Source organism: Dipteris shenzhenensis, chromosome 20 (assembly GCF_047967505.1).
Source record: "Dipteris shenzhenensis isolate YYH24624 ecotype China chromosome 20, Dip_SZ_1.0, whole genome shotgun sequence".
Taxonomy (NCBI): Eukaryota; Viridiplantae; Streptophyta; class Polypodiopsida; order Gleicheniales; family Dipteridaceae; genus Dipteris; species Dipteris shenzhenensis.
This window is the reverse complement of record NC_141615.1, coordinates 16783491-16855579: the sequence shown is the minus strand read 5'-3', so window position 1 is coordinate 16855579 and position 72089 is coordinate 16783491. Positions and strand designations below refer to the sequence as shown.

The following is a 72089-nucleotide window of genomic DNA, read 5'->3' as shown; positions in this document are numbered from 1 at the left end:
CTTGATTTCAATTTCAGAGAGGTCCCGGTTGAGAATGTTGTTCAACTCCTCTGGGATAACTACTTTTCTACAACGGGCTATAGTAGCCCGGGGGCCCTGGTCTTCTCAGGAGAGTAACAAGGATCACTACTGAAAATTTCAGAGAAATAGCTTCTTATGTACTCTTTATTCTCCTCTTGGGAAGAGATGAAGAGACCATCTTTTTTCTACATAAGGGGAAGGAGGTCTCTTCTAGACTTTTGTATAAGGGTCCAAAACATTTCATTTGAGGGTCTATCGGCTTTACCAGCCCACCAATTCCCAGTGTACTTCTTAATTTGGTTGCCCTCAATAAGCTCTTCCCTTTTGAGATCAACCTTGGCTTGAAGTATGTCAGAGAGGACTTCTCGATCTCCAGCAAGCATTCTAGTTTCAAGGGTTTTGAGAAAGTCATACTTGGCTTTCCTCCTGAGCTTCCTGATTTGTTGGACAGATCTTTTAGTCTCTCTTAGGAAGTGCTGGGTTGATTTCATAGCACAAGGCTTGGGAGGGAGAAGAGGGACCTTCAAAATAGGAGGACCAAATCTTCTCAATCTGATTTCTAACAAGGGGGAGGTGAAAGGGATCTTGATCCACATGAAACCACCCAGACTTGATATTAGCATTGGAGTTGGAGAGACTAAGCAAAACAGGTTTGTGGTCTGATAGACGAATGTCTTTGAAGACCTTGACCTGAGAGTTGTTGAACGAGTGAAGGAGACCTGAGGAGATATAAGCTCGATCTAGTCTAGCCTTCCTATGATCCTTTCCTTTCTGAGAATTATCCCAAGTGAAATCATTGGAGGAGGAGGCATCGACTAGGGCATGGCTGTCTTTACAATTATTCCACTCTCTCTTATCCCTACCACTTATAACAACACCCTTCCTAAAAAATCTATCAATGCTAGACTCTACCATATTAAAGTCACCAAGCAAAATAACTGGAAATCGAAAAAAAGAGAGGGAGGTCCACAGGGAGAGCCGAGAGCTAGTAGGCCCCCAAGCATACACAGAGGCCACCACAAAGGTCTCCATGACTTTTATCTCTATCACTACCGACCTGTGAGAATCATCATAGAAAATGTCAGTGATTGATGACCCCCATTTCTCATGGACTCCAAGGGCAGCTCCCCCTTCCTTGGGGGGTGATTAGTGTTGAACCATCTGTGGGAGGTTGACACAACTTTGAGGTTGTACTCAAGAGTCTTGTCAATAGCCTTTAATTCCTACAAGCAAATAAAGTCAGCAATAATACTGTTGTCACTCATCCATTTCTTAAAGACCCTCGGTCTGTCTGGATCTATTAATTCTTAGGTGTTAAATGAGATGGCTCTTATGGCTTGCTTCATTTTGAGTTAATTTTTCTGTTTCCTAGCTAGGGATCCTTTCTTCCCTATAGATTGGTGGGGGATTTCCTGGCAGTACCCACTTTGGAGAGCCTACATTTAGCATTAAGGTGTTGGAGCTTACCTTGAACCTTGGGTGACTTTTCTAGAGGAGGTTGGAGGTTCCTACCTGGCAGAGTTTCTTCTTCAACCTGCAAGAGAGAGTTTATTTTTCTTAGAAACGGTCTGGAAACCATCACTATCAGGCTCATTCTTCTACCCTTGGGAGGGGCTAGCTGAGAGTTTGCAGCAGTCTTTTTTATTGTCTCTAGGCAATCTCTTACAAAATGATCGGTACACATACACTTAAAGCAAGCATTAGGAAGATTTTTGTAAGAGATTTCCTGTTTTCTGACTATGTTTCCTTCTTAACCCTTAATCAATATGAATTCAAGCATTTGACCCAACACTTCCATCTCAATGAGCACCTGCGGGTGCCATCTCAGGTTGATATCTGTGAAAGGGCGTTGGCCAAGTAATTTCCCTAGAGGTTCGACAATTAATTTTAGTATAGAAATGAGATGAGTAGGCAAATTAGGGAATTCTACCCAGACCAAAATTCAAGTGGGTTTTGGGCCCATAGGGTCAAAATCTTCGTTCCATTTGAACAAAGACAGAGGGGAATTGCGAACCATCCACTGTCCCCCCCAACACATTCAACGCAGCTTCTTGGCTCTCAAAATGGTGAAGTGGCCCTCCTTTAGGGGGACGGAGAGCCTGTGTGTGAAGATAGTGGGAGAGAAGGAAGGAGTCTCACTCAATGCAGCTTTCTCATATACACAATGGGGGAATACACACAAAGGTGGAGGCTAAAAACAGTTTTCCTCTTCTTAGTTGTGAAAGCCAAAAGAACTCTAGGACAAAGAAATAGAAGAACCCTATATGTGGGTCTCAAAACAAACTCAGCTAACTAAGGTGACATATGTCGGCGACGTAAATGCACAATGGGCACCCTGGCATATCACGAGTGGAGCTCAATATCTCAACACTCCCCCTCGAGCTCAATCCCAATTCCTGCACACCAAGCAGGTCTCTGAACTTGCGCAGCTTCTCTATGCCCAATGCCTTCGTAAATATGTTAGCTACCTGATCCTCTGTGCTGACATAATCTAGATCAATAAGACCTAGTAAAGCCTTCTCCCACACATAGTGATAATGCACCTCAATGTGCTTTGTTCTAGCATGATAGACTGGGTTATTTGCCAAGTGTATACTGCTCATGTTGTCACAATAAACGACAACTGGCCCATCTGTAAACTGATGCATATCATAAAGTAGCTTATGCAATCAAGCTACCTCACATGCAGCCATTGCTGCACCCCTGTACTCAGCCTCTATGCTCGACAAGGCAACTGTAGGCTATTTCTTGCTGCTCCAAGTGACTGCAACACTCCTAAAAGAGAACACATATCCACTGGTAGATCGTCTATCAGAAATACTACTAGCCCAATCAGCATCAGTGTATCCATGCAACTGTATATGAATCCCAGTCTCATAAAATAGTCCATACTGCAATGTGGACTTCACATACCTGAGTATGCATCTAGCCGCATCCAAATGTGGTTTCCTTGGAGCCTGCATAAATTGACTTACCAATAGGGTCTTCCAGAAGCTCACTTGCATCTGCGCTCAGCTTCACGTTCTGCTCCAAAGGAACTGAAATAGGCTTACAGCCTATCATCCCATATTTGGACAGCATGTCCAATCCATATACTGCCTCTGCAAGTGCCGTATCCCACTTGGTGATCTAATCACCTCAATGCCCAAGAAATAACGCAACTCTCCCAAATCCTTCATCTCAAACTTCTACTTCAATAGCATTTTCACATGAAGGATATCTTCATCACTATCACCTATGATGATCAAATCATCAACATAAATGACAAGCAGAATAATACCTTTCTCTATTTTTCTCACATAAAGTGAGAAATCTGCCTTGGAAATCTAAAAGCCAATAGTGACAAGATACTGTCCTATCTTGTCGACCATGCTCCAGGTGCTTGCTTCAAGCCATACAAGGCTTTCTTCAACCTGCAAACAAACTCAGGATGAACAGCATGAACATAACCTGGTGGCCGCTCCATAAAGACCTCTTCTTGCAAATCACCATGCAAGAAGGCATTCTTTACATCCATCTGATGTAAAGACCATCCCTTTGATGCAGCCATAGCAATGACTACTCTTACGGTTGCCATCCTTGCAACCGGACTGAATGTTTCTTCATAATCAATGCCATATGTCTGTGCATACCCCTTGACAACTAATCTTGCCTTGTATCTATTCACAGATCCATCTGCATTGTGCTTCACCTTATAAACCCACTTACAGCCAATTGCATTCTTGTCTTTAGGCAAAGGCACCAATTCCCATGTAGCATTTGCTTCCAAGGCATCCATTTCTTCATCCATGTCTTTCTCCCATTTTTCTTTTCCCATGGCTTGCTCAAAAGAAGTGGGTTCTAGTTCCTATATCACTTTGACCATATAGGCATAGTAAATGGCTGTAAATCCATCATATTTTAGCCTATCCACAAGATACCTAGCTCTGGTAGACCTGCACAAAATAGGCTCACTTCCAGGTGCTCTCAAAACATCGCTAGTCTTCCTTACTCCAGGTGTAACAACAAAAGGAATACCCAACTCATTATCAATGCTCTATTCTGAGCCACTGGATTCACCATCCACATAAGAGTGACCTGCATTCACATCAAACATGGGCTGATCTACCTTCTCTTTTCCTTTTTGTGATACTTGCATACCACTATCTGCATTGCTTTGAGGAGATTCTCTTGATCTCAATCTGCCTATCCATGGCGAAGTATGTGAACCACTGCTAGAGGACACTGCAGATCCACTAATATTTTGTGACTGCTGCTGTGAATTCTGTGCAGCATTACCATTTTGTGCATCTACATCATCAACCACATTTACTGGTTTATACCAGCTACTCATCTCATCAAAAACAACATCTCTGCTCACTATAAACTTACGAGCAGAAGGGTTATAGCATCTATACCCTTTCTGCTGCAGAGAATAACCAATAAAGATGCACTTATCAGCTTTTGGATCCAACTTGGACCTCAACTCATCTGGCACATGAACATAGGCAATGCAACCAAAAATTTTCAAATGAGAAATATATGGTTTCCTACCAGTATACATCTCCTCTGGCATCATGCCATGTATTGCTGCAGTGGGAGTCCTATTCATTATGTAAACTACTGTAGCAACTGCTTCAGCCCAATAATAATCGGGTAGGTCTTTCTCATTTAGCATGGCCCGAGATACCTCTCCAATATGCCTGTTTTTCCTTTCTGTAAGTCCATTTTGCTGTGGGATATGACCGCATGAATATTGCTACTTTATGCCGTGCTCCTGCAGGAACCTTTCAAACTCATTTGAGAGGTACTCTCCCCCTCCATCTAACCTTAGGCATTCTATTTGCAGGCCTATTTCTTTTTCAACCATAGCTTTAAAAGCTTTGAAATGCCCAACACTTCACTTTTCTTTTTCATAAAATACACCCAAACTTTTCTACTGTAGTCATCAATAAAAGTGACAAAATAATGACAGCCTCCAATAGATGCAGCTTTAGTAGTCCACACATCAGAGTGGATTAATTCCAATGGCTTCTTACTCTCTTGAACATGTCTAGGAAATGGTTTCCTTGCTTGTTTTCCGAATTGACAGGCTTCACATACCTTACGCATTTCTGCAACCTTGAATTTAGGCAATCCTGCAACAATATTTTGGGCCTGCATTGATTTAAGTCATTGTACATTAACATGACCAATGCGTTTATGCCAGATATCAATATCTGCAACTACGCCGGTCCCATGTGCAAACATTGCTGCACTCAATTCAGGCATGTCCGCATCTAATGTAAACATCTTGCCCTGCTTCTTTCCTTTTGCTATCAAGCGACCGTTATTTTTCATATCCTCAACAAAGCATCCATGAGGATTAAATCTGACCTGCAAGCCCTGCTCAACCATTTGACCAACAAAAACCAAGTTCTTGGTGATATTCAGGACATGAAATACATCAGACAGGTATTTCTTTTTCCCATCCTGCATAGACAAAGGAATTTTACCAATCTGCACAATAGGATGTGCAGTATCATCACCAGTCTCCACAAATCCTGGTCTTTCCATTTTCCTTGCATCTTGTATCCATTCTGCATGACCTGTCATGTGGTTTGACGCACCTGAGTCAACATACCACACATCATTGTGTTCTTCTGCACTTGTCACAGAATTGGTCATGTGCTGCACCATAAATAGATGCTCATTTCTGTCATCACCCTGTCTACTAGAAGATGCATAATTCCCTTGCTGCAATTTTCCATTCATAATGTCATTCTACTTTTTATAGCAGTCCTTAGCCATATACCCATTTTACCACAATAGTAGCATTCAACATTGCTGTTTGCATTTTGGCCTCTCTACCATCCACCACGACCTCTTTGGCTCCCCTTGTCTCTAGAGTTACCATGTCCTCCTCCATAGGACTAGTTTTCTTGAGTTTGCTGCATATTTTGATTTCTACCATGGCCTTCAGATTGGCCTACTCTACCTCTGCCTCTACCTCTTCCAGACAGTTTCTTTTGAAGTTCCTCCTGAAGAAGATGCACCACCATTTCTCTGCTCTTCAAAAATTAGAAGAGCAAACAACTCCTCAAAATCAGGAAATTTTTCACAGACGGCAATGGATGTCCAAAACTGTGCATAATCCTTTCCTAGACCATTCAAGGTCACAGAAACTAAATCATCATCTTCCACTAGCGACCCAATGGAAGCAAGTGCATCTGCAATTTTCTTCACCTTCTTGTGGTAGTCATTGATGCTCATATTTTCTCTTTGCACATTGTGCAACTCCTACTTGAGCTACATTTTCTTGGCTTGCATATTTGTGATGTACATTTTTGCCAAAGTATCCCATGCCTCCTTTGGTGTACTTGCATCCTGAATATGCACAATCATAGAACCTGAAATACTGATAGACAGCTAGTACATAACTTTTCTGGCTCTCTCATGCCATCCTTTAAATGCCTACATTTCCTGTTGATTGGGAACATTAGGAAGAATTAGTTCTTCTTCATTTCTTGTAATGAACTCCCAATAGCCTTTTCCCATAAGGAAATTCATCATTCTAAACTTCCATGCTTGGAAGTTGTTCTTGTCAAGCTTTTCAGTGACAATCTGTGAAAGAGAATTAGATGCCATTACAGAACACTGCAAAATATTCTATCACTGCAAAAAACACAGCTTCTGCCTCACAAGGGCAAATCTGCAAAACTGACGAAAGTGGTATTTGACCACATAGTCGCTTGCTAGTGACGATTTTGCATGAACAGGCATATAGAGCAATGGTTGCATAGCAAAAACAGGGCCTTTTTCTCAGTGCTTGTGGAGAACTTCCGCCTCCCAAATGGGCCCCGAAATGGCCTCGAATCAGAAAACTGTCATCTAGCTATTATTCATGGGTGGTGTACCCCCCAACCGCATCTACAGCTAACAAGTCAGTGACATAAATGCACAACGGTCACCCTGACATATCACGAGTGGAGCTGATATCTCAACACTGTGCGGATGGGATGGGGGGGGGAATAACACAGAGCTGAAGCTGAAGGAAGGATGCTTGCATGAGAGACACTACTTTGAGTGAGGAGAGTAGGAGCCGTTGCTCCCCGTCACAAACACAACCTAGTCCAAGGAGCTCTACTAAAGCCTTTCACTCCTGGTACCTCCTCAATACCAATGCCTTTATATATCTGCTCAGGACCTTGTATTAAACTGGGAGCATCAAGCTCAAGACAACCGTCGCCGTTGTGAATGTGGAAGTACTTTGGGAGTCAGCATCAAAGTAGAGCACTAACAGTAGCGTACCTTGTCTAGTGTGCCACCCGCCTACACACGCCATCCACTTTGAGAGTTTGAGCTCTCTCCTCTGCCTCACGAGTGACACCCATCTACATACGTGCTCATCAAAGTAGTCCAAAAGCAATACAGCCAGTTGCCGTGCAGCCAGCCGCCTCTACCTTGGGAGTCGATTCTGCTCTGTGCACCCATCTGCACCTCTACATGCCCGCACAGGTGGCCTGCCAATCCCATCCTCACAAGCAGCCATTGCATCGCATGCAGAGACTCCAAAGTCGAGAGGACTCTAGCCTCTAGGGACTTGTCACTTGCCCCATCGAAGCAGCCCCATCACAAAGAGGCTGCCTTTATCACTACAGCTCTCGTATTTGCACCGAATTGCACATATCCTCTACTCACAAAGGCTGACGAAAATAGCTGCCAAGTCAAAGACTGCTTGGACTATGTACAAGGGAATAAGACTCCACAGTTTTTTTTTTTTGGCTGTATTCTAAATTGTTTATAATAAAAAAAGAGAGCCCAAAGTTTATAACTGATCCCTTTGAGAGAGGACAACATATCGGCGATGGACAACACACAAAGTGTGAGGCCACTCCATCGACCACAACAAAGGCGAACAAAAAAAGAAAAAAGAAAAAAAAAAGAGCAAAATCTGAGAAAGCTTGAATCAAGGAGGCGATTTGGAACCACGAAATCTCTATGCATTTAATTGGAGAGCGTTTGAGCACAAAGACGACTACAAGTGACAACATTGGTCACATATCTCCCACTCTAGTCTTTTCTATATCTAATCAAAGAGCGAGATAAGTGATTTTTTTTGCTTTATATTTCATACACTTAGTATCATCCACCATCCGTTTCTTACCATACATTCAAATTACACTTTTCAATCCGTTTAAATTTTCATACACTCAGAAAAAGACCCTGTTTTTCGCTGTGCGACCACTGCGCGGCTAGTCGGTGGAAAGGTGCCACAGAAATTGCATCGTATGCCTATGTGCAGAGATATTAGGAGTTGCTGATTCATGCCTGTTGCCAGTTGATGCAAAATCGTCACTAGGAAGTGACTGTGTGGTGAAATACCACTTTCGTCAGTGTTGCAGATCTGCCCCTGTGAGGCTTTTTGCAGAAGTTTTGCTACTTGCCCTTGTGAGGCATTTGCTGTGTTTACAGGTTGCTGTTGCAATTCGTGATTTGTAAAATGTCTGAGAATCTGTCTACCATTGTCAGTGAGAAGCTTGACAAGAACAACTTCCAAGCATGGAAGTTCAGGATGACAAACTTCCTTATGGGAAAGGGAGTTTGGGAGTACATCAGTGGTGAAACTGCAGAACCAGTTTTGGGTACTACTCCCACTCCTGCTGAATTGAAGGCCTTTAAAGAATGGCATGAAAAAGCCAGAAAATGCCTGTATTGGCTGTCTGTTAGCATTTCAGATTCTATGATTGTGCATATACAGGATCTAGAGACGCCTAAGGAGGCATGGGATACATTGGTGAAGCTGTATAGCACAAATACCAAAGCACGAAAGATGCAGCTAAAGCAGGAGTTGCACAATGTGCAAAGGAAAAATCTGAATATAAATGAGTATTCCTTGAAGGTGAAAGGCCTTGCAGATTCTCTTGCCTCCATTGGAGCACCTGTTGATGATGAGGACTTAGTGTCCGTGACCTTGAATGGTCTTGGGAAAGATTATGCACAGTTTCGGACATCCATTGGAGTCCGTGAAACATTTCCTGATTTTCAGGAACTTATTGCTCTCTTGCTGAGTGAAGAGCAAAGGAATGGTGGTTCAGCCACCTCAACTTCTCAAGAGACTGCTTTCTACTCGAATACAGGTAGAGGCAGGGGTAGAGGAAGAGGCCGTTTTGGTGGCCGTGCAGGAAATCAGAATCAGCAGCAACAACAGGAAAACCAGTCCTATGGAGGAGGACGTGGTAGTTCTAGAGGCAGGGGGAGCCAAAGAGGCCGTGGTTCATGGCAAAGGAACCAGCAAGTAAATAGCAGCACAGAATGCTATTATTGTGGAAAGCCTGGACACAAGGAGAATACATGCTATAAAAAGCAGAATGACATCAAAAGTGGGAAGTTGCAGCAAAGCAACTATGCATCATCAAGTGGGCATGGTGACGACAGAAATGAGCACCTTTTTGTGATGCAGCATATGGTTAACTCCATGTCAGGAGATGCTGCAGCTTGCAATGATGTTTGGTATGTTGATTCAGGTGCCTCTAACCACATGACCAGTCATGGTGAGTGGTTTCATGATGTTAGAAATTTGGATAAGCCAGGTTATGTTGAAACAGGTGATGATACTGCGCACCCAATTACGCAGGTTGGTAAAGTGCCATTGGCTATGCAGGATGGCAAAACGAAGTACTTGGCAGATGTACTTCATGTTCCAAAAATCACTAAGAACCTGGTTTCAGTTGGCCAGATGGTTGAGCAAGGTCTGCAGGTTAGATTTAATCCTGATGGATGCTTTGTTGAGGACTTGAAAAATAAGTGTCGCTTGGTTGCGAAAGGCAACAAAAATGGAAGAATGTTCACCTTGGATGTTGATATGCCTGAGGTGAAAGCTGCTATGTTTGCGCATGGGAGAGGTGTCATTGCAGATATTGAGATATGGCACAAGCGCATTGGGCATGTGAATATACAAAGGCTGAAATCTATGCAAACGAAAAACATTGTTGCAGGTTTGCCTAAATTCAGAGTTGAGGGAATGCAAAAGGTATGTGAAGCATGCCAAATGGGTAAGCAGGCCAGACATGCATTTCCCAAAAATGCTAAGGTGAGCAGAAGACCTTTGGAAGTGATCCATTCAGATGTTTGGACAACCAAAGCTGCTTCTATTGGTGGATGCCATTATTATGTGACGTTTATTGATGACTACACTAGGAAGGTGTGGATTTATTTTATGAAGCACAAAAGTGAAGTGTTCAGCCATTTCAAGGCTTTTAAGGCCATGGTTGAAAAAGAGAAAGGTGTGCATATTAAAGTGCTAAGATCTGATGGAGGGGGAGAGTACTTTTCAGAAGAATTTTGTGAATATCTGAAAGAACAGGGAATTCAAAGGAAGTACTCATGCAGGTCTACCCCTCAGCAGAATGGGGTTGCAGAAAGGAAGAACAGGCATATTGCAGAAGTAGGATGGGCGATCCTAAATGAGAAAAACATGCCTGATTATTTTTGGGCTGAAGCAGTAGCAACTGCTGTTTATATTATGAACAGAACCCCCACTGCAGCTGTCCATGGCATGACGCCTGAAGAAATGTATACAGGCCAAAAACCAGATATTTCTCACTTGAAGGTATTTGGTTGCATAGCTTATGTTCATGTTCCTGATGAGAAGAGAACAAAGCTGGATCCAAAGGCAGAAAAATGCATCTTTATTGGATATGCTCAGCACCAGAAAGGGTATCGCTGTTATAACCCTTCCACCCGCAAAATGCAAGTGAGCAGAGATGTTGTTTTTGATGAAATGAGCAGCTGGTATGCACCAACTGTTATGGTAGGAGATGCAGATGCAGGAAATGGGAATGCTGCAATAAATGCAGAGCAGCAATCTCAAGCCTTGAGTGGACCCAGAGAGTCCTCTACTAGTGGATCTAATGCATGGACAGGGAGATTGAGATCTAGTGAATCGTCACATGGCAGTCCTGATAGTGTTGTGTAGGTATCACATAAGGGAAAAGAAAAAGTGGACCATACTCCAGTGTTTGATGTGTCTGCTGGTAGCTCTCATGTTGATGGAGAGTCAAGCGGCTCTGAAATGAGCCTTGATGAGGAACTTGGGATTCCTTCTGTTGTTACACCTGGTGCAAGGAAAAGCAGGCATGATTTAAAGACTCCTGCAACTGATCCAGTTGTACGGAGGTCCACTCGTATTAAGTATCCAGTTGACAGGCTGAGATATGATGGGTATACAGCACATCACTATGCTTATATGGTCAAGGTTCTAGAGGAGCCAGAGCCCACATGTTTTGAGGATGCAACAGGGCATAAAAATTGGGAAGCAGCTATGGATGAAGAGATGGCTGCCTTGGATGCAAACCACACTTGGGATTTGATGCCTTTGCCTCATGATAAGAAGGCTATTGGCTGCAAGTGGGTTTACAAAGTAAAGCACAATGCTGATGGGTCTGTTAGCAGGTACAAGGCAAGATTGGTTGCCAAAGGTTTTGCACAGACATATGGAATTGACTATGAGGAAACTTTCAGCCCAGTTGCAAGGATGGCAACCGTGAGAGCAGTAATTGCTATGGCTGCTGCAAAGGGATGGTCTTTGCATCAGATGGATGTGAAAAATGCCTTCTTGCATGGTGATTTGCAGGAAGAGGTTTATATGATGCAGCCAGAAGGTTATGAGGATAATGCACACCCCGATTTTGTATGCAGGTTGCGCAAAGCCTTGTATGGCTTAAAACAGGCGCCGAGGGCATGGTCAGACAAGATAGGGCAATATCTTGTCACTATTGGATTTCAAATTTCCAATTCGGATTTTTCACTTTATGTGAAAAGGACAAACAGAGGGATTGTGCTTATAGTCATCTATGTTGATGACTTGATTATTACAGGTGATAGTGATGCAGACATTAATGAAGTGAAGCTGCTGTTGAAGCAAAAATTTGAGATGAAGGATTTGGGAGAGCTGCGTTACTTCTTGGGCATTGAGGTTATTAGATCCCCGAGTGGGATATGGCTGTTGCAAAGGCAATACGGTTTGGACATGCTGTCCAAATATGGGATGACAGGCTGTAAGCCTATCTCTGTTCCATTGGAGCAGAATGTGAAGCTCAATGCAGAGACAGGTGAGCTTCTTGAAGATATTACTATGTACAGGCGCATAGTAGGTAGCTTGATTTACATGACTATAACCAGACCAGATTTGAGTTATGCTGTGGGGCTGGTGAGTCAGTTTATGCAGGCACCGAGGAAGCCACATTTGGATGCGGCTAGACGCATACTGCGGTATGTGAAGTCCACATTGCATTATGGACTGTTTTATGAAGCTGGGTGTGCATTACAGGTACATGGATACACAGATGCTGACTGGGCTGGTAGTGTCTCAGACAGGAGATCTACTAGTGGTTTTATGTTTTCTCTTGGGAGTGCTGCCATCAGTTGGAGCAGCAAGAAGCAGCCAACAGTTGCCTTGTCGAGCACAGAGGCTGAGTACAGGGGTGCAGCAATGGCTGCATGTGAGGTAGCTTGGTTACAGAAGCTACTTGCAGATATGGGACAGTCAGTTCATGCAGCAGTTGTCATTCATTGTGACAACATTAGCAGCATCATGCTTGCTAATAACCCAGTTTATCATGCTAGAACGAAGCACATTGAGGTGCACTATCACTTTGTGAGAGAGAAGGTTCTAGCTGGTGAGATTGATCTTGTCTATGTCAGCACTGAGGAGCAGGTGGCTGATATTTTTACGAAGGCATTGGGTACCGAGAAGCTTCGCAGATTTAGGAGCTTGCTTGGTGTACGTGAGATGGATTTGAGCTTGAGGGGGAGTGTTGAGATATCAAGCTCTATCCCCGACATATCTCCTGGATGACTATCATTTATGTCACCGCCTATGTTAGTTGTACTCGTGGTGTAGTTAGACTACCACGTATGTTTTGGTTTGGGTTCACATATGAACCACGTATTCTAGGGTTTGACATATAGGGTATTTCCCTCTTCTATTGTATTGTTGTTGTGTGCAAAAGTGAAGAAAGGCTTCACCCTCCAACCTTGTGTCCTCTCTCTTTTGAGTGTTGTGAAGAAAGTTGAACTTGAGTCTCCTATCTCTCTCCCTTATTCTTTACACCCTGATTCCTTAGCATCCAGCCTCTCTCCTCTACTATTTCTAGCTTGCCATCAAAGCTTCTTTCACAACTGCCACGATAAAAAAGAATAGCGACCTTGTGTTCTGCTAAAAACACGCTTCTAAGTTTGTTATTCCAACAAATACTTATCGGATGGATACAACACATTGCATGCAGCTCAATATCACTTAGGTTGAGGTGCATGCAAATTATTGTGCCCATCAGATAGGCTTTGCAAATCAACATGTTTTGCTTCTTGTGAGGTACTGTCGTTGAGGAGGATTTTAGGGGACATGTCAAAATTTCATGCTTTTATGTGAGTTTTTGAATTCCACTTGTCTTTGCATACAGATAGGAAACAATATTCCTACTATTTGGAAAGGGGACCTGCCACTAGGTAAATCAAAAGCATGTGATCTTTTGCATAAATTTATTGCTCTCCTTCTGCCCCTCCTTATATAATCATTTAAACTCTCACACCTTCACTATTGATGCATGCATCCAAGCCCTCTTCCATAGTCCACACATCAACACTTATTGCTATTAGGATCCTTTTCTTACTCACCTACTATTGGATCCTTTACCTTCACCTTACAAATTGTTGCTTCATTGCTTCCCCCCCCTAAAATCCCTCTAAAGAAAGTTCCACACATAAAACTATTTTAGTAGCTACTTGTTGCCCTAAGCCCTATCCTTTGTACATCCACTCCTTCCTTGACATGTTAAACCCCTTATCATTCTCTTGGGACTCCTTACTAGGACTTCTAATTTGCTCTAATTTCTACTACTTCCCAAATGGCATAAGGCCTATCCCTCATGAATCCATTCCCTTCTTGACAACTCAAGACCTTCACTGCTCTCTTTAGTCTCCTTACTAGAACTCTTGATATAATTCAATTCGTCCTATTTCCCACACTAGCCTAAACCTTAATCATAACTTCTTTCGGAAAATATATCTATAATTCCTTCTATACAAACCAAGAACTCATGCATGTTTGATTTATGTGAGTTTGTTAGACTTGTATGAGTCTCCTTCATGTGGGTTTGCTAGAATTTTGCATCAAAATTGCATGAAAGCTCCTCCACACAAGTTTGTGTGGGGGTTAAAGGTCACTGTGCCTTTACCTCGGTTATGTACAATACTCAAACACATATATAAATGAATGAAAAAGAAGATTAGGGTGGTTTTGCACGTGCCTCTTTCTCTCTCTCCCTCTCTCTCCCTCTTCCGTTCTTGCCTCCGTTGAGAGCACTCTCAACTGGTATCCTCCAGAGCAAAATCCAGTTGCAGAAAAGATGAACCGTACCATTCAAGAAAGGTTGCAATGCATGCTTTCCAATGCAAGTCTTTCTGGTGGTTTTTGGGCTGAGGCAATGAAGAAGGCAGTGCATGTGATCAATAGATCACCTAGTAAGAGTTTGGATGGTGGTATTCTTGAAGAGGCATGGAGTAGCAAGAAGCCCTCTTACTCTCATTTGCATATATTTGGGTGTGAGGCATATGCACATGTGCCAAAAGAGCTTCAAAAGAAGCTAGATCCTAAGTCTAGGAGATGCATCTTTTTGGGTTATGGTGAAAGTGGAGAGATGGGCTATCGTCTCTGGGATCCAGAAGCAAAGAAGATCATACGCAACCATGATGTGGTCTTCAATGAGAAGAAGATGCATAAGGCACCCATGAGGAATGTGGAAATGAGGAGAATCACTTTCTAGGATGTGAATCCACCTGCGTATGTTGATAGACAGCAAGCTGTCCATGCACCAAATGTGCAAGAAATGGTACCACCAAGTACTCCCACAGGTATACAATCAAGGGTAGATGATGGATCATCTATTGGTGGAAATGATGAGCCAAATGTGGCTAATATGCAAATGGGACAGCAAGCTGAAATGCCCTTGAGAAGATCATCTAGTGTCTAGACCACCTGATAGGTTTGTTCCAGGGTAGACTATGTGATGCTTACTAATTGCGGGGAGACTTTTTGCTACAGAGAGGCTATGATGTGCGAGGATCAATGCAAGTGGGAGTATGCTATGCAATCAGAGATGAGTTCACTTATGAATAATAAGACTTTAGACTTGGTTTCTTTGCCACATGGAAAGAAAGCATTGCCATGTAAATGGGTCTACAAAATGAAGGTCACCGGTGATGATGTGCCTAGGTACAAGGCCCATTTGGTTGCTAAAGGATTCAAGCAAGAGAAGGGTGTGGACTTTGATGAGATATTCTCTCCGGTTGTGAAGATGACCACACTTAGATGCATGCTTGGACTAGTGGTAGTAGAGGATATGGAGCTTATGCAGATAGATGTCAAGACAGCTTTCTTGCATGGGGATTTGCATGAGGAAATTTACATGGTGCAGCCGGAAGGCTTTGAAGAAAAGGGCAAAGAGCATTTAGTTTGCAAGCTGAAGAAGAGTCTCTATGGTCTTAAGCAAGTGCCTAGAGAATGGTATCAGAAGTTTGATGCTTTCATTCGGTCCCAGGGTTTTAGAAGGAATGAAATTGATCACTGCCTCTACACTAAAAGGGCTAAGGATAATAGCCTGATAATCTTGGCACTATATGTGGATGATATGCTATTGGCTAGCAAGAATACTTATGAGCTAGATGCATTAAAGGCCAAGTTGCATGAGGCCTTTGATATGAAGGATTTGGGATTTGCAGGTCATATTCTTGGTATGCACATCACGTGTGATCGGAGTAGGAAACTCCTTTGGCTTTCACAAAAAGAGTATGTTACAAAAGTATTGCAGCATTTCAATATGGAGGGGGGGAAGGCAGTGAGTACTCCATTGCCTCCATATGTGAAACTGAGTCATACAGATAGTCCCAAATCAGATGAGGAGAGGGCCATGATGGCCAAGGTTCCTTATGCATCAACAGTTGGGAGTCTTATGTATGCTATGATAGCTACTAGACCAGACATTGCATTTCTAGTGGGAGTTGTTAGCCGGTATATGGCTAATCCAGGAAAGAGGCATTGGGAGGCAGTTAAGTGCATCATGAGGTACATGAAGGGTACCAAGGAGATGTGCATCTGCTTTGGTAGAGGAGACATGCGTGTACTTGGGTACACAGATTCAGACTATGCAGGGCATGTGGATAGTAGGAGATCCACTTCTAGTTATGTGTTCACCTTTGCAGGTGGTGCAGTGTCGTGGATGTCTTGCGCACAGAAGTGTGTTGCTTTGTCTACCATAGAGGCTGAGTATGTTGCAGCCACAGATGGTTGCAAGGAGGCTATATGGCTTGATCGGCTAGTGGGAGATTTGGGGATTCATACAAGTGTACTGACATTGCATAGTGATTCCATGAGTGCTATTCAGCTAGCACGGAATCTGCTCTTTCATGCAAAGACCAAACACATTGAGGTCAGGTACCATTTCATCAGGGAGGTACTTGAGGACAAGCACATAGAGCTTGTCAAGGTTCATATAGATGATAACCCTGTAGATATGCTGACGAAGAGTCTACCTAGTCAACAGTTTGAGTATTGTCGTGTATTGATGGGCATTGGATAGTATGCTCATTGGTTGTTCTCCCTTAAAGGCACATTGTCCTTTAAGTGGGAGTTTGTGGGGGTTAAAGGTCACTGTGCCTTTACCCCGGTTATGTACAATACTCAAACACATATATAAATGAATGAAAAAGAAGATTAGGGTGGTTTTGCACCCACCAAAACTTGTGTAGCTCTCTCTCTCCCTCTCTCTCCCTCTTCCGTTCTTGCTTCCATTGAGAGCACTCTCAGTTTCCACACTATGAATTCCATAATATTAGAGCATCTTCATGAAAGTATGATTTCTTGATAAACTTGCATCTATTTCCTAAATGGAAGGGCATGCCACAAATCCTCTACCTACTTACCTACACCTTCCATTTGCTAATCTACCTGCCATCTACTAACTTACTTAGCTGCTAGTAACAAATGCTAACACTCCCACCCAGCAGGAAACTCATATGAGTTGATTACAAATATTTCTCACTACAATGGTTCACTCATATGGGTTGAGCTGCTGTAAAATCAGCCAATGGTAGGGCTCCCATTCAATGGACAGTTCATCATCGTGCACATGAGATGATGGCACTCTTTTGCAAGAGGTTTGGTGAATATGTCCGCAAGCATTTGGTGATTGGGATAGTACTTTAATTGGAGGTCACCAGACTATAGGAGATCTCGAACGAAATGGTACTGAACATCTATGTGCTTGGTGCATTTGTGGAATGTTCCGCTTCCTAAGAGACATAGGGCACCTTGGCTATCCGTGAGCCATAGAAGACTCTTGTAGTGAAGAAGAAGAAGTCATGTATGTAAAATATGTCAAAGAATCCCCACTAGGAGTAGATTTGTTGGTTGAGCTAGGAGCCATAATAATAATACACAATCACACAACAAGTGATACCAATTCACAGTCTACAATAAGAATTCAATTAGATTCCAAAATTATAACCCCAAGTGGTGGCTAAGTTGAATAGAATTTTGCTACTAGTGAAGTTCTAGTATCTAAAAATCTTGACTAATAGCTACCATCACATAAGATGGAGCATGACCTAACTCCATTCAAGAGGTCTATGGCAAGCCACTCATACTAACGTTGCCTAAATTGCCATGTGGATGAAACTCAAGTAAACTAGATAATATTGATCCATGAGGAACTTGTGAAGTGTTTAAATATACGAGAGAGAAATGGAGCACTCCTCACTAGGGTGCTCTATATATTATTGAGCAAGGAGTTACAGCATCAAAGGGTCAAGCCTCAATCCACAAACCACAAAATGGAAGCTACAATACTATTCTACCTACTCCAATAAAACAAAACACAAAATACAACCACTTGAAAGCATCAAAATGAGAATTTTTGAAGGTGGTGGCTGATAACACACTCTTGTGCATTCTTGAACTGATTCGAACTCATTTTTTGGTGTTTGCAAGTGAAATGTGACTCCATATACACCTTAGCAATCATCCATGCTAGTACTCCTACAATGTGGCAACAAAAAGCATCAAAAAACAAGCTCAAAAGAGCAAAAAAACACTCTATGGATGGAACTAGCAGGTTTTTATTTTCCTACAACAAAATCACACTTTTCTCCATCCAAACCAGCCTATACTCCACTAAAAACACCCCTACATTGTGCAATGGGTGGATATCGATAGAAGCTTGTGCAATACAAAAGCGTACCTCAAACTCCCCGCAACAATGCCAAAAATGTGAAGTCTCCAGCGATGACTCACATGTCATGGGGATTTTGGGGGAATGTCGTCGAAGCCTCTACTCTCGAACAACTCCTTGAGGGAGCTCCATATGCACACACTACCTGCTTGTGTCACCAAAGCATCTACCTTTTCTTGTGCTAGTGATTCCATGGGGAAAGGCAAAGAGAGTGGAAAGAGGAGAGAAGGGGAATGAGAGAATAAGGGAGAGAAGATGAGAGTAAGGGGGTAGTGGCAATCACAAGACAACTCACAAGGAGGAGCAAGGAAACTCAATGCAAGAGAATGAAAGAAAAGAGAGCTTCTATTCCATTCCTTGAAAGTACACAATGAAGACCAAAGTCAAACTTTTGGCCTTTTATACTATCCACCTTTTGAAGGCAGGGCTAATCTTTGCATTCTTTTGGACCTCTCTTCTCTCATTGTACAACCACTTGGGCCCATTTGGCTCCAAGGGATTATCGACCGCTATTCCTTACACTCTCTTCTACATTTTCGCTCAATCTCTTATAATAGAAGAGTTGTTAACTAAGTGGCGGTTAATAGATGTAGAGGTTGAAATGTGTACAAGAAGTGGATTTGATGCCAAGTCTAGAAAGTGTGTGATACTTACACCAAAATGTGCGCATGATGTAACGAGTGCATAGAGCACAAAAAATCAAACGTTTTTTCTTTTGAGAGCACCCTCAAATTCTTTTTGGATCAAGAGGAACGGCTTGATCTACGAGGAGGGGAAAAAAGGTTGTGTGTGCTGTGAGTGTCGATGCAACCCGTTTGCCTGCGTTGCTTGTTGGAGCACCTATGTGTCTTTAGGGTGTCTTTGCCATGAATTTGGTCACAGTTGGTCATGTCTACAGTTCGTAGTCATTGACGGAGGTCCATGAACACTTTGTTTGGAGTCACCAGTCAATGAAGCCACCTGCATTCATTGATGGTCATTGGAGGCCTTTTGAAGAAGCCAATGTTGAAGCCATTTGATGCTAGTAGGAGCCTGTCGCTGGCTGGTCGCAAAGACATGCTAGTTGCTTGTAGGTTGTAGCTTTGTTATAGATAGTTGCTGCATTGTTGATAGGCTAGATCATGTGCCACAATAGCTAGGTCATTGTGGCTTTTGCAGATAAGTCGTTTGTAGCTTAGGTGAGTTTTGGTCGATGGCGGTCATGTAGATTCACTTGTGCTACAAGGTTGTTGCAAGGTCCCAACCACTCACATTCTCTGGGGGCTTCACCAAAACTAAATAAGGATAGCCTCTCTCTCTCTCTCAAACACAATGGACCCAATTCTTTCACAATCTCAAATTTGAAATTTGAATTCTTAATTTCAACATTTGAATTTAGGTATGGGTGTCTTGAGATTTGGCCATGCGGCCGAATCTTTCAATTTTGAATGAGTCCATGGTGCCTTGAGATTTAGCCGTTCAACCAAATCTTGATGACGCACCTCATATACAAGGTTTTGTACTATTTGATGATGCCTTGAGATTCAAGTGTGTCCATGGTGTCTTGAGATTTGGCTGTATGGCCAAATCTTGAGATTTTTAAAGTGTCAATGTCTTGATATTTAAAACAATATTCATAAGAAACCACATGTACCAATTCTTGGGCCCAAGCCATACCACACAGACCAAATCTTTGATGGCATAACCTACAAACCAAGTTCTAGGAAGATTTGGTTGGGTGGTCGAATCTTGATGATACACCCACAAACCAAGGTCTAGGGAGATTTGGCCGTGCGGCCAAATCTTGATGAGAGACCCCACAGACCAAGAACTAGGGAGATTTGGCTATGCGGCCAAATTATAATGACACACCTAACATACCAAAGTCTATCGAGATTTGGCTGCATGACAACAACTTGATTACATACCTCAAAGAACAAGGTCTAGGGAGATTTGGCTATGCAGCCTAATCTTTTTGCCATTCCATAGAGGTCAAGGTCTAGGGAGATTTGGCCATGTGGCTGAATCTTGAAGATACACCTCACAATCCAAGGTCTAGGGAGATTTCATCATGTGGCCTTATCTTGATTACACACATTGCAGTCCAAGGTCTAGGGACATTTTTGCCACACGGCCAAATCTTGATGGCACACCTCACAGATCAAGGTTTAGGGAGATTTGGCTGTGCGGCCGAATCTTGAAGATGCATCTCACAATCCAAGGTCTAGGTAGATTTTGCAGTGCAGCCTTATCTTGATTACACACCTCATAGTCCAAGATCTAGGGACATTTGGCCACACGGCCAAATCTTTATGGCATACCTCACAGACCAAGGTCTAGGGAGATTTGGGCATGTAGCCGAATCTTGATGGCACACCTCACAGACCAAGGTCTAGGGAGATTTGGCCATGTGGCCAAATTTGACTTAGCTTGAGTGGCACATACGGAAGGGTCAGTCGGCATTTTCCTTTAAAGGATCAATGTTTGTATTATATTTGTTTGGGCTTCATGTAAATGATAAAAAAGGAATAAAGGTCAAGGTCCTTGGTGAGGGTGACATGGCACTAGACTAGGTGGATCTAAGGCTAAGGGACCTAAATGCAGGGCAAATGGTTTCATACATATCCCAAGAGAGGGGTAAATGATGCATTAAGGAAGGACCCTAATTTGCAGACATGTGGCATACTAGATCCATCTAGGGAGTTTTGGGGCTCGTTGGGCATAAGCAAGCAAAAAGCTTTTTACGTGATCTGATTTAGGATTCTGTGAGCTTGCTACCACCGAGGTTGGCTGGGAGGTTATTGAATGTGCCTGCACCCGTGAATCGACGTAACAATTTAGGAGCACGCAAATTTTCATGTGTCAGCACATCTACGTATAGAGAAACACCATATTCAAACTTCAAATGGAGTTGAGTAAGCTTAAAATGTTATTCTTATAAATGAAAAGACACTACAAAACTTTAGAGTCTTAGAAAAGGTTCATCCTACTAAATAACATAAGGATATCCATCTAACAGTATGAAAGAACTTTAGATTCATCCAAAATCAATATTTCAACTCCCATGGGTTTTAACACGGTTGAGCTTACGACTTATTCTGTTGCACACGATTAATGATGTTTGGCTCTTTGGCACTATGCCTTCATCATGGAAAAAGAGATTGTTGTGTTTGATTCGAAAAAAGTGCCTATGCCAATATTTATCAAATTGGTGGCCCATTACACTCATGCCTGTGGTGTATAAGCTGATTTTTAAAATGTTGGTCTATTGCATTTCTTATGTATGGGCTTGCACCTTGCACAGTATGGTTTTGTGCTGTGTAGGCAAATCATGGATAATATTGCAAAATGCTTACATTGGCAATGAATATGCCAAACCCATTAGGATGTTTTGATTATGCAAGTGGATATTGAAAAAGCATTTGACACTGTTAGATGGGACTTTATTGCAGATTGTGGTAATTGATTTGGACCCAAGATGCAAAATGTGGTTTATTGGCTTTGTTGCCCCTTATCTGATGTCCCCTCTTTTTCTGTGGCTCTTCTTATCAAGGCTATGCTCTCATTGCCCTACTTTTTGCAATTGCTTCTCATCCATTGTTAATGCATGTGGATGCCTTTGTTTTGCAGCAATGTTTGCATTGCATTGATTTTCTTGGAGGAAGATCTTTTGTAAGCAAGCTTATGTAGCTGATTCTTTTTTCTTTCTATTGAACTTGGAAGTAGATGTTAGGCATCTTATGCAGGCACCTGATTTGTCTGGTCTCCTAGTTGGCTGAAGGTGAATTTCTCTAAATCCAAACTTTTGGAGGCACTTGATTTGTTTAGTCTCCTAGCTGGATGAAGGTGAATTTCTCTAAATCCAAACTTTTGCCTCTGCGTATGATTGGCATTGCCCTTTTGTGGCCTTGCCTCTTGCTCCTTCTTGATTAAGTGGTGTGTCATTTAGATGGCATATCTATTTTCTACACGAGAGACAAAAGCTTATTCAGAAGCTAGATTATTGGAAATTGTCTACTTGGCCCCTGCACGTTCGTCTTCGGATTGTGTCATTTAGATGGCATATCTATTTGTTGCACGAGAGACTTTGGGGGGTACAAAAGCTTATTCAGAAGCTAGATTATTGGAAATTGTCTACTTGGCCCCTGCATGTTCGTCTTTAGATCGTGCAGTCCATTCTCATGGCATACATGCAGTTCTATTCCTTGGCCTTCTCTCTGGACATTCATAATTGATGAGATGGTCAATGTATTCCAATTATCTCTGATGTTATTTTTGGGCAGTTGCATGGTCATATTATTGGCTCTCTCTTTTCTACACATCTGATTCATGATTGGTAGTAACTTTTGGCTCATCTGCATTGGTCGGGCCATTCTTCGGATCTAGGAAACACCCTCCGTCTCTGCAAAGCATCCATTGGAGTCATGTCTACGCTCTCACTCTGTGGGGCCAAGTCATGGATTGTGGGTCTTGAGCTTGTTTCTCAGCCTCAAATTGAGCTTGTTCCTTTTATACCCATTGTTGAAGTGCCTGAAAACGAGCCTTCTCCACCTCTGCATTTGGGTATGGAGCTTCTTTTATTTGAGGCTCAGGAGTTGATGTGGATGAGCTCGGCTGCTCATTGCTTGGCAGAGATGGTGGCACTTGTGCTTTCTTTTTAAGAAGTCGCTTTGGTTGGATTGGAATGTTAGGGTCCTTGGTGGCCTCTTTCTGTTGGCGTGTAATTACATTGACAGGTTGTGATATTACACTTGCCGGACCCAGACTTTGATGGTCCACCCCGATGATGCCGATTGGGATGTCAAGCTTAACCTCTGTTTATTGTGGGACTTTATTTTTCATGGGACAATCCATATAGGCATGTCATATGCCACAATCTCTGCAGAGTGGTTGGAAAGTAATGGGGCTACCACGATGAGGGCACTCTGCGATCCGACGTGGCTCATCTTAAGCCTAGAAAGACATATTTGTTACATTGTTTGGGTATTTCCACCATGGATGATGTGGTGGACGATTCAGGTTTCCCTCTCTCTTTTTATCAGGCCAAGAGACAGTTTGGTTTGGGGATGCATCATAGATTTATTTGGCATGTTCTCACCACCGTGCTGCAATCTTTTCAGCTTGTCCCCTATCTCTTATTACTCTTTCTTTGGTAGATTACAAGATTCATCGGGGACTTCCAAGCTATTATCCTTTCTCTCTTTTGATAATCTTTCTACTAAGAAAGCTTATCATGTGTTGCTTCCATAGTCGTGGATCCAAGGCCATGGGAATCTTTTGTGGTGCCTTGACTTGGTAGAAGGTCTATCTTTAGTGCACTTGGAGCAGTAAATTACAATTTTGATATAGCAGGTTTTCTTACTATTTGGAAGTTGCTTTACTAGTGGGTTCTTTGTTGGCTGCCCAACATATAGCTTCTTTGGCTTGCCCTACCTGCTCACATCCAAGAGAGACTATTTTGCATTTACTCTAGATTTGTCATGGTGCTTGTGATTTTCTTCATAGACTTGGGGCTTATCTTCATGCTTGTTTTCCCACGATCTCTTTTGGTAGACACTCTTCGTTGTTTGGTAGATATACCTCTACACTAGGCCATATTCTTTTTTTCTATTGGTGTCGCTATTGGGCATGGTGGTCACCACATCATGCATGCAACATTCAACCGTATGGGCTTTTTTTGGTGGATGTTTGTCATTTCTTTCACTCCTCCTTGTATCGGTCTCACCAAGATGGACATTCTCTTGGAGATCTTCCTTAGGAAGTGTTTTATCACTATTTCTAGTTTTTTGAGTGGTAGTTGCTCCACTCTGGGGTAGCTATTACTATACATTCTTTCTAAATGACATATTTCTTTTCAGAAGAAATTGTGTGTTGCACATGCTCTATGGTGCATGTGTGTGTTTTCAGTGAATCAAATCATAGCATTTTTTAATTCTTAAGAAGAAGAAACTAGAATTAAATGGGAGTTCACCGTTCATTCCATATGAATGCTAAGTTCTGTATCACAATTTCTTTTTTAAAGCATTTAGGGCTTGTGTCTCCTTTGTAACATTAGAGGATTGTTGAATTGAACGATTGTAGATCTTTTGGAGGTATTTTTTTTAAGGGTGAGGTGGCATGTTCAATAGCTATACTATGATTGCATTTCAAGGTACAACCAATAAGGTAGGTCAATATTTTAATTGAACAAGTGGGTGTAAGATTGAATTCATGAACTAGGTTTAGAAGCTACCATTCTTGAAAAGTTTCTTGATTTGCCATCCATTATTTTTGTTTATGAATGGCTTTTTCTTTCCTGTTTAGAAAGTTACCAACCTAAGCAAGAAGCATAATGTTAACGCCTTATATTTATTCTTTAGATTGAAGTCCACTTAAAATGAATGTCTTTAAAGTTTAAAGACATATGATTCTTTAAGAAGATGAGGTAACATCCACATTGTTTCAACATGATATAGCTTATAGTTGTGCTTGGGATACTGGAGTAACGAGTTGAGTCCATGGCAATTGTCCAAGCAATCGGATTATACTCATGGAGGGCCTTTTTTAAAATGTTTTCTTGAAACTCATGCTCTCAAATTCTACCACGAAATGTTGATCATATGCTACATAGAGCTACATGAAAGCTAGATGTCCCTATATTACTCTTGCACATCAAGAGGTTCAATGGATTCTCTCTCCCCATCTTGAACAAATACCCACCAATAGTGTCATAATAGAAAGCCTTTTATTCACCTAATTAGCGATGTTTGTGCTTGTTGGAGCATGTGGGCATGTACATGGAGGGTAACACCCCTTCGTCTAAATGGCAATGTACATTGCCATCTTGTGTGGTGAGAACTCCTCTCTCTCTCTCTCTCACACACACACACACACACACACACACACTCTCTCTCTCTCTCTCTCTCATCTTTTAACATGGTCATGCCATTGCTATTTTATTATCGGTTCACTTTGACTTCATGCCCTCCCATTGAGACATCGTAGTTCCCTCTTGTATTACTCTATTCTAGCTCAAAAAGATCTTGAAACAAATTTATGGAGCTTCTATTATGCCAATTTGATGGTTCTCTTTTGTAAAGGTTTTATGCCTTGTGAAAGAGAGTAATTCTATATGAGAGAAACTACGACTATTTTGTAAGGTTTTGAAATAAAAATTAGAGTTTTGTGGAAAGAGATTATATAAGTCATGACCACTTGAGTATTAGATGCTCCACTAGCTTAGGTTGGTTCTCGAGCATCCACATGGAGCTCTAATCTTTTCGGGGCCATATGCCTATATATTGTGTAGCACAGAGATCTTCAAGATTTTGAATATTACTACCCCACATACGAGGAGTACAAGGTTCACTTGATAACATTATGCTTCTAAGTCAATAACCATATTCTTGAGGATAGTGGGGACTTTATTACCTTGTGCACAATAGATTTTTTGAGCAAACTAGATGGATCTATAATTTTGAAGTAGCTTAGAGGCAAATAGTGGATTGTACTCCTTTTGCTGGAGAAAGAAATGGCTTGTACATTGTTGAACTATAATTGAATTTTAATTATAATTTAGATGACTTATAATTATAATTCATATGAATTTTAGAAGTACAAATTTTCTTTTGAGTATGTGTGTTCAAGTAACGTACCTTTCAATTCATAGGTGACATGGTTGTTGTTGACTATTTTTGTGTGTGGTAACCAAACTAGTATGCCTAAAGATTGCATGTGCAAGGGAAAAAAAAAAGATTGTATGTGTAAGGAAAAAGTTCTTCAAAGCAAACTTGAGGACGAATTCTTCCAACTTTACATCTTATTCATGGCAATGGAGAAGCTACCTTTGTTTTAATTTGTTAGTTGGGAATTTTGTTATCTCTTGCAAGATGTTGCAGAACATTTATTGATGTTAAACTGATTGATTATATTTTATTATGTTAGCTGGCCATTGAAGAACTCTAAATGAAACACTATTACCAGATATTCATCATAAGTGGTTCTTTCCAATAATTTCACTCATTTGGATTTTAAACAAATAAAGCACAAATATACATCCTTCATGACATATCTTGATCATTTATGCACTACTGTGTTTCTTTTCTTGAGGTTCTTATTCATAGAAGATTGTTTTCTAGCTCTATTCATGAAGCTTTTTGTTAGAAGTTAGATTCAAATTTGCATTTGCTATTGCTTTCGTCATTACTAGTAGTTATTTTGTATCTCTAGCTACAATATATTCAATTAGATTATTTAGTTAAATACAAAGATTTCATAGCTCCTTACTGATTAAAATATATTTACCAAAGAATATTGAAGTTTGAAATTATTCACCTTTAAGCCATGTCACAAATACTTATTATCCTTATTTCTTCTCTCAATGCCTCATGTATATAAGTGGCACTGTGACAAATACTTGATGACCATCTCTATTATAACGTTCTATCAATCACTACAGTTTGGGAGAGGCATTAGCCATAATCTTTAACTCCTTGAAGGAGTTAAAGATTATGGCTAATATATCATGCATCTTCAAAGTATCATACATTTAAAGGGAAAGGTGGAAGGAAAGGATGTCACATTGTCATTACTTCTTATATTAACCAATTTGGTTTACACAAAGACCTATGGCTCGTATTTGCAGAAATAGTTGTAACATGTTATGTTGTGGGAAAGACAAGTTATGCGAGTACCAGTTAGCTCTACCTATAAGCCCCAATAATGAGGAGAAGGCATTGGGTAACCCAATTGCTCGATACGTCCTGGTTGTTTAGACACTACATGGAGGTCGAGTGTGATGTGATGGTTCAAGATAACTTAGGAAAGAGCTGGCACATTGCCAGCTAGGCTACATGCGAGTGCGGGAAGATATGTCGATATCTTCTTGCATTAAGTGCTAAGGAACCCACTCCTGGGAAAAATTCCAAAAATCAATCAAAGTCCAAGAATGACATTTCTAAGTGTGGAATTGTACTTTTATGTGTAGAATTAGAGACATTTCCCTGCATAGAATTATCATTTCTATGCGTAGAATTGCATTAATCTTCTGTCAAATTTGGGTCATCTACCAAGTGTCACATTGAGTTACGTTAGGAGTCAAAGTCACTTTCCATCTGCCAAATGTCAATTCTTGGTCCATAATTCTTGTTTCGGGGAATAGTCAAATTTTAAGGAATTGTGAAGAGAATGCCAATCATGGGGAATTGTTCCAAACAATTTCAAAATAGGTTTAGGGGTCAAGTTCCACTCACCCACCACTATTTTTTACAATGCACTATTTTTAAAAATTCACCCACACTATTTTTTTAAATTCTCCATAGTGACCAATTCTCTCTTATCTATGAAGATCCTACTATCCTCTAGATATCAAAGGTTGGCACTAAATAAGAAGATTTGGAAGTGCATTTCTGTTTGGGTAGATTTGAAGAGATGGCTCAACCTGCTCAACCCGCAAGACTATGAATCCCACTTTTGGTAGCGAAGGAAAGTTGGATGAAAACAATTAAAGTTCAAAATGAAGGCGATGTTGAGCACATATGAGCTCTAGGAGATGATGACTCGAGTTGACACGATGCCGATTACTAGATTAGATCTAGCCAATGCAACACTACTGACAGCTGTTGATATTTTGGCATGGAGAATAAGGGACACGGATACACCGTGTTCCATCATTACGAGTGTCAGCAATTCTATTATGACGCCGATTGAACATGTCACCCATTGCGGGCGGTCTTGAAGAATCAATATGGGACCATGAATCAAACGCAAATTCAAAATTTGAAGAATCAGTTTACAGGGGAGAGACTATCTAAAACTGAAGTAGCGGAGCTATTCGTTTCTCAAGTAAAGAACTTGCACGATTAGATGTTTGTGATTGGGATCACAATCACCAGCTAAGATCTTGCACACAAGTGCAATCAAATTCTTCCAAAGTATGGCGGCCTTGTTACAACATTGAATACACAAGTAAGAGTACCTCCCCTCACTGTTGAGGACTTCATCAATATGATTTTGGAGGAGGAGATGCAACAAGGTCTAAAAACTCCAAGATTATAGTGATGATGCCGATGTGAGCACAAGTAAGTTGTGGCATGAAAGCTTTGGACACTTGAGTCTTGTTGCATTGAAAGAGATGCGAGATTGTTGCAGATCTATGAGAAATAATAGATTTTCTAGATGTATGTGAAGCTTCCATGATGGGAAACTAGCATCGACAACCATTTCTTAAAGAGGCCAGCAAATCAAAGTCTTCTCTACAGCTGGTTCATATGGACCTATTAGAGAGGCCAGCAAGTCAAAGTCTTCTCTACAGTTCGTTCATATGGACCTCTGCTCGTGAAAATGGAGACAGAAGCATTGGGTGGCTCTTTCTACTTCATGTTGTTGATCTATGACTACAGTAGAAAGATTTGGATATATTTCCTAAAGATGCCATGCCTCTGGAAAGTTTAAAGAATGGCATGCATTGGTTGAGAATGAATCTGGCAAGAGGCTGAAGATATTGAGATCAGATAGAGATGGTGAGTTCAATTCAAGCAAATTCAAAAGTTACTATAAAAGCTGCAGAATAAAGCGGTAGAAACCCCTTCCCCATACACCACAATAGAATGGAGTAGCAAAGCGCAAAAATCATGTCATCTGGGATGAAGCATCCAACATGGCCATGTATATTGTGAATCACAGCTTATTAATCACAGCTTTACCAAAGATGTGTATTTTTGAATCACATCTTTACCAAAGTGGTTAAGGGAATGACTCCGCATTCTGGTAAGAAACCTTCAATTTTGGAAGTGACTATTATGTACATGTGCCAAATGCATCCAGGACCAAATGGGATCCAAAAAGCCAGACATGTGCATTCCTAGGATACAGTGAGAAGGCAAAAGGTTACTGCCTCTACAATCTTGCAACTAGGAGGGTGATGTTGAGTCGAGATATGGTGTTTGTAGAACATTTGCATCGAGTGGAGGAGGATGTGTACCCTTTGGAAAACTAGTAACTCTCTGTATTCAGCCGACACAGCCACCAACAACAGACTAGCAATCCCCCACAGTGCTTGGATGGTGATGGGTTATTATTATTTGAGTGAGATTATGACCCAACATATCTGAACAATCATGTGAGTGAAAGACACACATGTAAATACATGCATGCAAACATATGGACTTACATCCTTCTGATGCATACTCACACAATCATATATACGCGCATGCGTGCGTGTGATATTTTCACCCGAAAAAGAAGTGCTTGTGTAATAATAACATTTTAAGCTTACTTGGATTCATCTATAGTTTGAATATGGTGGTGCTCTATCGTATGTGCATCTCCCACCCAAGCCAATTCAATATATGAGTGATAGGTTATTATTATGTGAATGAGATTATATGAGGCACACATGTGAATGATTTATGTGAGGGAGGGACACACATGTAAACATATGCATGCAAATAGATGTAAGCATGCACATAGTGAGAGACTATGAGGCACACATATGAATGATTATGTGAGGGAGAGACGCATGTAAACATATGCATGCAAATAGCTAGACACATTCTTTAGATGTACACTTGCATGTACAGACACACATGCAAACATGTAAACATTCACACATGCAAACATTACGGCAACATCTCTCTCTCTCTCTCTCTCTCTCTCTCTCTCTCTTAAACATGTATACATTGACACATGTACACACATGGTGCGAAACCAAATGTATATACGTATGTACATCTCTCTCTCTCTCTCTCACACACACACAAATACAACGCCAAATGTATGTACGTATGTACATCTCTCTCTCTCTCTCTCTCTCTCTCTCTCTCTCTAATTGTGAGGCCATCCCAACCCGAGGATTTAGAGCACCCCAACTTAGACAGAGCCGCTTTCAATTCTTGATTAATAAGAGGCAGATCCAATCCTCTTGAGAAAGAATTAGTCAAAATTTTCAAAGAAAAACATTCTAAGCACCTCTACAAATAAAGGAGAGTTGCAAACACTTCAAAATGCCTATTCATCGTGCATGAACCATTCTGACGCAGCACCTGATGCAAAGAACACATGCGACAAGAAGTATGAAGGCTTTGAAGAAACAAAAAAGAAGCTACCATTTCCGTTAATCATTCCAGCCAAGCAACGAAGGCTTGCCTGAAAAACAAATCCAAGGCCAATTGGCATTGCTACACAACATTAGCACACTCAACTAGATCTAGCCTTTGCATCTACCACTTCGCGATGCAAGTCGCCTAGGTAGCGTCTGTCATAATCTTGATTAAATCTTGCATGCCCAAAGAGAAACAAACCCATGCCTAGTCTACATTGACTTGCATTACAAGTCCACAAATGAGAGCCTTGACAAAAACTGTAAAGACATGGCGCTTCACATAAGAATTATTAACCAACAAAAGCCTTTTGCAAGGTGATTGCAAATCATGACTAGCAGACCAAAATGCAATGTCATATATACCAAATAAATTGAAATTTAATCCAATGCGGTCTCACATCAAACTGTCACATGGAGCATGTACCAACAATCTAAACCGCCCCTTTAAAAAAGGCCAGAAAAACCAGAGACCAACAAACCGAAATACACATCATGGTCATACACCCAATGTCTAGTACACCTAAAGAAAAGAAATAAAGGGAAGGGCAATAGCGAGGGGGGAGAGGGAGAAGGAAATTTAAAAAAAGAGAGAGGGGCTTTAATTTGTGGAAAGATTTATTGACAAAAACTAACGGCTTGTACCAATGCTAGCTAACATTGCACATTTACCAATGTTTACTGAACAGTTGACTATGATCATATTTTCAAAGTAGTTCAAATGTGCTTAGTTTTGCCTCTTGTATGGAGGGAATATGTGTGGACCCTTTGACAAACTGTGTGTAAGCTTGCTTTTCTTTGCAGTTATATGCTGATTCAGAATTGATGCAAAAAAGAAGATTAACAATTCCCATTTAATGTCTTCCATTGAGCATGCACTCGCATGTGCACACACAGACCACTTGCTCCCCCTATGTGCTGCTGCTAGCCTAGCTTACTCTTTTGTACAAATCATCAAAAAATGATATTTTCCATCAGCCAGTAAACAGTTTGAGATGGATATCACAATAATGCCTCATTGAGAAAAAACACAGTACAGATGGTTGGTATTCTCCCATAAATGAATAAATGAATGAATACAATTTATCAGAAAGGAAAGGAATAACTTGCCCAAGCTTCTTTTGGTGAAATTGACAGTGCTGAGGAATCAAGAGAGCAATTTGCATAGAAACGAGTTGCTCATTTCTACTCATTACTACCACATTCAGAGGATGTACATTTTATCCTCGCTCATGGTGCTACATCAAAATAAATGGAATCTTGGCCCAAATTTTCAAGCAGGCATTCGTATCAACTTGCCAGAGGAACTGCACAAAAAAATTACAACCGACAGCGCTCCCTCTCAACAATTTTGGACAGCCCATTGCCGTACAACTGCAAATACAATGTACACAACAGCCGGAGATGTGCCATTTGGCACATTTTGCCGGATTACCTATCAATGTAAGGAGCCTGACCAACAAAAACTCGGTGCAAAAGCTGCACCAAAATGAGTGGAGACTCAACTACATACTGAGCAGTGACTCCATTGCCAAGTCAGAAACCAGAGGATTGAATGAGAGCTTAGCCGGAAATAGATTTTGCCCAGGTCTCACACATTATGCGCTCCCTTCATTGGATTGAAGCTTACTGCAGCTGTTTCCAAAATCCTTTGGCTTGAATGAAGAGGGACCATCATAACTGAAAACATCAGAAATGTTCATTAATAACAAAGAGGTTCTAGCTCATCCTTCAGGGCTTTAAACCCTTCCCTCCATTCTAAGCCTCCCCATTCACTACTGAAGAGCCGATGCAATGCCCAAAGCTCATTTGGAGTTGCCCTCTTAAACAATCCTCTCAAATCACTGTAGAGTTTTCTATTTGTCGAAGGGATATCAATTGTTGATTGTTTTTCCCTTGAATTACATTCCTTCAACTCCTCTGACCTGCTTAATCCTAGAGGCGTCCTATCTAGACAGGCATCTTCAACACAAGCTTCAAAGTTAGAAGCCTCACATGATTCCATGAAGTTGCCATTCCTTCCTGTGCTATCTGCTCCATTCACAAGTGAAACCTGTGCCTGATGCTGATTCTCTAGTAATTCGATAGCACTCAACCTTCCTGCCCAATATTCAATACACTGGTGCCGCCAATCCAAAAGCTCCACAGCCTACATGTCAGGAAAATAGAAGTGCTGCTTAGCTGTTGAAGGGCTGTAACCAAATCATGGAAAATATTTATATACATATATACCTTTGTAAGACTAGAATATATCCAATCGTACAAATTTAGATTTTTTGTTGTTTAAAAAAAACTTACAACCCCTTGCCACCTCCCCACTGCTCTCTCTCTCTCTCTCTCTCTCTCTCTCTCTCTCTCTCTCTATATATATATATATATATACACACATACATATATATATATATATAGGTCCCAAGCAAACTCGAATACAATCGTGTCATCTCTCTCTCTCTCTCTCACAACATGGATATGCATCTTCAAATTTGCCTACACGCACAAGAAGATTGAAGATCTGAGAGAGGACACTCAGATGTACAGCCCAATAGATCTCATTAATAGATATGGAAATCCTTACTCCTTCATAAGACTACAATATATCCAATCTTACAAATTAAACAATTCAAAGACCAAAAAAAAAAGGGAGTTTGAAAGTGACATTACAAAAATATTAGTAAATAAGAAAAGTAAAAATTTAAAAAAAAATAACTTAGCCAGCAAAGCTGCACTTATGTTCTCATCAGTACCCATCCCGAATCTCTGGGGTAACCTAGTGCTTACTAAGCTTTGAAATCCCAACCAAACATCAAAAACCCATAGCAAAATGGAAGAAACAAAGCAGAAAATAAGAATAAGAAATGCGGGGAGAGAGAGAGAGAGAGAGAGAGAGTTAAATTAGGTTAAATTTCCACCCAACACAACCTAGAAGAGAGGGGGGGACGACGACGACGACAAATGCTAAGACAAGGGAACAAAGATGAACCAATGAACGTATAGGAAAACGAATGAAACACCAACGCAAACAAGGAAACAAATATTATCATTATCCGTACAAAAGCGAGCTCCAAAAGTGTACCAACACATGCTAAGACAAGGGAACAACGATGAACCAATGTACGTATAGGAAAATGAATGAAACACCAACACAAACACAAGGAAACAAATATTATCATTATCCTTACAAAAACGAGCTCCAAAAGTGTACTAACACCTGCAGCAAAGAGGTAAGACACATCATAAGCCTTGTATGCTGCACCCTCTCTAGAAGATCTCCTCCCCAACTGCCACATGCCTCCTGTCAGGCTTCAGTGGCTTGCTCTAGGATGAGCTCTTGAGGCTGCTCCCTCCTGCAAAATTGCACTCTCCTTCCTGCTAAAGGTATGCACCAAGGATTGCCGCAGATAAATGAGGTACTGTTTCCTGACTGAGCTGATTTGCGTCTCTCCAAGGGGACCCTTAATAGGAGCTTAAGTGCTCCCCCCAAAGAACCAACTGGACAGTCTGTAAAACTACACACTAGGGTCTGCCGACCCAGTCTGTAGATGGGCCGACCAGCAAACCAGGTTGGCTGACCTGCTGCTCCCTGTTTCTGGCCTATATAAGGACAAGAAGAAATTTACAATTGCTGCCCACATGGCAGCCTCTCTTAATTCCCCTAAATGTGCTGGTGGTGCAATCTATACCCAACATGCTGTACATGTCAAGCCCTGTTGCACTCCTCATTTGGGGGGCTAGCAGATGGGCATCAAACTTCCAACAAGCTGCAGCAGTTGGCATTACAGAAGCAACACACAACAAAACAGGTCCAAAACCTGCAAGGTTGATAATTTTGGTTAAAGAGTGTCGACATGTTTACTTTTTTGTTGGTGTTGACTCTTTGACTAATCACCAGGTGAATCCCAACCTTACCAACCAACCAGGTCGACCAATTATGTAAGGGACATCTACCTATCTTTCCATTTGATATAATACTCAGCAGTGGTCCCGCACGGACACATGGGTGGAATCAGGGAACCTAGGGTGATGATTGAATTCCAATACTTTTGTTGACACGTGATACACAATGTAACTCTGAAAGAACCAGAGAAATGTGTGCACCGGGCTCGAATAGGAGTCTCTTTGCTCACGTCTTCCTTCAAATGATCATGAGAGCATCATCGCTGGCTCTGATACCACATTAGAAATCAGGTTAATGCAAGCTCAACCAGCAGCAACATATAGAATCCATTAACTCATGTTGAAGGGAATAAGAAGAATTCTTCCAGAATTTAGCATTAATGCATGATTTTTACTGCCTCATGGATTACTTGAATTCTGTCCCCTGGGCATGTTGTTTTACTTCTGACAACTGACCCACTCATAGGGGCTCATTATTTGGATACATTAAGCGCAGCAAACTGCTAAGACAGTGGCAAAATTGGAATACTACACGCAAAGCACACTTACAGAACTGCATATGAAGAAAGGAGGGGGGGGGGGGAGGGGGGGAGATCAAGCTCATTTGAAATCAGTACAAGGTTTCTCCTACAATTCACATCTCTCCTGTATAGAATACAAAGTAGTAAAAGATGGACACTTGCTTTTATGATGTGTGGAGTTGTAAAACCAAACAACTCGATCCCCCGTATATCTTCAGGTGGCCGTAAAAAATGTAGCCGCATCTTCCCAAGGTCATGCCGCAAATGTATGGTCATGTTTACTCTTTCTTGCACCATTTGCCAACATCTATCAATGGAAGGATGTACGAACACCTCACTAGGATGGTTTTCCATCATTACCTGAAACACAAAATTTCCAGTTAGTAGCTAGCGTCATCACAAATCAGGCCAAGGTGTCAATGTCACTTGGCTTCAAAAATTGGAGATGTAAATGATAAATATTTCTCACAAATTAGCACATTTGAAAAGAGGATAACTCACCTTAAACAGAGGTTCAGAATTTTCAAAATCCAAAATTTCTGATATGTAGAAACAGGCCTGAAAAGGATCCAGAATGCTGGGAAACAAAACCCGGCTCCGGAAACCTGTAAAATGTCACAACATGATAAAAGCAGCCACCCAGTAACTCAGAGGGAGCAAACGTCTCAAATGAACCAACTTTTTTAGCTCCAATGATGGACAAGTACCCACAGAAAACGAAGAAAAAAACTTCCGAGTCAAAAGACTTCATTACCTGCAGGAAAGATGGCATGCTTGTTCGACCAGGACTTCCGCAAGACCAGTCTACCAGCATTCAAAAGATCAACTTTATAAACACGCTCCCCTTGTGAACCAAGCAAAGGATAGCCATGGAAATTATAATCAACATTCCCTGAGTGCACAGAAGTAAGGGTGTGTTCAGAGACATCAACCACCCTGCGGACTTCGTATCCCTTAGCTTCTTCCATAGAAGCGGTAAAATTTGCATGTGGGGCTGCCATCAACTGTTGAGAACTGCCTTTTCCTACTGCTAAAAAGCTACCTATCGGCTGAGAAAGTGATAAGCTACCTATCGGCTGAGAAATAGAGGGCTGAAGGCGCCTGTTGCATAACCAATCCATGCTTGTTCCCACATCTTCTCTTTTCTTTGCTCCATTGTCTGCAGGGCCAGTAAAGTAGTAGGGGGGGGGAGCCACTGCTGTCTCATTAGAGAAATGGTGCAAATTCACACCCTGCTCTGCACTCCAGCACATATTACCATCTTGCTTAAGAAGGGGAGCTACTAGAACTTCTTTTAAACTCGAGCCATTCTCCAACCTCTCAGAGTTTCCACTTCCATGTGTGAAGTTGGTTCCAAAAGAAGCACTAGGAAAAGCACGACCGGTAACATCATCTTCTTCATCACTGAGTACAATCACTTCCACATCCCTTTTGGCCCCTGCTGCTTGTCCATGGAAAGTAAGAGGTGGGAAAATCTGTTGGCCCACATATCGACTGTCCTCGGTCTTGAAATGGCCAGTTATGGAGGGCTTAGGAAGCTTTTCTCTTCTTAGTCTTGATTCACAGGCAGAGGTTTCTGCTTTATTGGTGACCTCGACATTTTGGCCACAATTTGGCAGCTCACTCTCCACATGCTGTTGGAACAAGGGAGAGTTAAAGGTTGGGTTAACGCTTTTCAGCTGCTTCCCTTCTACATTCCATGCAGATTCTAAAGGTAGCCTGCCTAAGACTGAGACTCGCACAGTGGACTCTGGTAAGACTGAGACTCTCATAGTAGACTGAGGCATAAAAATATGGTCATGAGAACGAGACTCACATGCTGCTCTTGAATTTTCAGCATCATTTTGACAAATACCTGTGGAAGTTTTCAACACATCATCAGACTGTTTGGAAGGTTCTCTTTCAGAGAAAGATGGAGACTGCAATTGTTCAATTTCCAACCATCTGTTCACGGCATCTGTCTGTCCTTCCAAAGCTTCCACAAGAGTGTCTAATTCAGATGATTCATAACGATACAAAGCAAATTTTTTTGTTTGTTCACATGCACAAAGTTGGCATACATGCTCCAAACATGAGTAACGCTCAGGAACACATTTGCAACCAACAGCAGAAAGATGGAGATCATAGCGGCATATTGAGCATTCCCTTTCGTGGATTGCATCAAAACTTCGGTCCATCTTTCTCACATGGATCATATTGTTAATGCTGGTGCGCCTAGTATGCTCCAATTCCACCCGTTTCTGGAGCAAAAACCAATTTTGTGAGATTTTCAAATGTTAAATTGATATGGAACTAGAGAACCCCCCACGTTCTGAGAGCAGAAATTGTGACCTTGTAAAAAGCTTAATGTTCTGTACCTTTAAAGCCTTTACGAGAACATCATCCTGACCAAATGACTCCTGCCATGCAGACACATTCAAATCTGCTGTTTCATATGCCTCTACTCCTGGAAAGCGATGCAGTAGTGTCTTCACAGCTTGCATTGCAGCTCCTATTAGCAGCTTATCATGAGACACGGAACTTCTACGTCTTTGTTCTCTATATAGCTCAACAGCATTCTGTCCATGAGGTAGCCAGTCAACTGGTGCCACATTCACAGCTTCCGCACAGTTGAACCCACAATTGAAACCTGCATGATAAGCTCTAGGAAAAGTAACGACAAACTCTCCTGGTTTCTGTACAGCTCTATATACAGGAACTCCTGCTGCCTTCAGAACATTAGGTGATAATTGGGTAACCTATTAAATCCACAATAGGCAGAAAAATCAGGTTTCGTCTTTGGTCTTAGAGGGAAACTGTAAACCTAGCCTTTAGAGCATGAACAAGACTGAGCCCAGTATACCAGGCAATTACTGACCAGCTTATGGAGAAGATCCGGCTGCTCCTCAAACAATTCTGGCAAGTGTTTCTTCATGGCATCCTCCAATTCGTGCGCAGCACTGCCTGGCACACCATACCATACCTTTGGAGAACCGAAGTGCATATAATTTAAAGAATAAAAATGGTGATCCTCCACATGCTGGATATCATTACCACAAGAGAGAGTCAATAATGCCACCCATCGCTATCATGTGAAATATTTACAAGATTATAAGACCTAATTAGACTAAGCTACCCTGAATTGAAAAATGTAATGCCTCTAGTATCATTTCAAACCTAAGGCTACATTAATGGCAACATTCACCGACTCAAATGGCTCGTCCAGCTTTAAAAATCATAACTCATTGTGTAGCGGTATAGCACATGGGCTTCAAAAAATTTGGGGAAAAATCAAGTGCTTTGATCTAATCACGTACACCTCAAAAAGTACATTATGCTTGAAGAATCTAAGAGAGGGAGAGGGAGAAAGAAAGAGAGATATAATAGTGTCTTCAAGAGTGGATGCATGAGACAAAGTACACCCAAAATAGTTCCTCATACAAGCCACCACGGGCTGGTGCAAGGGCTTGCTAAGGACCTTGCTGAGTGCTATACTTAAACCAAAATCCCAAACCCAAAATCCAGGAAAATCAAAAATCTAGAGTCTAAAAGTGTGAACTAAGATCCGGAGCCTGTGCCTTTACATCCATATCATGGAGAGGTCCTCCGGTGGGATATGAGGATATCTCGTATCTGCCTCTATCAAGCCTACCATCAAGCTCATGGTGAAGGGTAATCCTAATGCCCACACATTTGAGGGGCAATCCTAATGCTCTCACACTTTGATGAGCCAGTTTCTGTGCTCTTGCAGGCAGAGCATTCAAGGCAGAACATGTCAGTGTCCCCTGTTGGGGATCAAGCTTTTGCTGCCAATCAAAGAGGCAAGGGAAAAGCCTTGTCACGTGGGGACAGCAAGCTCAAGTGTGCTCCAACCCATTCTTTCGGCAAGGATGGCATATTCCATTATTGTTGTAAGCCTGGTCATTACATCAATGAGTGTAGAAAGCTGAGAAGGAGAAGAAGAGGGATGCTGCTATGGCGGTGACCAATGCATCTAGTGGAGTAAAGGAGGAGTCAGCTACTTATTCTTTTGGCAAGGATGGCACATTCCATTATTGTTGTAAGCCTGGTCGTTACATTAATGAGTGTAGAAAGCTGAGAAGGAGAAGAAGAGGGATTCAGCTACTTATTCTTTCGGCAAGGATGGCATATTCCATTATTGTTGTAAGCATGGTTGTTACATTAATGAGTGTAGAAAGCTGAGAAGGAGAGGAAGAGGGATGCTGCTATGGCGGTGACCAATGTGTCTAGTGGAGTAAAGGAGTCGTCAGCTACTTATGCACAACCTTCATTGTGCAATGCAATTAAAACCCTTCTATTCATGATGTACGTGTCTTAGTTTCAGATACACATGTTTTTTTTAAAGTGGACTCAGCTGTGACAAAGGCTAGCACTAAAGGAGAAGACTAATCAAAAAGTAGTCCATATTCTCTTCATTCAAGCTACAACTGCTTGTGAAGACTGTACAATTTCATTTTAGTCTCCCAAATGGAGATTTCTGCGTATATGTATATGTATATGTACATGTATATGAATACAAACATGCTGACGTGGTGCACAAGTGTGTGCATGTGTATGTTTAAGTATTTGAAAATATAATATATATCTAGATGAATCCAGAACATGCCCAAACAACTCCTCTGAAAACAGCCGTTTCAATCTCATGACCGTCAATCACAATAAGGTTGAAAGCCATATACTCTATCACACATAGTAGCGACTAGCTATATGTCACCACAATGTAAATATCCTAAGTCAAAGTACAGTTGACCATTTATTTGATCTTAATTAAAGAATGTTATATGTGTTAATTACGGTCAAAGAGTCATTTTAATGGTCAAAGGATTGACTACGGTCAAAGATACTTGACTCCGGTCAAGTAAACCTGACTACGGTCAGAGAATGTTGACTTCGGTCAACAAGACTTGGCATGCGCCAAGAGGGGTTAACCTCGGTTAACCAAGATGTGCCAACCTCGGTTGGAGAGACTTGGCTATAATTAAGGCGCCTTGACTCTTGGTCAAAGCTCTTTAATTATAATCAAGAGTGTTGACCTCGGTCAACCAGAGAAAATATATATATATATATTTATTTATATATATATTTGTTTAGATGTGCACATGTGTTCAGTGGGGACGCCCACCGTGACTAGGATTAGTCCACAGTGTGTTATTTTGCATGCAAAGCGCTAACAATTAATGGGTACCATGGTGGTGCGCTTTAATTAATTGTTGCAGGTACTAGGAAGGATTATTTTCCTAAGCGAGATGGGAGCCTGACAAGCACCTAGGAAGCGGTTCGTGTGACCGAGAGCCTGGAAGACTCCAGAATGGCCCTAAGTGGCTTGTAATAAGAGTTAGTCTAGATTGTAGACAAGTGGCATGTTGCCAATTTGAATGGGGTTTTGAAGCCCTTGTAAAGAAGGATTTCTTTTCACGTATGAGAGAGAGACTTACGAGACAGCTTCCTGCTGAACTTTTGTAACAGTTTTTCTGAAAGTAATAAAGACCTTCGGGGGGGTCCAGCCCGACAATTTGTCCTGGGCCCTAGTGTTTGTCCAGAGAGAGAGAGAGCTTTGGAGAAGGGAGAGCTGTGGACAGTTTTTAATTCAGTATCGGTTGTATTGGTATCAGAGCTTGGCTTCACAGTTTCTTTAAACTGTGACGATCCAAGAGACAAGGACAGAAAGAAAGCATGGACCCACCGTGACCTTGTATTGGTACGGGGTAAGTGTGACTTGCAGGCGCAAGTATATCTGGGCAAAGGAGGTAGTCGCCAAAATTGACGAAAATTAGAAAGCCTGAGCAAATCTGGTTTTAGTAGTACAAGCAATCGACGCAAGCATTAGTTACGGGATTTTATACGGAGAACTCGTCGTGAGCAGAAGATTTTGTCCATCGCCTGGAGCTTCCGATGCTATGCGTCAAGTTGCAAGTATAAACTATCAGGAGATGTAGTTTCGCCACATATGGTCTGGCCGTGGAGATCTTCGCAGGTGACAGAGGCGCAGTAGCGTGGGTTGCGAAAAGAGGCGTGGAGGTAGTTGTGAAATACCGCTCCTGTGCGAACTTACGACTGATGGTCACCAAGGCGCGACGCGCGACGATGAACAGACCATGACCAAAGTTTGGGCAGGTTTGCAGGCGCTGACGTGGCGCTGACGTGGCGCGGGACACGTGGCGCAGCACACGTGGCATACACAGAGCTGACGTGGCAGGCACGCGTGGGTGCTGACGTGGCAGCATGTGCAGGCTGATGACGTGGCAGTACACGTGGCATCCAGCTCAGAGCTGACGTGGCGCGGGACACGTGGTGCAGGACACGTGGCAGAGGTCTTGCAAGATGCTGACGTGGCAGCCAGCCTGGCAGACCAGTGGTTAAGTTAACCCTGGTACAGTTAAACCCTGGTTGGTTGACCTGTGGTTAGTGAAACCCTGGTTAAGTCAACTGCAGTCAGTTAACTCTGGTTAGTTGAACCAGTGTCCAGTCAGTTCAACTTTGGTCCAGTTAATCTGGCCTAACCAGATCAGTTTGGTTGGTGTAACCAGAACCAGTTAGTCTGGTTAGACTAACTAGCAGTCACTCCATCTGGTTACTGTTTTCACACACAAAAAAAAAAAAAAAAAAAAAAAAAGAGACAGTTGCAGAGACAGTTTTGGCTATCAATTTTCTCCTGCCTGTCAGGCTTTTACTGTCAGAAAAGTAGCAGAAAACCAGAGAAAAGCAGAGAAAACAGAGATTTGCAGAAAAAGGAGAATGCATGCCTTTGAGCAGTAAAAAGAGGGAAAAACAGATGCCTTTTGAAGCCATCTGCAGCAGCCAGAAAAGGGCAACATACTTGATGATGCTTTGGCAACTGTGTGGGTACATGCCTTGAACTGACAGTCAGTACCGGCATAGATTGTGAATGCAAAACACCTCTTGTTGAGGTACCTTTTCTGTTGGAAAAACAAAGGTAGTGTGCATCAGTTACCCGCACTGTGTGAGAAATCTGCAGATCTCAGAATATGGATCAATCACCTATCCAGTGGGATTCTCAAGATAGGGATGAGCATCCAAGACAGAGGAATGTGCCACAAACTCAACAAGAATTTGAACAAATGGTACGCACTCGTATACAAGAGCTGGAAAATCTTAAAAGGGATCCCAGGGCTCAGCATTTGTTTCCAGCAGAGGCTATGCCTGATCCAGTATATGACGTGCCAATGCCAGAGGCACACTCCCGTGTACAGTCTGAGAGAGAGAGATCTCGTAGATCTCATAGGAGACGGTCCCATAGTAAAAAGAGATCGAGGCATCGTCACCGATCTCCTAGTCCATCACCGTCTACCTCGAGTTCGACTTCTGTGTCTTCTTCTTCCTTATCAGATAAACCATCCAGGAAAAGAAGGAAACACGAGAAGTCTGGGAAGAGAAAGTCTTCCAAAGCGACCAGGGAATTTAAAGAGGGAGGAAAATCTGTCAAGTTTATGACCTACAATGGACAGTATGGTCATACAGACAAAGCATTGCAGTTTATCAGACAGTTTGATGCTGCATTTGGTACAGAGAAATTTTCAGAATCCTCCAAATTAAGAATGGTCAGCTTACACTTAACAGCAACGGCTAGTGCATGGTGGAGTGCACTGACTACAGATGGGTCAGCCCCAAGAAAGTGGAAGGGCTTCAAGAAAGCCTTCTACCAGCAGTTCATGCCTAAACAGTTCAGAGACCATGTTCTTCAAGACTGGGACAGCTTGCACATGGATGCAGGAGATACAGTGGATGGGTACAACCAAAAGTTCTGGGATGCTTATTTGCAGGTTGCACCGTTCAAAAAGATCTCCAAAGGTACCCAGATGAGAAAGTACAGAGCAGGTCTCACTCCAAGAATTCAGGCAGTAGTGAATGCTTTGGGGGCAAAGAATATTCAAGATCTTATGCATTCAGCCTCAGTAGCGAGTCTTGTACCGCTACAAGATCCATCTACAGTGCCATCCTTGCATGCAGGACGTGCTGATAAAAAGAAATCTGATTTTCAAAAATCAGAAAAGAAAGAGTCCCCTAAGGCTGAAAAGAAAGGGTTTCAGTCTCAGAAGCCGAGGGGTACTCAGTTCTCAAAGACCTATAAAGGCAAATCTAATTTTACCCCTGAACAGATAGCGGAATTCCGTAGAGATGGGAAATGCTTTAGGTGCGGTAAAGAGGGGCATGTGGCTGCCCAGTGCCCAGAAAAGCCTTCATCATCGAAGGGAAAAGAGGCAGAGAAGCCACGAGGACCGCAAAAGCCAATGGCGGGGGGTATTCCTGATATACTGGGTCATGCTTTGAACCCAGAAGAACGAGAATTGCTGCTATCATGGGGCAAAGTTAGAGACCAGCAAGCGCTGATTTTATTTGATCCAGGGGCTACTGATAATTTCATATCAGAGGATCTAGCCCTGAGGCTGGGAATAAAGACGGAAGAGCTAGGCAGGGCTTTGGATGCCGATCAAATGTTTTGTGGGAATCCTGTGCCAGTTACTCCCTTGATAGGGAAGCTCCGTCTTCATATTCAGAGTTATGTGGATCAGGAAGACTTCTTCATTTCTCCACTGAAACATTATGATGTAGTTTTGGGGATGCCTTGGTTTCACCGCAAGGCAGTGAAGTTGACTCTTCCTGAAAGAGTGCTGGAATTTGTACATAGGGGGAAAAATCAGCGTGTAATTGCCAGGAATAAAGGGGACACTATCCCCATTGTATCTGATGTTTCATGCAGTAAAGCAATAAAGTCTGCAATTTCTGCGTACATGGTTTTTGTAAAAGAAAAAGAGACTGATATGCATGCTGAAATGAATGATGCAGACAAAGATAAGTTTCAGTTTTTGGTAAACTTTAAAGATTGCTTTTCTGATGTTTTGCCAGGGGAGTTACCCCCAGAGAGACCAGAAGATCATCAGATAGAGTTAATGCCTGGTAGTGAGCCACCAAACAGACCCCCTTATAGAGTCAGTGCGACTCAGAGAGAGGAGATTATGGCTCAAGTACAGGACTTGCTGTCCAAAGGCTTGATTCAGCCCAGCTCGTCTCCTTTTTGTTCCCCTGTACTGTTAGTACAGAAGAAAGATGGTTCATTCCGTATGTGCGTTGATTATTGCGCACTGAACAAAATGACCATCAAGAATAGATTCCCTATTCCGCGTATTGATGATGTCTTGGATCAGTTAAATGGAGCTTCAGTTTTCAGCAGGATAGACTTAAAGAGTGGCTACCACCAAGTGAGGATACAGCCTCAGGATGTGCATAAGACAGCATTCCGCACAACATTCGGGTTGTATGAATACTTAGTGATGCCTTTTGGATTGACAAATGCTCCAGCCACATTTAACAGAATGATGGATCGCATCTTCCGGAAGTACAGGCATTTTACCGGTACCTTCTTTGATGATATCTTAGTTTTTTCTAAGACAGATGAAGACCACAGAGAGCATCTTGCTATAGTGTTTCAAGAGCTGAGAAATCATCAGCTCTATGCAAACAGCAAGAAAAGTGAGTTCTTCTTGGAAGAAATCCATTATCTGGGGCATATAATATCCAAGAATGGGATACAAATGGATCCAGCGAAGATCCGTGCCATTCAAGAATGGCCAGAGCTGAAAACTGTGCATGAAGTTCGAAGCTTTTTAGGCTTGTGTTCTTACTACAGAAGATTTATCAGACATTTTGCTGATATCGCAGCTCCATTACATGACCTCACTAAGAAAAATGCAGCTTTCACATGGGGATTATCACAGAAGAAAGCATTCAATACACTCAAGGAAAAGTTGACTACAGAGCCTATTCTGGTAGTTCCGGATCTGTATCAGTCTTTTGATGTGGATTGTGATGCTTGTGGAGAATGTGTTGGGGCTGCATTGCATCAGAATGGTCATGTAGTAGCCTATGAAAGCAGACGACTTCGGGATGCGGAAAGATATTTAGGAATCTATGAGAAAGAGTTATTGGCTGTAATTCATGCTATCCATACATGGAAACACTATCTTTTGGGTGCAGATTTTACTGTCAAAACAGATCACCAAAGTCTGAAATACTTTTTGACTCAGACCAAGCTTTCAGAGAAGCATATGAAATGGGCAAACATGCTGTCAATGTATCATTTTCAGATTGTCCATACTCCAGGAATTCGGAACAGAGTGGCAGATGCCTTGTCCCGAAGACCCCAGGTCAATAATATAACTATTGCTTATCATCAGGACCTGGAAGGCATGAGAGAACAATATGCTCATGATTCTGATTTTGGTGAAATTTTACAGCAGATGCAAGAAGGGCAATCCACCAGTCACTATTCCCTGAAAGATGGGTATTTAATGAAAGATGATTGCCTATGCATCACCCAGGAGATGAGGAAAAAGATTTTGGGGGAATGCCATGCACCTCCCTATGCTGGACATAGAGGAATTACAGCAACAACTCTAGCACTAGAGAGGTATTTCTTTTGGCCAGGAATGCGGAAAGATATACATCAGTTTGTTACTGAATGCCTTACGTGTCAGAAAATGAAGTATGATAGACAGAAGGCACCTGGCCTACTTATGCCTCTTCCCGTGCCTCAGGCACCATGGGAAAATATTACAATGGACTTTATTTTTGATTTGCCGAGATCAAAGTCAGGGAATGATGGGATTTGGACTATCATTGATAGATTCAGCAAGCAAGCTCATTTCCTTCCGGTTCGCAAAACCATAAAGGCAGATCATATGGCTAAGTTGTTTATGGCACAGATCTTTAAACATCATGGTATGCCTAAGTCCATTGTTAGTGATCGAGATCCCAGAATGACCAGTCTATTCTGGAGAGCTTTATTTGATAACATGGGGACGAATCTGAATTTTTCTTCTTCTTTCCATCCCCAGACAGATGGTCAAAGTGAAGTAGCAAATTCTACCATTTTGGATATGCTGAAATGCTACGTGGGTGACCAGAGTTCAGACTGGGAAAAGTACCTACCGTTAGTAGAGTTTGCTTACAATAATACAGTACATAGCTCTACAGGGAAAGCCCCTTTTGAAGTCATATATGGGAAGGTGATTTTGCCACCTATATTGAGGACTAAAGATGAAATATTTGCCGCTGATCAGTTTGTAAGAGACCTCCAGACAGCTTACAGCCAAGTCCGGACAGCAATTGAAAGGTCTCAAGAGAAACATAAAAGGGCTGCAGATAAACATAGGAGACAGTTGGATCTCAAGGAAGGGGACTGGGTACTTTTAAAGTTTGAAAAAGCTAGGCTCCGCAAGTTTAAAGGCAAACAGAAAGTGTATGCAAAGTTATCTCCCAGATACTATGGCCCTTTCAGGGTTACAGAAAGAATAAATGAGGTTGCATACAGATTAGCATTGCCAGAGCATTGGAGGATTCACAATGCATTTCATGTGAGTCTTCTCAAGAAATTTCAAGGACCAGAGCCTACAGAACCAATATCAGAGGATCCACCAGAAGTGGATGAGCTGGAGGAAGTCCTTCAGCCAGAGCAAATTGTGTACCATACTGTACGTAAAGGCCCTCAGGGTAAGGAATTTTACAGGTATCTTGTAAAATTCAAGAATTATACGGCATTAGATGCCAAGTGGATGGACGAAGACATGTTATCCGATCATCCACAGCTTTTGGATGTTTACAAGGAAGCTTTTCAGTTGAGGTCAACTGAATAGAAGCCGAGGGGATGTCACCACAATGTAAATATCCTAAGTCAAAGTACAGTTGACCATTTATTTGATCTTAATTAAAGAATGTTATATGTGTTAATTACGGTCAAAGAGTCATTTTAATGGTCAAAGGATTGACTACGGTCAAAGATACTTGACTCCGGTCAAGTAAACCTGACTACGGTCAGAGAATGTTGACTTCGGTCAACAAGACTTGGCATGCGCCAAGAGGGGTTAACCTCGGTTAACCAAGATGTGCCAACCTCGGTTGGAGAGACTTGGCTATAATTAAGGCGCCTTGACTCTTGGTCAAAGCTCTTTAATTATAATCAAGAGTGTTGACCTCGGTCAACCAGAGAAAATATATATATATATATTTATTTATATATATATTTGTTTAGATGTGCACATGTGTTCAGTGGGGACGCCCACCGTGACTAGGATTAGTCCACAGTGTGTTATTTTGCATGCAAAGCGCTAACAATTAATGGGTACCATGGTGGTGCGCTTTAATTAATTGTTGCAGGTACTAGGAAGGATTATTTTCCTAAGCGAGATGGGAGCCTGACAAGCACCTAGGAAGCGGTTCGTGTGACCGAGAGCCTGGAAGACTCCAGAATGGCCCTAAGTGGCTTGTAATAAGAGTTAGTCTAGATTGTAGACAAGTGGCATGTTGCCAATTTGAATGGGGTTTTGAAGCCCTTGTAAAGAAGGATTTCTTTTCACGTATGAGAGAGAGACTTACGAGACAGCTTCCTGCTGAACTTTTGTAACAGTTTTTCTGAAAGTAATAAAGACCTTCGGGGGGGTCCAGCCCGACAATTTGTCCTGGGCCCTAGTGTTTGTCCAGAGAGAGAGAGAGCTTTGGAGAAGGGAGAGCTGTGGACAGTTTTTAATTCAGTATCGGTTGTACTATATGACATCCCCACTCATGTCATTAGCACCCTTTTAACCATGGTATAACCATATGCTCTCACTCATACATATCCACACAATTTTTTTTTGGGTGAAATCCATTGAAGATTATATTACAAGCATCAGTCCCTAAAACTGGGACATCTAGTTAACGTCAGAAGATTTCATTATCTGACAAGAAAGCAGGATAATCTAATCCCATGCATGTAGACAATTGCCATAAAGATGCCCAAAAGAGCTGATATTTAGCAAGAGTGGGATCACCAAAGACCCGATGGTTGCGCTCCTTCCAAAGGATAGAGGCCCACGTAATCTTCTAAAATTTCAGACATATCCACACACTCTTACACTTGAGCATCAATTTATACAAAGGTCTTGGTACTCAGCACTCTGGAAGTGGGGGAAAGATGATCTACACCCAAGGATGGGTATAGACCATAGTATAAACATTTGCTCTCACATAAATATCCATAGACACACAAAAATATAATAAAATTGAGCATCCATGTATACCAAGGTCTTCATACTGAGTTTATGGCAGCACTCCAAAGGTGAAGGGCAGACTAAGGAGTGACAAAGGCTAGCACTAAACTAGAAGCAAAAAGCATTCCACATGCTCTTCATTCAAGCTACAACTGCTTGTACTACAGTCTTCACTAAATAATCCTTTCTAAGCAAAAAATGTAATGCTCATCTTGTTTCATTCTAAGAAAAATGTCCAGTGTGACGAAAATCCGGAAGCCAACAGTACATAGCTATTCTAACCCCTCACCACCTCTGAGAAGTTAGACTTGATTCAAAGAACTCATTGATGGATGCATATGTTCAAGATGCACTCAAAACCCTCTGTATTTGAAAGCCAGTCAATGAGAATATAACTTGGAAGCATGCTTCATGTCCAGAAAAAGACATCAATCTCAACAACTCTCAGGTGCATGCATGTCCTGATCATATATCTTATAGCCTCTGATATGGAGTTTTGTTTGTAGCCTCAACTAGACAAAAGACTTGACTAGCTGAGACAAGAGATGCCTGAGGTCAAAATTCGGATGTACACCTTCAAGCTGACAATATCGCAGCTCAATAGAACTTAATAATGTCAAAGACAACACATGCTACCAACCTTCTTGCTTTTACTTCATTGAATGGAATCAAAATGTATCTGCAAAACATATGTGAAGCTACAGTGACAGTATTCATTTTAAATTAAAATTCTCTTACAGCACAAGTATACTTTGGAGCAACAGAAACCTCAATCATAGCGAGCTCTGAAAGAAAATTCATGTTTGGAGTGGTGACTCCTTGTACTCTTCTATGGGATGGACAAATGACCAAGAAAGACAAAAAGCCCAAGATACACTCGGCAAACAGAACTCCTTTCAACAAGCATTTGGTGAATCGCATGTGACAAATATTGACCGTAAGTGGACTCTCACCCAGCAGAAGGAAGAAAAGCACATTCCGACATACAACCATGGCACCAAAACTCCAGATATCTCAGCTTCCTCAAAAGACAAAACCGATCCTGGAATGCGCGCAATGTTGTTCAAATTCCAACCCGAACTCTCATAACAAGTGGGCTCTGTATCTGGTTTGGCCTTCGGAAAACCACTCCCAAACTCTCGTGTTTCAACATCTGCTCCATAAAGAACCTGTCAAAGAAAAAGCATAAGCACAATCAGGAGAGAGAGGGGGAGAGAGAGAGAGTTGGATCTGCAAACAATGGAGTTAATCAAAAACAAACTTCTATATGAAACAATTTTAAGGCCAGGTATCACCTCTATTTGTTCAGTTGCATGCTCCAATATCCGCCAGTATTCCCCTTCTATACTCTCAACTGAAGGTTCACACTTCACCCTGGATTCACTACAAACCTCAGGGTGCTCTCTGAGTCCGAAATACTCTTCCTTGAACTGATGTGCATACTTCTCAAAAGTCTCAAGGGTGAACTTTGGACCTGGTTCAAAACCAAACTTGCCCTGCTCATCAGACGAGTCTAGTGTCGTATCTGTACAGCTTTCCCCAAACAGTAAGGACCTTCTCCCCATGTATCCGTCCTTGCGAGGTCTACCCCGTCTCCTCTTCCTGGTCCGAGATAATTTTTTAGCTTGAACTTCTCTGACTTGCAGTTTGTCTAGTTGTTGCACTCGTGTTGGAAACTTTGCAGTCTGCCTCTTCTCACTTTCCTTCAATGGGCAAGGGGGGCGCCAGGAGTGTGGAGGGACAATACGGCAAATACCAAACTGCTCAGCTTCAGCACTTATACTAGCAATATACTTCATCGTATCCCTGAACTCCTGCCATAGCAGAACAACTACAACCTCAGATACCACCCACAAATGCACCAGACTGCATGAACACATACCAAATTGCGCAGACCTTTCAAAGTGTAAAAAAGGGATAGAGAAGCTCACTTCCTCCAATGGGAAAAATACAGGAGCTTCCTCGAGGCATGGCCTACATCCTGCCTCTGGCTTCCATCTGGCAATAACCTATTATGCAAGTTTAAACAGCCAAATAACAGAAACGTCAGTCCCAAAAACAAAATAAATCCCAGTGGCTATTTTCACATTTTCTAAACTCACCTTCTGGCAGCCTTCGCATTGTGTGCAGCCCCTGAGAACGCCAACAGGAAGAGATGAAGACCTAGCAGCATTGTTCACCTGCACAATCTCCAAGACCTCAGTAGCCTCAATCAAACATGAATCTTGGATAAGAAAACTTTCCAAAGACAACAGAGATCAGGTAGACAGCGTTGCTGATGCTTAATAACCATTCGCCTCAAAACACAATCAGGATGCTTGAACTACATAATACATTTCTACATTACCTGTTCAGAATCAGATTCATCTTCGGAACTTGTTTCCCATTCATGATAGCTCCTCCAAGGTCTGTGCCTCAAAGCTCTGAGAAGATTTTGCTCATCATCACTTGCACAATCAGCCTGCCCCATTTGAATCAATCTCTTGGAAGCTCCGTTGGGTGTAAGGACATGTTCACTTGAAACTGCAGGATCTGAATCTCCGTGCACACGTTTGAAGGTCAATATCATGCCACCAAGTGTATTTGAAGGATCTGACACACACAGAATCCCAGCATCATCGGTGCAGGTTTCATTTAGGTCAGGCCCCATCAAGTTGAAGACTGCATCCAGAAATCACTAGTCAGTACTATCTAATGCAAATTTTGAAGGAACATATTTTCCTGGATAAACATCATCTCAACCTAAACATACAATGCAGTTCCTACCTCATAGTGGTCACTCGAGGTTTAAAAAGCACACTTGCTTTCATCCTAAAAGGGACAAGCAATCATGGCACAACTTAAACAAAACGTTCTACATTTTGTCAGAATTCAAAAAGTGAAGGGCAGACTTAGTTATGATGAAGAATAACACTAAGAATTCCTTTCGTGCAAACTCTCATTCCCTTCACAAAGTCGATCACATTCCCTTCATGCAAATTTACATCCACTGGTAAAAGAACTTAGAAAGCATAGACAACCTGGACAAACTTTTCCCAATGCGGAATCTGCTGCATGCCAATACACACACGTGCACACACACAGACGCACCCTCTCACCACACAAGATTGAGAAACATACACTTCATCATGCATGGCAGGGACTATGACATCCCTGCCAACATCATTCGCAGCCCTTAACAGCCTTTGAGAGCATTGTAAAAACTTATACTCACACACGCACACATATTCACAAACCCACGAGCGTGATTATTCATATATACGAATGTTTGTTGTTCTGAGTTTCTCTCGGAACTCCCCAAGGTGGAAATCATATATGTAGATATCTACACATGCCACACATATTCACAAACCCACAAGCGTGATTATTCATATATACGAATGTTTGTTGTTCTGAGTTTCTGTCGGAACTTCCCAAAGTGGAAATCATATATCTAGATATCTACACATGCCACATATATTCACAAGTGAGCATTCTCCCAAGGAGAAAACCATGGTATCTAGATATAAATCCATGTAGATATAAATCCAGGAACATGCCCACACTCATCCATTACAGAAAGACAAAAGGCATATTTTAAAACCTCATGAAAGTTGCCCACAAGATAAAAACCATAACTCATTCCTGCTTAAAAAAGGCTGGCTACTATGGCATCACTACAACCTACCGTGGGTTACGAGCATAAGATTGTGTTTAGGGACGATATCCATCATATGCTACAGAATTCCTGAGTCCCAGATCGGACAGACATGAAATATCCAAGGCACTGAAACTAGATGCGATAATAAGGTGACTTTGACGGCAAAAATAAGCTTCTCAAATATACATGCGTGTCTGTATTCCCCTCAAATATAGGTCTATGTATGCAGACACATACCGTATACGTACATCCACAAAGACAGACAGAACCCCAACTGCCGAACATTTCAGACAAAAAGCTTTTGCAGTCTTTGCATGAGGCACAATTAGTTACTCCAACCAGTGTAAATTGCCACCCGACATCTGGAATAGTTGTCAAGCTCATCGGAGACGGACGGTACACCATGAAATCGCTTCAAGAGGAGTCAGATTTTGCAAAAGCTCGAAGACATTTCCCTCGGTGTGGTAGTCTTTCTTATGGATATACGAGGAAAGCTGCTGGGAAATACCTTGAAGGCCGGCCGATAGAGGGTACGCCTTACCAGTTCACGTTTCGTTGTGATCAGAGACGTCGTAACCGAGACATCCGTTTGTGAAAATTTTAAAAGGTCTACAGACGCGTCATATCCGACTGACCCACTCATCCCTGATGGCAGATATAACCCAACAAGGCAAATTATATGATCCAGAGCTAAAATTCAATACACTCTTGTTCAGCACAGACCCCTCCCTTTTTGGTTTTGGCCAACTCTGTCATGGATCTTCAACCCTAGGCAGCGGCATATTACAGAGACGGCAGGTTGGCAGCAAGCAACAGTAAAAGACAAAAATTAGACCAGTTTGGAGCAATCTGATTGAACAAAGTCACCATCTACACAACCTAGAGCCTGATTATTGCGCCTGGGCATCCCAACAACAAAAAGCCAAAAAGCCCATGTCAAATCTACACCACAAATGGTGGCATCAACCAAGTATGTCCAATTCAAGCCTAAGAAAAATCAAATCCAGAGTCCTACCCTGGCATGTAAATTTCCCTGATCAGCAACCATGGCAAGGAAGACGACCACCCATGAGAGAGAAAACCCATATTAATATATACTCTCCCAATCTAGCAAATTAGACCAAAGAAGGCATTCTGGCACCTGCCCAAAAGTCAAAATGTACACTATTCACGCGGATTCCTTAACCCACCTGCAACGAGCCTGCAATCTTGAGCAACCTGCCAGGATAAATTTGACAAGAAACCCTGCCAAAAGCGTCGAAAGGCATATATTGGTAAATTATAATATCTAGAAGGAGGAGGATTCATGTGCATTTGACTCTTCTTCTCAAAACCGCCTGCCTCTTCATTTCAAAACCGCCTCTTCATTTCAAAACCACCTTGTGTGGCTGCAAAACCACGGTCGTGACTCGTCACCGCCTTAGCTTGCTTGCTCACTACTTACTACTTTTTATTTTGTTATTATTAATAATACAACAACAAAGCCCTTTTTACTAACGGTAAGCAAGACTCGCTCCCAAGCAAGAGATAATGTCAATTTTTTAAACCATTTTTAAACCCCCTATGCCATGTCCCATCCACTTCCCAAAAGTGCTTTAGGGGAGACTTACACTTCACTTTAGCCTCCTAAAGGGTCTATGGAAAGCAATCTGGGCTGATGGTCCTTGCTTGGGTTGCTCAAGGTGACTTCACTTTGGCCTCCTAAAGGGTCTATGGAAAGCTAGGGATTTTTTGGCTAATCTTGGGCTGGCCTTTGCTTGGGCTGGTCAAGGTGACTTTGTTAAAGAGGTCATTAGTGTGTTAAATGGCTTTAAAATGTTAAGCTAGCTTAGTCTTCTTCCTATCCATCTACCCTTCCTTTCATTAAAAGCAGGTCCATATTGCTTTCGGCACCTTGTTTTGCTTTGTATTTGCTCATCGAGATTTTTTTGAAATTGAGGTTAGCATTAAGTATTTTGTTAGTTTGTTTACTTAACCCTATTAATAGTTGTTAAGGTTGCCTTTCTTTAGTACCACTCAACTACTCTTAAAGAAGGGTTTTGTTAATGGGCCTTAAAGGTTGCCTTTCTTTTTATACTATCTCAACTACTTTTCCTTACAATAAAGTAAGGCCATCGTGGTTTTAACATCTCAAGCTTTTTTTATGCTAAGCCCTCTCTCTCTCTCTCTCTCTCTCTCTCTCTCTCTCTCTCTCTCTCATACACAAAAAATTAAGATTTATCAAGAGTAGCTTCATGATATTATTTGTTAGCAAGATTTGGACATATGCTAATTTTCATAAATCCCTATATGCATTATGACCATCCTCTCAAGAACTACCAACTTACATTGTATCAAAAAGGAGATTCTACAAGACCCTCCGAAATGACATGTGTCTAAAGCTAAACCCAAGTTGCAAAAAATATTTCAACATGCAAAGGAGGTAGGAAGGCCTCTACAAACCAACACTAGAGCAAGAAGATGCAAGATGGAAAAGGGCTAAGGGGAGAAAGAACATTTTAAGATAAAGTAGGACAAACACTACCAATGGTTCAAGAGACATCCTAAGACATTTTCTAGGTGAGTCCTTAAGAAGGAAGAGAGATCCTAAAAGGGCCTAGAGTAGGACAACACAAGAAGGAAAAGAGCTAAATGGTAATCTTGGGGAGAAAGAATATCTTTAGGTAAAGCAGGATAAACATTACCTATAGCTCAAGAGAGATCCTATAAAAGTTTTTAGGTCAGTCCTTATGAATAAAATTCTAAAGGAAGAGTGATCCTAGAGCGCTTTTAGGTGAGTCCTAACACATAAAATTCTAAAGGAAGAGTGAACTAAGAAGATATCGTGGCATGGCATTTGTTATCCTATGGGAGATCTTAAGCAATGACAAGAGGAGGGAGTCAATCTCAATCTAATTCATGAATGAAGTTATCACAAGAGACAATGTTGATATACACTTAGCAAATGTTAAGGCACTTGACTTGCAAGGTCTTTGTCGAAAAATGTTGACATGAGTTGGGGAGCAAGGGTGGGTCACTGAATGTGTAGCAAACTAAGCCATAGACTAGTGATTCCCAATTAGATTGGATAGTACCCATCTTCAATAGTGTAGAAAAACAATTTTGAAAAGCAATATGATAGCCAAGCTTTATTGAAGGGAGGCACGACATTAAAGCTCTTGGACCCATAAATTTGCAGAGCTTATCAAAGCACCAACTGAACAATTGGGTTCCTATGTCAAGGAAGCTATGATTACCAAACCTTCTACACAAGGCTCACCCTCTTGAAACATATTTTTGTTTGAAAACAAAAATAGACACAAGGTGATTGCAAACTACTCATACCCTCTTAATGGGACTCATATAATTCCCCATTAGTTTGTTGATTTGTAGTTTCCATCTATTTATTCAAAAGGCTTTTAATCTCAACAAATTATTCTATACAAGGGTAAAACTCAATAAAAAGGCCTTTATTGAAACTCAACTAATTTCTTAGATGAAATGGTGGAGATGGCCCAATGATTTCATTAAGGGATTTGAACTCAAGGCATGTGCACCAACTCATAGGGTCTTTCCTATAGGCTCTGTAAGACTTTGTGAAAAAGTTATTGTAAAAGAGTTTTAAACTCTTACCCTCATAATTAAGAGAGGAAGGGGACCCTCCTTACAAATAGAGGAACATCCACTATCCTCTTAACCTCCCCCACCCCTCTTGCCTTTTCTAAGCACACAATATTTTGGTTTGTTATAGAGATTTTGTGTAGTCTATTCCATGCCCTTTCTCTTAGTTTTTGTTAGGAAGGTCTTTTTCTCCGCCGTTCACATTGTGGAGGGTGGAAGCACTAGGCCTTTTAAGTGGCTTAGTGTCATGTGTTTGTCTCATGTGCATTGTGAAGGCTTTCATGGTTTTCAATTGGGTTGTCTATTTGGCTAATATTTCTTTTGCATTGAGAGGCTAGCCCATATTTGATTAGCATTTCGTCTTGAATTTTTCATTGAGTATTATGATAGAATTGCCTATTGATTTGGTTGTGGGCTTATTTTAAGTTAGTTATGATCTTGGCTACTTAGATTTTTGTGTTGGAATTTGTGTGACACTAAACACCTATATTTCACTCTACATTGTAGTTTTGTAAGGCTATCTTGCTTACTTTTGTTTGCTTAGTTTTAGTCTTAACCTTCCATAGGTTGTCTTTCATTTGACTCTTTCTATCCTTGTTTTTCCTCCTTGTTCTAGCTGAATCTTTGTGCTTTGTGTGGTGGTTGTAATTTGGTTGCTTGAGGCAATTGTAGCAACCGCCTTGTTGTAGCTAGCTTAAGGTCTCGCAAGCCATTAAGTGTTGGGTTAATGTGTATATATCATGTGCTTCCCCTTGGTGTATCATGTGTTGGTTGAAGTTTTTGGTGGTTAGAAGCCTATTAAGCCTTCAAGCACCAGTCTTTGCTTAATAGTCTTAGATTTTGGGTATTTACTCCTTGTAGGTTCCTTGCACTACAAGCACATGCGCATACATGAACACACACATGAACATGCATATGCACACATGCACGTGTGTGCACACACACACACATGTGCATGGACACATCCATGTACACATGCACACACACACACACACACACACACACACACACACACATGTCATCTAAACCAATGTTGCACACACAAACATGGGGTAAGGTAATGTATTCTTTCCTCCTTTGTAAAGAATTATTCGCTAAAACACGTGCTCTTGATATATAAGTGTCAACATCCTAGAGGGCCGTGAATCCCAAATCATGCTCATTGCTTATCCCATTCCCTATGTCTTAATAATGGTTCTATTTCTACCTTAGTGTTTAATGGTAGCCTAAAATATATACACAACGTCTCCTATTCCCACACGAGAAATTAAATATCACACATTGGTTTGCCTATTGTATATCATGGATGGCTTTCACTCACAACGAGGTGCAGAGATGGATTCGATGGATTTGTATGGTAGGTACCATACGTAGGGAAATTGATTTGCAATTATGTTCCATTCTTGTCCTGGTGTGTAGTGGGGTGGTTGCATTAGAGAAGAAAATTATGTCCCATGCCGTTGTTTCAACCGACACCATAGCTTCATGCCGAACTTCTTTATGGCAAGATAGGTACAGATGACAATACCAACCTGTGCCTCGTCTTATTTCTTCCCCTCTACCCCTCCCTCAATGGGCATTGGAATCTCCTCCCTTTCCTCAGTTGCTCTAATCTTCTTCTACTAAACCCTTTGTAGCTCACAGCCTTCCTCTTTTCTCCGTTGACTTCTAGAAGCTCTTATGCTCAAACTTTGTTCTTGTTAACGTAGCCATGGCCTTCCATCTCCACTATTCTCGCATCTCTAGTTATATGATCTATCTATACTATTGAGCAGTCTCATATTCACAAAACTAGAGCTCAGTTGTTGGAAAAGATCTCCTTGCACACCATACTTGATGTCGACTAGTTGTCAAGTGATTCCCCCTTGGATGAAGTCCCACCTAGCTAGGTGAGGCCTATTTGATGTCCTATCTCTCATTTCAAGATGGGCTCTCACTGACTAACTAGTTGCCAAAGTAATGTGATGGAAATGCCACTAATGTGGTTGGATATTTAACCACATAGCTTACAATTTACCAATATGACTTTCATTTGTTTTCGCTTAAAGTCACAAGCCATGTGTTAAGTGCACTTTGATTGTGACTATATGGATGCCACCAAATTCTTGCTATGTAGCAATGAACCTGTATATTCCGTCTACTTGTAGATTTTGTGAAATACCACATTACTTGGTCACTTGTCCTGAAGCGGATTGTATGACTCCATTCCATCCATGATAAATAGTTGCATATGCTATGAAAGCATATATTTTTCAATCCCACAGTCTTGCTTGGTTTATGTATCAATCATTATTCTTTTGTTCATCTAAGCCAAGATGTGGGGGATCTATTTCATCACTACCTCATGAAGAGATTTTATCGATGACATGTTTGGTTCCTTCAATGTAATCATTCATATGACACTATGTTGGATCCTTGTGAAAAAGGGGGTTTCCTTTTTCAGAATTTTCATTTCCACTGATGAAAACACTGTCATGGAGGTGGTGTAAAGTGTCTAACCCTCTGAAATTTCCTTTCAATAAATTTATAAATCACATTGGAGTATATCAGAGAATATTTTCATTAGTGTTAACCGTGTGGCAACAAGGGCCAGAAGTGTAGCCTATGACAAGGTGAGGATACACTTTTTGAGGTGAGGATACACAAGACTAAAAGCCTACACTTTTTGAGGTCCCCCCACTTTGTGTAGAGACCCAAATGGTCCCCCCACTTTGTGTAGAGACTCAAAGGTCCCCCACTTTGTGCAGAGACCCAAAAGGTCCCACCACTTTGTGTAGAGACCCAAAAGGTTCCCCCAAAAAGTGGAGGGACTCTTGTTCAAAAGGTCTCCTACAAAAGAGGTCCCACCACGGAGATACCTACGGATTGTGTAGAGACCAACATGTATAAATATCTCTCAATGGAATGAAGCTCCCACTCTTTGGGGTTCAGTGTTCAAGCTCACTATTGTGTTCATGTGATTGATCTCCATTGCGTCCATGCTCTCTTACACTATCATGTTCTAGCATGCCCTTTCCCTTGCACTCCCTCCTCCTCCTCAGTCCTCCTCCCTATTCCTCCACCCTCCTCCTCCCTCCTCCCTCTTCCTCCTCCTCCCTCCTCCCTCTTCCTCCACCCTCCTCCTCCACCCTCCTCCCCCCTCCTCCTCCTCCTTGTTCCTCCTCCTCCTCCCTCCTCTCTCCTCCTCCACTCTCCTCCCTCTTCCTCCTCCCCCTCCTCCTCCTTCCTCCTCCTCCTTCCTCCTCCTCCTCCCTCCTCCCTCCTCCTCCACTCTCCTTCCTCTTCCTCCTCCTTCCTTGTTCATCCTCCTAAAACCTTACCCCTCTAATCCATAATGGAGACTAGCTCTCCCCTCCTCAACCTTGGACTCCTCCTAAACCCTGCAATGCCCTCTGAACCCTGCCCCTCTGAACCTTGGAACTCCTCGTTAGCTCTCTCAACCATGTCCCCCTTTTGAACCCTGAAATCCCCTTCTAAACCCTTGAACTCCCATGGAGGCAAGAGCCTCCATCAATCGTTTGATGATCAAGCCCTCTTTCTCACCCATGTGCGCATGAGATCTGCTTTCCACACTTTCACCTACACCTCTCACCGGACACGACCCGAGGACCTATGCTACACTTGAGAACACCTATGCTACAACAAGCGACAACACGATTGTAAGTGACTAACACTGTTGGAACCTGCACTTGGGAGAAACAGTGACAACAATTAGTCTACGTTATCATCTATGAATAGTGATCATTTAATGCATGGAAAAGTATAAGCATTTGGATTAGAGTAAGCAAGATATGTCTTGTTAATCCTTGGGAAGAAATCAATGGCACAACCTCATATTATAATGTTTCTCTTACAAAACATGACGTTTCACTTTTTAGTTATGAGTACTATAGCTATGAAAAGTCTTCAACTAGAAATCTACCTATATTTTGCTCCAAGCCCTCTTGTCTTAGTTTTTAGTTCATTCAAAGTTAATGCTTGTTAAAAGTATGAATTGTTTTAAATCTCATTTTATGATTGATTTGTAGTCATTTTTATTGTACATATAGTATTGGAATATAGCTTTACCATAATATATGCGTGAATCCATTGCTCATGCATCTTTTCTATTGCAGTTAAAAGTCTTGGTTTTTTGTTGTTATTAGTAGTAACTTTAACCACAAGTTTGGTAGCTCTTGGGTTCTTTGTTCTAGTCTTAACTACATGCTTAGTGGCAGAGAGTCCATTGCTCATATATATAGATTATATCTTTTATTGCACTCAAACTCTTTAGATCTTTGTTGTTGATGAACTATTTTTTAGGGCTGAACTTCAATGATTATGTAGTGATAAAGAAACATGGTTGGTCCATTGTTTATATGCTGCTCATTGTTGATCTACAGATGCATTCATTTAATGTTGATGAGATAAAGAAATTCCTTGGCAAATAATGTTCATTGAATAAATATGGTCCTTTTCTGAATCCTATTACAGTAGCATTAAATGGTTCTACACTATTGAGTAATCCAATAAAGATCTTAAGTAGCACAATAGTCACTTGCACTTTCATCATGACAAAAGAAATGGCCTGAAATGTGTCTACTGATAGCACCAGCCTCTCCATCACCAAGATGGAGATGGAAACATTTTAAGGTCATCATGATGTGTTGTCCCAATCTTTCACACAGTGGTGGCTAATAGTCTCTTATTCGAAGACAATACTAGAAGGAAACTATGAATCATCACACAAGGCAGGTCTTGTTTCCTGCTTTCTATCCTATAATGTTTTAGACAGGGTAGAATGCAGTTTTATGTTAATATATTGAGCTAACTAGAATAGTTACTCATGAGTCACATGCACAATTGAAGAGTGATGATTATATCATCGTATACCTCTACAATCTTGTCCTTTTTCCTCCTTCCAAAAATAGTTGTTTCTATATAATTTTTGGTATGCTTTCTTGGTATAGTCTTGATTGCAATAACATGCAGTCAAGATCAACAACACTTGTAGTCCCACATTGTGAGATATGCTTGTTCTAACACTGTCTCATTGGTGGATGGATGTAGGTAATAGATATTGATGCTAGAGTATACTTGGATAGCTACCTAGATGATCTATAATAATGTCTTTTTTAAATTCAAATCGTTGTAAATATCTTCTCTTAGGCGTTTGCGCTTAATTGAGATATATCCTCAAGGAACTTTGTTACAATTTCTTCTATTACTTCCTTCATAGACAAGTTTGCAATAGCATCATCTGCACATTGGATGTACATTCAAGGACTTGAAAGATACACGCTTGCATAATCTTGCTCACATTTCCACTTTCAATAGGAGGGTGGATAGTGCTAGTTGCCTAGTGTCAGTGTTTTCCCTCATCTCCATATCTTTCACCTAATATGGCTCTTCAATGTTTTTTGTGCTATAGGGATGGAACACTACTTATTTCCACTTTAATAGGAGAGTGGATGGTGCTAGTTGCCTAGTGTCAGTGTTTTTCCTCATCTGCATATCTTTCACCTAATATGGCTCTTCAATGTTTTTTGTGCTATAGGGATGGAACCCTCTACTTATTTCCAAAGGCTACTCAACTATTGTCCTGTCCCCTTCTCCTCCTATTCAAGCTATAATAGCGTGCCTTAAAACCAATCTCTGCATGATAGTATTAACTATTCACAAGTTTTGGATATTCCTTCAACACACTCCTTGGTGAATGTTCGTGGTGGTTTTGATGACTAGGTAAAAATCCTCAACATTTCCAAAGATGTCCCCCAATCCCGTTAACTCATCATGAGATATTGGGAAAATATTGGGTGTATTATTACGTCAGACTCTAAAGACTTGCCAGGCTTTCACCCCCCACAAAGGTCTTTGTTTGTTTAACTTCCTTAGGTTAGACTCTAAAGACTTGCCAGGCTTTCACCCACAAAGGTCTTTTTTTGTTTAACTTCCTTAGGTCCTTATGTGGTCAAACATATTTCTATCACCACTGCGACAGCTGCCTCGGTTGACTCGGTTGAAGAAGGTAGCAACCCCCATTTTTATGATGATGAGGAGGTTACCAAAGCTCTATATAGTTTCAAGCAAGTCTAGGAGATTCAACAACAACCTTCCACTTGGAAGTCCTCACCACGGTTGCTAAATTTGTCCCTCTTATACCTCCACGACAAGTTGAAATTGACTATGTACCAGTAGAATGTAGCATCCATGTACACATGCACACACATGCACATGCACTCATGCACACATGCACATGCATGTGCGCACACACGCATGCACACACACACACATCCCCTTACATAGGGACCCTTTTACCTTGGAAGGTATGATATGCACATAAGATATTTACCCTTGGATGAATAAAGACCAATCTATGCACTTTAGAGGTCTGAATGGAAAGGGAAATGTAGTCATGAATATACTGTTTAAGGGGAATACCCAATGGTATATATGAAAAATGTAATTATTGCCCATCTCTACTCGTGCACCTTAGAGAGAAGAGACTAAGGAATGGCCTTTTTGGCTTTCAATCGACACATAACTTTGGGAAGCTTATGATCTTCTCAAATGAGAAGGGTCAATATCCCCCTATGCACATGGACTAGTTAGTTACAAAATAACTCACATGTATTAACAAATACGACTAGAAATTGCTTTAAGTAAACCTAGTCTTAGATTATGCATGGATTAGACATTGAAGGAAGGTTATTTTCCTTGATATGATTGGATCAATATTAGGAAGCTGATGATATGGTTAGCGTTGGCAACATTAAAACCCACATTAGGCTATTTGATTGATAAAAGGCAGCCGTGCAATTACTTGTAAGGCCTTAATGTGCCCATATATGATGGAAAACCTATGGTAACCAAATTTGGATGTTAACCCTAGGAGAGGGGATTATACACCCCTAGACAAGTAACAAATTTTTTATATACATTATAGACCAAGAATAAATAAGTATTTGGTAATAAGCCATATATATTAGAAGTAATTAAAAAAAGGAGAGTACATTGTACATGTGAAAGGGTATAGACAAGGGTCCCAAAACTAGATTTAATGGATAAGAGACAAAGCCCACGGGAACCTTGTTTGGACTGGTTCAAGAAGCGATCTTAGCACGATAGACCAGACAAACTATTAGCATGCAGGGGGAGAAGTATAATGCACAAGGCAGAATAAACCATGAGGTAGAGGGATGAGCCCATACTGATATGAAAAAGGCTCATGCGAGCACTTGTCCTTAACCACATATACTACTGCCTCGTGCCACCAATTAGACTAGGTGGGGAATTAATGCAAATGATTAGGAGAGCTAGGACATCCTTTTTGGACCCCCCTCAAGCCAGGAAGCCAAAGGACTTGGTGTACGGATCGAGGTGTAGCCTAGCACCATGCTTGTGAGGTGTGGGTAGGGTTGATGCCATGTGTCACTGAATAAGAATCATTGAAATATTTGAATATTCTGTTGGAATCTATGAGAGTCCATCTCTTGGCATTATCTTCACCGTGGGTGATTTAGATCGTGTTGCTTGTGTCTCATCTGCATAGGTGCTCGCTGGAGCAGTCAGCTGTAGCACTAGGTCATTGGTGTTGTGCTTGCTAGTTGTCAGTTGTTGGGTCATTGTTTGTAGTTCATTAGAGCTTGGTTAGAGAGAGAGAGAGAGAGAGATTCATGCCAAGCCTTGATGTAAGAATATGTCCCACCTTGTAGGATAAGTCAACTACCCAACTAACTCCTCCTTAATCACAAACCCACCTTAATCACAAACTCCCTTCTTGAAAAGGAAACCACTCCAATAAGAAATATTTAGAACGACTTGCTAGCAAAAGATATCTCTAGAAATATAGAGAGCTTGACCCACGATCATAATAGAATCAAAATATGATGCTAAATTCCTTGAAAGGCAACAAATTACAAGATAATTTCCAAATAAAGAACCTTAAATATGTAAACAAAAAAAGTGAAAACCCAAAGAGGTCATAGAAAATCCAAATGAAAAAAGAGAAGACTAATTCTAAGCAAAGGTAGAGCAAAATCACCACTTTACTTAAACACCTAATCAAAATGAAAAATAATAATATAATTAAGAGAATATATAATCTATTCAAAATCATGAATTTAATAAAACAAAAAATAATAATATAATTAAGACTTAAGAGAATATATAATCTCATAAATTTAGTCCATTTGTTTGTTCTTTCTTAATTAACTCCATCAAAACTAGATCACATTTAAGGTGCTATTCTTACAATCCTACGTTGTTTCATAAGGAAATTCACCAAACTTGTTGAAATAGAAAACCTTAAGATTTGTATTACCTAGCCAATCCCAAACAAAACAAAAACCAAAAAAAGGGGAAAATGAAAATGAAAAGAAGAAGAAGATAAATTCAATTGCAAGAACCAAAAATCCTATAAATACATTAATAATTATTCAAAGAACTTAGCCATGCTACTAAAAACAATAGTTTTGTGAATGATTAATATAGTTTGAGTGCTATTGCTTGGACAAGACTTTCGTGTTGATGGCATGCGTATCCTTTCTATAGCTTTACTAGATGCTAATATTGTTGCTCTCACCTCTTGTGATCCTCATAAACAGTGGGAGAGCTATAATCCACTACATAATTGCTCCTTTCCTCTTCCCTATCTTCTATTAGAGCAAACTAGTACGGTCTTCTTTTGCTTTCCCTACCTTATCCTTCTCAACTAAACACCTATAAGAAAGAACAATAACTAAACACCTACTAGGACATCTTAGGATCCTTCATATGGCTTAAACAGTTGTAACTTTATCCAATGCTTGAAATAAGTTTGAATTATGGGTGCTTAGAGAGATTGAGATGCAATCGTAATCCCATATTTAAAGTCATTATTTGCTAATATTTTCCACTAACAACTATTCCAGTAATTTATTAAAACTGCTTTATGGCTATATATGGTCCCCTCACTTTTCATTCATATAGCAATGCTTACATAGCCAAGGCACTTAAAATACAATGTCATAGGTCTTATTCAGTTGCTTGATGTATCTAAATATTGGCATAATCCTTGTTAATCTTGTACACTTATGTATTTATCTTATCCATTGGCATGAAATGAGCTAAGACTATGACTATTTTTGTGTTTTTAACCTAGAACACTCTATCATTATCATCTAAAGCTTGTTATTCTTTTGTAATGAAAGACATTTTTAAGAAAGAATTGTATTTCCACTATACTTAGATGCTTGTACGATAGAAACTAGCATAGAGATGTCATGTCTCAAATCTCTCATACATGTGCTAAAACATGTCCCCAAGATTATCAATCATCATAGCTGAATGTGAATTTAATTCCTCATTTCATAACTCTAGTAGTTGCTCAGTAGTTGTAATAAGACATTAGCGAATAAAAGTGATTTTTTTCTTACTCTCATGGACATGTGGTCTCCTCTTTATTGATGTACATGTGGTCTCCTCTTTATTGATGTAGTTGGTTTATGCAAAGGTGATAAATATATGAGATATGTGGTGGCTAATGTGTCTATTTCTCTAGATTTAGTGAGATAAACTAGCTTTCTTAACTTACAAAAATGAAGAATTGGCTATGCTAGTATGGGATCTTTGATCCCTTTTCTCAAATCTCTTTGTAAATTGCTAGTAATTTCCAGCTTTCCCTTCCATATGCTTGGATTACAAAATCCCCCATATTTTCCTCTTCTTCTTTTGTATCATTGGAAACCAGATACTTTTATAGTGGTTTAGTTAAGCATTTGACTACTTTAGCAACCTACATTACTTGTGATTTGGTATACATTTATTTAGCCCTCTCCACCTAGCTCCCTTTCCCCTTGTATTTTACATGATTAATTCCTAGTTCCTAAAATTTCCCTCAGTTATGGCTACTATGATGGAGTGGAGGTCATAACAGAGAGAGCAATGGGAGAGAGAGACACACACGATATGGTGGGTGCTAACTAGTCTAACCAAGACTACACCCTTATTGTCATTATATCCATAATAAAGAATACCCATGATACAAGTAAAATGGGTTAGGCCGCCATTGGCCTTTACCCCAACAACGTCCCACTTAAAGGCCAATGTGCCTTTAAGGGAGAAAATGGACATCCTAATGTCATCCCATGCCCATCAACACTCTGCAGTGTGCAAAGCACTCTGAGGATAAACTCTTTGTAAGAAGATCTGCAGGGTTGTCATCTGTATGAACCTTGACAAGCCTAATGCGCTTATCCTCAAGCACCTCTCTGGTGAAGTGATACTTCACCTCAATATGCTTAGTCTTTGCATGAAAAACATATTCTGTGCCAATTGGATTTCGTCTAACTATCACAATGCAAAATTGAAACCTCTCTTGTAATGCCTAAGTCTCCCACTAAATGTGTAAGCCATATAGCTTCCTTGCATGCCTCATTGGCTGCTGCAACATACTCTACCTCATTGGTAGACAAGCCATACATGGCTACAAAAAATGAGAGATCTATGAAACTGCACCCCCAGTGAATGTGAAAACATATCCTATGGTAGACCTTCTATTGTCTACATTTCTTGCAAAATCTGCATCTTCATAACCAAGAACAGATGTATCTTTCCTCCCAAAGCAAATGCGATTATCTCTTGCACTATTCAAGCATCTCAAGATACTCTTCATTGCCTCCCAATGCTTCTTGCCAGGATTAGCCATATACCTACTAACCACTCTCATTGCATAAGCAATATCTGGACGTGTAGCTACCATGGCACACATGAAGCTACCAACTGTGGATGCATAAGGGATCTTTGCCATTTCAGCCCTCTCATCATCTAACTTAGGGCTATCCTTTTGGTTGATGTTTCACATATGGAGGCAATGGAGTACATATGGGCTTCCCCCTCTCCATATTGAAATGCTCAAGGACCTTGCCAATGTACTCCTTTTGTGATAGATACAACACTTTCTTACTTCTGTCCTTGACAATCCTCATACCACGAATGTGACTGGCATTACCCAAATCCTTCATGTTAAAGGTCTCATGCAATCTCTTCTTCAAGGCATCCACATTGATGGTAGACTTTTCGGAAATCAGCATATCATCCACATATAGAATCAATATTAGAAGGCTACCATCCAAGGCCTTCTTAGTGTAGAGGCAATGATCTGTCTCACTCCTTGTATATCCTTCGGATCGCATAAAAGCATCAAACTTATGGTACCACTCTCGTGGAGCTTGATTCAGCCCATAAAGGCTCTTATAAAGCTTACATACCATCTGTTCCTTGCCTTGCACAACAAACCCCTCTAGCTTCTGCATATAGATGTCCTCATGAAGATCTCCATGCAAGAAAGTTGTCTTAGCATCCATCTGGACAAGCTCCATATCCTCTTGGCAATCAATGCAAGCACTATACAAAGGGTAGTCATCTTCACCATCCACAGGTGAGAAGATCTCATCAAAATCAATGCCCTTCTCCTACTTAAAACCCTTGGCAACCAATCTTGCCTTATACTTAAGCAATGCATATGCTAGAGACATCTTTATCTTATACACCAATTTGTATGGCAACGCATGCTTGCCTTTAGGCAATGAAACCAAATCCCAAGTTGCATTCTTCATCAAGGATTCCATCTCCAACTTCATGGCCTTCTCCCATTTATGCTTGTCATTTCAAGACATAGCATCTGTATAGCATGAAGGCTCACCACAATCTATCAACATGACATAGTCAAGAGATGGTGTGAACCTCTGTGGATGATGTGAGACTCTAGAAGATCGTGGCTCAACTTGAGATCCTGACTGTCCCAACTGCATATCCTGCATAATCTCCTGCATAATTTGAGGTTGGTCACCTGGATGTGGCTCTCCCACCTCATGATCTATGGGCTGTCCATGCCCTGCATCATTTGGAATAGGTGCATATGGTGGTTGTCCATCGTCCCAAAATACTACTCTACGTATCTCAATAGTCTTCTCTGGCTTCTTGTGCATCTTGTCCTCATTAAAGATAACATCATAGTTGCATACTATTTGCCTGGCCTTGGGATCCCACAATTGGTCTCCCATCTCACTTGAATCACCATATCCAAGAAAAATGCAATTCCTTGATTTGGGATCAAGCTTGGTGTGTTTTCCTTTAGGAATATGAACATAATCTTCACAACCAAAAACATGAAGATGCCCATAAGATGGTGGCTTGCCTGACCAAACCTCTTCTAGAACTTTCCCATCTAGTGCTTGATAAGATGCATTGTTGTCTTTATAGACTTAGCCCAAAAGCCATGAGGTAGACCGACATTAGAAAGCATGCTTATATTCCTTTCTTGCATAGTTTTATTCATCTTCTCAGCAACCCCATTTTGAGATGGATTCTCAGGAGTAGTCAACTCCTACTTGATGCCATGCAGCTCACAAAAATTCTTAAATGCATGAGAGGTATACTCGCCTCCATTATCAGTATGCAAGCATTAGAGCTTCTTGCCTAATTGATTTTTAGCAAATGCTAAGAACTTCTGAAATGCATCAAAGAAATCACTCTTCTTCCGAAGAGGATAGACCCATAATTTTTGTGTAGCATCATCAATGAAAGTAGCATAGTAAGAAGCACCACCCAATGAGACAATAGGCATAGGTCCACACACATCACTGTGAACCAACTCCAATGGTTCAAGCCTCTTGTAGCCTAAAGATTTTTTATGTGAAGTCTGTGTTTGTTTCCCATACATGCAATGCTCACACATGCTAAACTCTGAAAAATTAAGCACAAGAATATACTCCAAACCAGAAAGTATCTTCATTCCTGTCATGCTCATGTGTCCCAACCAGTGATGCCATAATGAAACAAATGGTTGCTTAGTTACAGCAATCACATGATCCTTAACACAGACACATGCAAAGACTACAAAGTTCTAGACTTGGAACCTCAAGCAACTACAAGAGACCCTTTGCTAATTTTCCATGAGTGATTGCCATGGTAACCACTATCATCCAATTGTCTAGTGCTGGATCAAGCTCTTCTTAAGCATAGGCACATGCCGTGCATTCCTAAGAACAAGCACTGAGCCATTTGCAATTGAAATTTGCACATCTCCCACTCCAAGAATGTCACATGTATAATCATTTCCCAACTTCACACGTCCTTTCCTTCCTACATCATAAGAGGCAAACCACCCCTTGTGTGGAGTACTATAGAAAGATGCTTCTGAGTCAATAATCCAGTCGCCATCATCTGTGGTAACCAGAAATGCATATGAGAACATAGAGGTATACAAGACATCCCCATCATCACCATCACTGCAAATGGTGTTGATCTCCTCTATCCTTGCCTTAGCCTTCTCTTCCTTCCTGGCATCATCCTTCTGATCATTGCTCTTGCCTTTGCCTTTTTCCTTTTTCCACTTGTAGCATATGTGACCCTTCTTGCCATAGTAATAGCATTCAATATCCTTGCCTTAGGCATCTCTTCCTTCCTGGCATCATGCTTCTAATCATTGCTCTTGCCTTTGCCTTTTTCCTTTTTCCACTTGTAGCAATCTTTCTTCATGTGGCCCTTCTTGCCATAGTAATAGCATTCAATATCCTTCTTGATGCAAGACTTGCTTCTGGATTTATCCCTCTCATGAGATTTTCCCCTTGCTATGATCTCCCTCTAACTGTTAATGCACTAGAACCTTTTAAACCAGCGTTGTTCTTCTAATTGACCTCCTTTGTGAGTAGGCTACTCTCCCTATCCGCACATGTCAATCCACTTGCAAGAGCCGAGTTGCTTATTACTATCCTAAAAGTATCCAACTTTTAGGTAAGGTGACAAGCAGAAACATTGCTTTCACCAAGTCATCGAAGGCAATCTTTTACGATGAAATCTGGCTAAAAATTGTATTGAACTCACTTAAGTGATTGGACATAGATGTCCCCTCTTCCATGTGAAGATCAATGAATTTCTTTAGCCAGGAGACTTGGAAAGAAGCACTTTTCTTCTCATCAAGATCACAAAGATTTTGCCAAACTCCATAAGCTCCTCTTGCAATATTCTTGACATTGAAGTATAATGACTTAGAAAATGTCAGCATAATAGTAGAGCGAGCAAGCTCATCCAACTCAGCCCAATCAATGGCATCAATATTTTTTGGCTTTATACCTTTACATCTCACAGGCTTAATCTACTTCTTTTGCACTAGAACATTATAGATTTGCTCCTTCTAGTAGGAGAAGTTCGTGCCATCCAACTTAACAATGTTGAAGAGGGTAGTCTATATTTATGAAGACATCACAACAGATATAGGTGCAAACCACAAAGCAAACCAAAAATTGCAAACTATGTGGCTAGACAAAGTTCTAGAATTTTCTTGTCTGCATGACTTTTCTCTGTTTTTGACAATGAATAAATTTTGAACAAATAGCTCTAATGCAGACACTGTAAACAGCAATATTGTAGCTCACATATAGCTCTACAAGTTCTTTGTTGACTACAAGTTGAGAATCTCTTGAGATTTTCTACTATCTTCTCTATTTGTACTGCCTGTATAGTAGTTTGCAGCAGCTTCTATCTATTTTGAACAGACAATATCTCCTCAACCATAGCCCAATTGATAATACTATAAACAAGACAGTTTTAGCTTGAATAGAGATTTAAAAGACTCTTCCTGGCTTTCAAATCACAATCCTTGAAGATTCTCTGATATTTGATGCTCATAATTGCTGTAGACAACTTTATGTTAGGGCATAGTCCAGATTTGAACTTCTGTCACATGCATAAAGGCATCAACCACTGTCATGCATCAAATTGAGGGTATCAAACAACCATCACTACAGGCATAAATTGGGTGCCTTATCACACCACTGGTAACTGACTGTATCACACCTGTACCTATGATCCAAGAGTATGCACGTATTCACCCGTATACTAAATTGAGAGAAGGAGCTGAGCTCTATGACAAGGGTATGAAGGGCTCAGGGCATTGCTTGTATCCATAAGTGTAAGTGAGCTTGATAGAGAGTGTCGATGAAGACGCACACTCTTTGACAATGCCAGCAATAAATAGAGTCCTGCAATAGGTCGTTTTTGCTTCTAGAGGGGTAATAGACGACCTCCCCCACTCGATTCACGCAATAGACACTCCAAAAAATCGAGGCAATCTATTCTACACGTCTCAAACAGTAAAAACGAGCTGATATTTGCCAAAAACAGCTCCCACAGGCAATCTATGGGTAGAAGAAGACTCCCACAACAACTATGGGCAAAGATAACCCTTCTTAGGCGAGAAACGAGCAAGTAACAAGCTCTGGGAAGCAGGAAACGGGCTGGAATCACTATTGTAGCAATAAAAACGAGATTCCCCTCCTCTGTTTTGAAGCCACAAGCGAGTATGAGCTCTCCCACAAACTTCCATAGCAACAGGGAAGCAGAGGGTAGCAAGACGGTAAGGAATGATAGCTCTAATACCACTTGATGGAGTGGAGGTCATAGTGGAGAGAGCAATGGGGGAGAGAGAGAGAGAGGGGGAGAGAGAGAGAGAGAGAGACACACACACACACACACACACACATGATATGGTGGGTGCTAACTAGTCCAACCAATACTACACCCTTATTGTCATTATATCCATAATAAAGAATACCCATGATACAAGTAAAATGGGTCAGGCCACCATCACCCCAACATACTATGCACCATTAAGGCTCATGGTGGGTTTAAGTTATTGTGCTAGTATATCTACTTATGCATTTCATTTCTTAATCAAATTCATCCACTAAAACTAAAACTATTTTCTTGGTTTTGGTTTGTTGAGACAGGTGAGTACTTTTAACGTTGAACTTCAATTGGAAAGGCATTGGAATCCATGCATCCTTATTGAGTATTTGTTTGATTATACAATGAAAATTTTAAGTCTTTCCTTGGAGAGGTGGACCGAGATGAGGAGAGAGGGCACAACTAGAGAGCACACCACAAATGACTAACTGTACACTAGATTTAGTTGAAAATGTAGAATATATACAAAGCCATTTAGGGTTAAGGTTAGGGTTAGGCATCTAACCCTTTCCTTTATAGCACTCTATTAGGTTAGTGCTATGCACATATGATCACATGATGTTGAGCGTGAACTCTCAACACCTTCCCTCAAGATCAACATCATGAAGTAGGCCTTCCCTCAAGATGATGATTCTGGGGAATCGAAGAAGGATTGAACATTACATTCCATCACACCCCTTTAATGGGAATGTTCTTCCTTAACATCAAACCAAGAGCTAGTCGATGTTTCTCAAAAAACTCTTTAGCGAGTGGTTTGGTAAAGATGTCTGCAACATTCTCTTGGTTATCACAATGTTGCAGTGTGATGTCACCAAGTAACACTCTTTCTCTGATGAAGCGCTCTTTGACATCAATGTGCTTTGTCCTGGAGTGGTATACTGGATTCCTTGAGTTGATTGATTATCACAGTATATTGCTGTTGGCTTTAATTCATCAGAGTAATCTATTTCTGACAATAGTCTTTTGAGCCATATAGCTCACATGCACTTGTAGTGAGTGCTCTATATTCTGCTTCAATCAAAGACAAAGAAACAGTTGGCTGTTTGTTTAACAGCCATGATATACCACCTTGACCAAGAAAAAATGCATATCCCTGTGTGAATCTCCTGGTCTCATGATCTCCAGCATAGTCATTGTCACAGTATCCATGCAACCATGGATGACTTCCTATGTATTCTATTCCAAACTATCTTGTACCTCTGATGTATCTCAAGACTCTTTTGGCTGCATTCCAATGATACTGTTTTGGATTGCCCATAAACTGTGCAAGTGAGCTTACTACATAACAAATAAATGGCCGTGTGATAGTGAGATATATAAGAGATCCGATGAGCTGCATGTAGTACCTGTCATTGACTGAAGGCTTTTTCTGAATCTTTAGTAATTCAAACTTTGTTCCATGGGAGTGGCTGCAATCTTGCAATCTACCATATGAAACTTCTTCAGGAGACTGTCAACATACTTGAGCTAACTCATGAAGGTGCTGTCTGAATCTCTCCATAACTCAAGACCAAGACAATAGTGCATAAGTCAAAGATCTTTCATATTGAACTCTGCAGATAAGTCTTGTTTTAGCTTTCTGAT

The 72089-nt window shown here is 41.1% G+C and overlaps 1 protein-coding gene across 2 annotated transcripts; it reads right to left on the bottom strand.

Annotated features, from left to right (window-relative positions):
• Positions 1-31323: 31323 nt before the first annotated feature.
• On the bottom strand, positions 31324-52703 carry LOC147889352 (lysine-specific demethylase JMJ14-like). 2 transcript variants are annotated; one of them, XM_087391735.1, is made up of 14 exons: positions 52610-52672; positions 52435-52452; positions 50127-50440; positions 49882-49959; positions 49711-49788; positions 49075-49593; positions 48733-48948; positions 37594-37755; positions 37094-37474; positions 35491-36976; positions 35238-35341; positions 34899-35096; positions 32317-32470; positions 31324-32001 (listed from the first exon to the last, which is right to left on the bottom strand). In XM_087391735.1, exons 3-14 carry the CDS (start codon positions 50427-50429, stop codon positions 31913-31915), a joined length of 3768 nt encoding a protein of 1255 aa, XP_087247861.1. In that variant the 5' UTR covers positions 50430-50440; positions 52435-52452; positions 52610-52672; the 3' UTR covers positions 31324-31912. The 2 variants fall into 2 exon arrangements, with proteins under 2 accessions (XP_087247861.1, XP_087247860.1); XM_087391734.1 differs by lacking the exon at positions 52435-52452 and having other exon boundaries at positions 52610-52703.
• Between the last annotated feature and the right edge of the window lie 19386 nt (positions 52704-72089).

What these genes read in the sequence shown, in the direction of transcription:
- LOC147889352 (XM_087391734.1), bottom strand. Translation starts at nt 50,429, where the DNA reads ATGGGGCCTGACCTAAATGAAACCTGCACCGATGATGCTGGGATTCTG. An exon ending in TATTTTTCCCATTGGAGGAA is followed by an intron (nt 49,594 to 49,710) that starts GTGAGCTTCTCT and finishes CTGCTATGGCAG; the next exon opens with GAGTTCAGGGATACGATGAA. An exon ending in TTCTCGTAAAGGCTTTAAAG is followed by an intron (nt 36,977 to 37,093) that starts GTACAGAACATT and finishes TTTTTGCTCCAG; the next exon opens with AAACGGGTGGAATTGGAGCA.